Source organism: Uloborus diversus, chromosome 3, assembly GCF_026930045.1.
Source record: "Uloborus diversus isolate 005 chromosome 3, Udiv.v.3.1, whole genome shotgun sequence".
Taxonomy (NCBI): Eukaryota; Metazoa; Arthropoda; class Arachnida; order Araneae; family Uloboridae; genus Uloborus; species Uloborus diversus.
Window position 1 is genome coordinate 149,727,953 of NC_072733.1, and position 72,089 is coordinate 149,800,041.

At 34.1% G+C, this 72,089-nt stretch overlaps 1 protein-coding gene across 1 annotated transcript; it reads left to right on the forward strand.

Moving 5' to 3' along the window:
* Positions 1–10,268: 10,268 nt before the first annotated feature.
* Positions 10,269–40,294, forward strand: LOC129218184 (thioredoxin-2-like). Its single transcript, XM_054852403.1, has 5 exons — positions 10,269–10,520; positions 28,079–28,183; positions 28,265–28,324; positions 38,264–38,329; positions 39,465–40,294. Exons 1-5 carry the CDS (start codon positions 10,497–10,499, stop codon positions 39,525–39,527), a joined length of 318 nt encoding a protein of 105 aa, XP_054708378.1. The 5' UTR covers positions 10,269–10,496; the 3' UTR covers positions 39,528–40,294.
* The last annotated feature ends 31,795 nt before the right edge of the window (positions 40,295–72,089 follow it).

The following is a 72,089-nucleotide window of genomic DNA, read 5'->3' on the forward strand; positions in this document are numbered from 1 at the left end:
TAACATTAGAAAAAACACATTTTTTCCTTTCAAAATAAGTTTTTTCTTTGATGGTTTTCTTTTGAATAAGGATAAAAAACAAGCTTGAAATTATATCTGTCGTAACGAATTGCCATGTTCAATCTCAGATTACGGGACATTTTATAACACCGGAAGCCTGAAATATTATGAGCTTAAAGTACTTTTGGTTGTCAATATGTTCTAGTATTTTTGTGAATTTGAGTTTATTAACTTTTATGTAGCAAGTTTGCAAAATCTTGACAAAACGCAGCAGAGAAACTTTTTTTTTCTGGATTTTAGAATGTCATAAATTCTGAATAGAAATAATTTAAATGCTCGAACTTTGTAATTCTATTGTCGATATGCATGTTTTTAATGGGTTATACTTGCAGAGCGTAAATATTGATTTTCTAAAAGATATTGGCACCCAAAATGGCTATCAAAATAGTTCACATGAAGAATAGCATGCTTTTAATGCCCTGTAGCTCAAGTTTGTCACCTTGCAACTTCTTTTCGTTAGTACCATGAGAAAGAACATATTTTTTCCTATAAAAATAAATTTTCTTTCCGGTGGTGTTCTTTCAGACAAGCGGGGAAAAATGAGCCTGAAATAATATTTGTCGTTAGCGAGAAAATCTCGTTCTACAATAAAGAATGGTAAATGCCATAACAACTGGCTTATAGGGATTATGCAACTGTCATAAGTTAGAAATAGTTTTTTCTTAATCATTTAAAAAGATACTTTGCAAATGAAATATGATTAAAAAAAAGAAAATTATCTTGTTCTGTCTAAGGTATCAGTCTGCTTCCTGAACAAAATACTTTTCTGATTGTCTGATTGATACTTTTTTGAATCTATTAAATTTTTAGCACGGGCATCGCTGTGCGGTTACTGCTATTATTTATATTGTTCTTATGCGAATCGCTTGATAACCTGGCCAAGAGCAGTACTTGAGCCATGAACGATGTACAAAATTAAATAATGGTGAATTCCAGCGGTAACGAAAAGACGGTTTTTACAAAAAAAAAGATGGATTTCTGTCTGTGAACATATCAAAATACATATTTTTTTCAAAAACTGATGCATAGACTTTTATACACATCATAGTAAGTTGCTAAAAAAGCTAAAGCCGAGAATTTTTCGTTAGTAACTTTTTTTTTAAATCAAATTTAAAAAAAGGGAACGGACGGACATTTTTGCGACATGATTTTCACGCAATCATGTTCTCCCCAAAGGTTCAGCTAAACTACAAAAGAGAAAACTGTATAAAAATTAGAGCATATACGGGAGTGTTCAATCATTACAATTTCACCTCTAGTTTTAAAAAATAATTATTTTAAGCATATAAATTATGCATTTGTTAAGGGTAACGGAAGGACAGTAACGGAAGGACAAGAAGTCCAAAGCAACTTGGTAAATTTCAACTAAAAAACATTTATTCAGCTAATACAGCAGTCTAAAACAATGATATCTAATGAATGAGCCATCTATTACAATTCTGAATTCTTTAAATACTTAATAATTTTATCAGAATCCATAGAACATTTATCTTCTTTCTCAGGAAATACCAAGATCATTCCCACATTATTATGCTTTCTCAAACAAGCTATTTCTACAACATCATCTTCTATATGAAGTACCTGTGCAACATTGCTCTTTGTTAGTTTCTTTCCCTTCCATCCAGCTAACAAAACTTGTCCAAACGTCAATGAATCATTTAGCATATTCTTTATGATTTGGTGTTTTTGATTCAGCTGTATCTTCATTTTTAACATTATTTATAACTGTCTTGACTTTGAAGAGAAATCTCCTTCGATTTGTTGAAGTAGATTTGTTGAAATACTTACTATATTCAATAACATAACTTGTTACAGGGTTCAAATAGTGCATATTTTGTATGTCAGGATGAGAATGGATATTGCTCCATCATTGTGAAAGTTGATGTTTGAATTTACTGATCTCTTCGTAGTACGTTTAACAGTTAAACCAGTGCTCTCAACAGTCCTTTCTTGTGACTTGTGGCAACAAATCTGAAAGCAATTTCAATATTGTACTGTTCCAATATAAATTTCAAGTTTGTAAGCAAATGCTTCTGCTCGAATTGGCTTGACACATCAATGTCATACCAAAATGATTTTCACATGCTTAGGAACTTTTAATCGTAGTTTTCGTGATTTTCATCACATAAAATAGAAGAAATAAAATCACAATTTTTTTTTTTAATTTAAATAAAAAATTTTACTTTTTAAATAAAATCACTTATAACTTTTGTTCAAATATTACTCATATATATATTTTAAATGCGACTAATAACTTCAAACAATAGTTTGTTTTCTACTAGCATTCTTAAATATTACCTTGTTTCAGCGTATAGATAAATATTCTTCCGTTACCGTATTTTTTTTTTTTTTTTTGTCCTTCCGTTACCATTAAAACCATATAAATTAAATATCTATTAAAATTTTAATTATGCCTCCTTGACAAGAGACAAAATTCTGCTTAGAATTAAAAAAAAAAACATTAGTTTCTATACCCCATAGGTTCTTGGTGAACTAATTGAGATATATTATTTCGGTAACGGAAGGACATCAAATTGTCAACTTAGTAATCGACCTATTTCATGGTTGAAATAAAAAAAATTTGAAATTACTTACCAAAACGTTTAACTAGACATTCAAAAGATAAAAGTTAACCTAAATATTATTTGCTGATAATAAGTTTATTCAAATACGTAACAAATCAGAGATTTTTTGCTCTGTAAAACATAAAGAGAAAACTTGATTTTGCACTTGATTTTCTTAAAGTCATCAAACTATTTGAGAAAAACAGTTTAAGATTAAAGAAATTCATTTATTTCTGAAGAGAAAGGGTGGCAAGTGGCAGAATATTAATTTTCAAAATTCAAGTGTCATGTCTCCTTTTTCCTGAAATCCACCAAATATAAACAGAGGAGCATCGAACTAAATTTTTTTTTTTGGGGGGGGGGGGGCGGGAGGAAAATTCTAATTTTACCGAATGATAAAACACGAGCTTGCAATCATATCATACATACGTACATAATATCTAATGAGAAGGAACGTTAAGTACACTGTTAAAACCAGGAGTTCCACAGGGGTAAGGAATTTCACACAAGGGTGAAAAAAACGGTGCCTCTGGGTGAAACAGAGGCTAGGAAGTGTCGTTAAGGTGCTTTTGGTTCCTCAGTGGGTGAACGACGTCAACAAAAGTGATAAAAGACCATTCAATAGGAGAGCGACTCCTTGCGCATGCGCTCTGACTTATCGTCCAACGACAACTCCAGTTTGAATGGCGAACGAAGGAAGTTGCAACGAAATTTACTTTCACATTGAATGAAGTGCAAAACTGAAAATTTCGTGGATTAATCTTCGAAATCTCGCGTAAGTAAAGGCATTTGATCATATTGTAGCTCTCAGAACTTTCGAACATATTTAAAGTGTTTAAAGTATGTTGACAACTCTTATTGTTCCGTTTACCTTATTAAACATTTAATGTCTTGTTATTTATATCCTGCAAAACTGTTATCTAAAACTATCTATCAGTACTATCTTGAACAACAACATTAAAAATAAAAACGTTTAAATCAGCTGATAATTGAATTGCTAATTCCGGAATAAAAATGCATCGACGTAAACATCCTATATACCAATGTCTATTTCTTCTCAATGAAATTACGTAGTGGAAACGAACAGAGCAGCAAAGGCGGAGGAAAAAAAAACTGCGTGAAAAGAAATCTCTCACTTAGCGTTTGACTCATGAGTTTCACATCGTGTTTTGGTTAACGTATCTTTCTCAGAGCGTTATTGCATGAAGCTAATGTAGTTATCTGCTCGTTTTTATTTTTAATCTGACGGAAAACTTGACATTGGAAAGAAGGGCTTTTAAATTAGTATTTATCTTGTACGCATAAGGATACTCAAATATTGAATCTTATAATAAGTATTGATAAGTTACGCTCGATTAAAATTTTAAACGTTTATGAAACGCTTTTTATTTTCCTATGATTCTAATCTAATGTTACCTAATATTTCTGGTTGTTCCGGCAAATGATTGATAAATACCTTCCCTGTTCATTTTCGGTACGGATTATAGTAAAAATTGTCAACAACATATTAATTACTGAGCAATTCAAGTGTGAATATAAGAAAGTTAGTGCACGAAAAAACAAATTAAAGTCATGAACACTTGTAAACTATGTTCGAAAGTTGAAATGTGATCAAATGCCTTCGTATATATAAAATCAAAATAAATAAAACACAATTGTATTCAAAAACGCACACAACACGGGGGGGGGGGGGAATCCCTATAGGAAGCAATAAAGGTGCCATTTTTCTCACCTAGGGTACCATCTTTTCACCTACGGTGCACGTTGAGTGAAGGGAGTCAGTTTTTCACCCTTGCTAAGGGTGCAATTTCGGCTCTCTATCGGGTGTCGCTGGTGAACAAGCGTTTCACCCCTGACAGGTGCCAAACGCAACCTGTAGTTTTAACAGTGTATCGTCAAAAAAAATTTTTTAGAATTTAAAAAAAGAATATGTTGCAATGTAATCTCTAAATTTTCTGAATAAGGAATTTTTTTTTTTTGGGGGGGGGGAGGGAGGAGATTGCTGGTGACCTCCCATCGGGGCAATCTGAATGTGAAACGTCATCATTTCTTCATAAGCTTGACAGTTTAAATTTCGGGAACACTTTTTTGCTTGTTTTTGAGTTTTTGCTTTTTTTTTTTTTTTGGAGGGGGGGGGGCGGCAGATTTCAAATCTGCCTAGGGGAGGCATAGAGCTAAATTCAGTCCTGTCTCTAGCGAGCTCCGTCTGTTGCGTCCATATTCTACACACACGCGTATATACACTAGGGTATGTCATAAAAATAAAAGTTTTATTTTCGACTTCTAACGCGCACTTTCCTATGGATTCACTAATTCTAAGATGTTTGGTACAAAAAAAAGTTTTTTTTAAAGCAATTTTAGCTACCGGGAAATCGCAATTTACAAAAAATTCCGGTGTTTTTTTCGAAAAATCCCATTTTTCATCCTCAATACACAATATAGCTGCTGGTAAAATTTAAAAGATGCTTCGGCTACCTAAAATACATGTTTTCAGCTCTAATGAACGTACTTTTGTTTGACAAAATACAAAAAAATATGTTTTCGTTTCTTAATGCTTTGTAAAAAGAGCTGCGGGTATCGATGATCATTCCGGCTGAAACGGATTACGCCTTCCGGTCAACTGACACTGCTGAGCCGGTCGTTCAGGGGAAATGGCCACCTGCATCTGGGGAAGTGACACCCCCTTTTACTCATTTAAACTCCCCCAAGATAACCTTTGACCAGCGGGCACGTTTGGGCTAAAATTTCTCTCATCATTCCTAAGATTTTTATACCAGCTGCACTTTCCGACAAAAGACAGAATGGCATTCCCTTTTTTGTTTTCTTAAAGGGTGGGTTTATTTCTACAAAAAAGCTGGAACGCAAGAGACACTAGCAATTTTAAACATCGAGGAAGAAGGTCTTACATTTTGATTCTCCAGAAATCTATCGTCGTCATGTAATACCATGACACCGAAATACTCTGAAAATTTTTGTGGTACATCTGTACAAAGCTTTTTAATATACTATTTCATTAACTTTTACTTTTACCCTTGATGAATCTACTACTCAGCTGACCACTCATCTGTGCCACACGCGTATTTAACTGTTTAGATACGCAATATTCCAAGAAATTTTCATAGATCGTTTTAATAATTATTTGGAGTCATGATGGCATCTTCTGTTGCCAAAAAAACCAGGCGAGCTTTGAACACTAAGCTGAGTGAATATCTAGGAGATCCGAAAAATTTCCTACCAACTGAGTTCCCACCCAACTTTACGTGACTGTATGCAAAGATGCCTCGAGTTGCAGCAAGATGAAATCGTCATTAGTGATCAAGATCCACGCAATGTTTCAATGGCAAACATTTTTTCTCTTGTTGCTTTTGAGATTGCAGAACGGTGGTCAAGTTCTAACAACGAATTGAAGGAACCAATAGTTTGTAGCACAAAAGCTATAGGACAAAGACTCAGTCGGAGTTGGTCCATCTTCTCTGACATCGCCCGAGAGAAAGTTCGGAAAACTATTAAAGAACTGTTTGAGCTTAAACTTGATAAACTTTTCGATATAGCTTTGTGCACATGAAAATTGTACTTTGTAGTGAAGAAGATGCTCCATGTAAGCAAACTTGTAATGCCCAGGTTCACTGTCTTTGCAATTGCGATGCAAAAGTAAGGCTCCCACAAAAAGACCTACTTTGGATCAAAGCCCAGAGGGAAAAAGTAGGTCCTGTTTCGTCAATGCAAGAGTCCGGCCTGGATTCACAAGAGACGGCTAAGCTTAGAAAAAAGAGTACGTAAGTCAATCGACGAATCACGTCTAGAGCGACAACGAGAAGCAACTTCAAAATCAAAGCAAGAGGCGGCTATTATCATTGACCCTACAACTCTTGCGTTTGAGGCTGATGATCCGAAAGATGACATGGAAGTTGATTGTTCCAATGAAGAAATAATCGGCAGTAGTGAAAATGACTCAGTGCGAGAAAAATCAGGAACTTACCTTAAACGAAACTATCTTGATATTAGTAATGTGGCCGCTGCTTCGGTCAGGTTCGGTGTTTCTTCAACCGCTACAGCTGCTATCATCAATGGTCTTTTGAGTGATCTTGTGAAGGCAGGCCATCTCGGTGAAGATGAAAAACATCTCATATGTGATAGTAAAAAAGTGTTTCGTGCCAAAGAGCGTGTTATGAAGCACTCAAGAGCAGAGGAGAGTTTCAATGTCGCAAAAAGTAACATTACTGGCATTTTTGTCGATAGCAGGAGGGACAACACTCTAATTATTAGGCACGATGAGAACACTGGTAGCTTTCGAAAGCGCATCATTAAAGAAAATCACATGACAGTGACAGAAGAGCCCCGAGGTCGCTGTCTCACTCATTATACACCAGAAGAAAAAACAACAACGGCAAAACCGGCTGAGCAAAATGCAATAGGATTGTATGACTGGCCTCCAATTGATTGGGAGTGATACCACCAATGATATGTCTGGCTGGAAAGGTGGCATGCTACATTATGTTGAAAAATTAATTGATCGCAGACTTTTCAGATCTTTCTGCTGGCTTCACATCAATGAGCTGCCATTGCGTCATATAGTCGCAAAACTTGACGGACCAACTTCCTCAGAAAAGGGCTGGATAGATACTATAGGCAAACTCTTTTCCCAAGTTGAGTTTCTTGAGAAAAGAACAGACTTTGAGCCTATTCCGTTTTTGGAGCCCCTTGTTAATATTGATGAAATTGCTGCAAGCCAAATGAGCACTGACAGCTAAGTAGCATATAAGTATCTTCACGCAATTGAAAAAGGGGAGCTGGTACCAGAAGTCGCAGCTCTGAAATGTGGCCAGCTCTCCCACAGTAGGTGGCTTACGTGTGGCATGAGGTGTTTGCTGCTCTATATGAGTAAGCATAATCTTGGACCTCAACATACGGAGATCTTGAAGCTTCTTGCAACATGGGTAGCACAAGTTTACCTCCCAATGTTTTTCGAAATTAAGGTCAAACGTGATATAAAGTATGGACCGTCACATCTAATTAAATTGTTTAGACTTTGGCAGAAGCAAGATGTAAGGGTTAAAGAAGCTTCTGAATACTTCATAAAAAACGGGGCCTTGTGGGCTCATCCTGAGAATTTACTGATTGCTCTTCTCTGCTCTGAGGACACAAGTAAAAGGGCCTTTGCTGTTGACAAAATAATGTCAATTACGGCTGGAAAGGACTTAGGATGCACTTCAGTACGGTCTTTCGAAGTTCCGCAGACAGTAAATCTTAATGCTTGCGACCTTACGGAACTAATTGACTGGGACACAGTAACCCTCACGGAGCCAATATTTACAACAAATTTGTCTTTGACACAGCTTGCAGCATTGAATGTTACCCCACTGGAACTACCTCCATATCCATTACATACCCAAAGTTGCGAGAGAGCGGTGAAATTAGTGACCGAAGCTGCTGAATCAGTGTGTGGTTGGGATAAGAGGGATGGTTTTATACGAACACAGTTGCGTAACAGAGAACTAATGCCATCTTTAAAAACAAAGAAAGACTTCCTAAAAGTGTTCGAAACTTAATGAAAAAAAAAAACTATGTCAACAGTTATGTGCAGTATTGTGTTCAAGTACTATATAAATGTAAGTATGTTGTTCGTAAACTTGTCCACATACGCATATTATTGTAAATTATTGGTATTTTACTACTAGAAGTATCTAAAATTTGTTTTGTTTTACATTTATCATGCCTTTTACTTATTAAATAAATGGTTTAAATGGTAATAAATGTCTGTATCCATTAACTAAAACGCCGGAAGCAAAATAGTAAAAATGAGCATTTTCGGGCGTTTTTCGTTGCCATTTCCCGGTAGCTAAACTTTAATATTTTTCAAAAATAACACCAGAAATTAATTTCTCATGTGCAAATACATTAGATCCTAGATGTGCAAGTCAAAATTCAAAAAAAAATTTTTTTCGCTAGCGCATGACATACCCTAATATACACACGCCTACATACACGCGGGCGTGTGTACATACATGCACACAAAAGCGCGCGTGTACACGCACACGCCTACATACCCACACACACGCTCGTGATTGTGAAACACATAATTTAAATTCAAGATGCCAAAAACTTTTCTTTTTTTTTTCCCCCCCTTCCTCAAACCTTTGCGACTTTTTCTTTCTTTCTTTTTTTTTTTACTGCGCCTTCGAACCTGGGGCTATCTTAATTACAAGTGTGATCGTAACTTCAAAAAATATTAATAATTCGGGAAGGTTTGTGACTGAAAATCTGCGATGCGACTCATATGCAACATACGATGCTTCAAGATTTATTATTTCCTTAAATTATTATTTATTTTATTTTAGGTATTTAATTATTTATTTTTATTAATTTTATTTTTTTTTTCTTTCAACGTGAACATATTTTCGAACATAGAAGTGAAGCCGATAGCTTGATTTTACAACGAAAAGTATGAACAAATTATGAAAAAAAAAGATCGTTTCGATGACTTTTTAAATATTTTAGGGGGGAGTCTGAGGATCCTTCCTTGCTACAAATGTTTTTTAAGCTGTTATTTTCTCTAGTCCCTCAGAAGAATGATAAGGGTTAACGACATTATCTTCAAAACTCCAAAACGGGGTGGGGAATAGGGGGAAACGGTTGTCTTATTTGGATTCAGGGGGTCATTTTATATAACGACATTTTATGTAATATTTTATAGAAACGACTGATACAATCGAAACTGTTTGTTGTTGAAGGTTTTCCATTGATGAAATTTTAGGTTAAAAAAAAAAATCCTTTCCGGGTAATTTATATATTCTTTTTTTTTTTTTCTTCTTTTTCTTTTCAATATGAAGTTTAAGAAACACTCTACAGTTTTAGATCATGTTGTTCAAAATATTTCTTTTGAGGGAAAACATTGTTTCTCATAACGCAATAATTTTTGAAAAATATTTATTAGAATTTTTCGATTACATATTTCCTTTTGATGTAAGATTAATAAAAATGTAAAACATTTTTTGTATGATAAAACTCTGTTTTCGTTCTGTAAAATATAAAAAATGTCGTTTTTTTTTTTTTTTCCTTCTGTGAGCGTGGGGTATATACGAGGAGTAGCGTGAGAATGTAAGAGGGACGGCAAATTTAGTTTTTGCCCCGGGCGGCAGAAACGTACGCTACGCCGCTGATAAGTTGTCAAGAGTTCGAATTTCCCTTAACTCTATCAAATGCAACCCCCCCCCCCTCTCCTCCCAGGCCCGGCTCCTAGGGTAGGTGACCTGTGTCCCTGCCTAGGTCGGCAGATTTTAGGGCCGGCAAACTTCATGATGGCAAGTTGGCAAGATGTAAGGAGACAAAAAAAAAAAGAAAAAGAGACAAAATGACAAGTTCAAATTTGTTCCTTGGTTTTTTTTTCTTTGCAGCTCAAATTGTAAAAATACGTAAGAGTATGCTCGATGATTTAAGAAAAAAAATACATATTATTAAGACCAGGAGGCGGCACTTGTCAAAATCGCATGGTACGGCAAAAAATACTAGAGCCGTTCCGGCCTTGTTGTGATCCTCCCCATAAAACATTGCTTGGAGCTCTTCTTTAAATACTTGTACTTTTGGACACTAGAGGGCAGCATGAATAATGAATATTTGCAAACGTTTGACTGATGACGTCACAGAATGAGAACCTGCTCGGTTGCGGGCTGGTGTTTATTCGTTACTGTAATTTTTTTCAAATTCTGCTATTTGTTTATCTTCTCTATTGCTGAAGTTCTCGTCGTACGGCCTTTAAAAAAAAGTACAGTGAAGTGGTTAGTTATCTTATCGTCGTCTTTGTTCGTAGGTGTATAATTTTCGATCGTCCATTCAATCCTTTTCTAACTTGTGTTGCATTCCATCAGAGTCAAAATGGTTCATCATATTGCTAATGTGGTAAGCAAATTATGTTTTAATTACTCAACTAAATTATTGGCAACAACTCATTTTGTTAATACATTAAATTGGTTGTATTTCTTTTGATTCATTTTTATTTCAAAGTCGTTTTTCTTTCATTTTGTCGCAATTTTAATATCTGTATGACATTACTGTTTCTTTAAAATGGTAAAGTGTGTCATTTATTATTGCGCAATGACACTTGTGTTTTAACAAGTTTTTGTGTTGTACTGCGTTCGCATCGAATTCTTTTTAAATATTTTGTGTCATTATGTTGTTTTTGTGTTATTTTTCATCGATGGCTTCAAGCCGGTTTTCTACCATAAAATCATAAAACTATTTCTTCAACAACTTAACTTCAGCTCTATGTTAAGATGACTAATATGCTCAAAGCACGTAAAAAAATAGCTTATGTTTGCTACAAAAATAATAATTATCTCGTAAACATCTTTTGCTTTCAATAATATAATAAATATAGGATAATAAAACAAATAAGTAGCTGTTTCGTCTAAGAAGTTTTGCTGCGAAGTATAATACAAGAATTGCGTCACTCTAAATTTAATAAGAGAGTGCTATTATTTAGATTTAGTTATTCCTTCCTGGTGTTCAAATTGCGCAGAAAATTCCGATCGCTTAAAAATTGTTGTTAATTAAATTGTTGTAAATTAACTCGTTTGTCCTCATTCACTTAGAGTTAGACAACGTAATTGTCCATTTCGAGCTTCATATTCTTGTTCTAGTATTATTATGTAAAATGTTCTATTATTATGCTCATTAAACTGCAAACATATTTTCTCAATAATTGAATCAGCTATGTTGACCTCACCGTGGAAAACTTAATAATACTCGTTGATTATCGAGCTGCCGTTTCTTTACCGTTTGAGTTTAAAATGTCGGAAGTTTCCTCTTCAAAATATTCATGGTTTTGTTTTAAAATAGTATAGTTTTTCTTACTCGACTCTGATACTTATAATATTTCATTTCATTTCATTTAACGAAAACGACTACGGATTACAGGCTTCATCTTCGTAGACATGCTTCGTCCTTCGTCTCGACTTTCGCGCGCTTTATTTTGGCGCGGGAATGTTTCTCCTCCCGCCCCCCACTCAAATGTTCTGTGGGGTGTATTGAATTATCTAAATACAGAAATTACCAATATTTGCTTTTGAATTACTATAGTTTTCTGTCACCGTTTTTTTTCCCCATGACTTATTCATAGCAGTTTTAAATCTCGGGTGAATTTCGCAGGGTTTTAAATTATTACCGACTCTTATAATGAAAACCTTATAAATTTTAATATTGAGAGTCATTTAACTTTTTATAGTACCAAGTTTCAATTGATGAACATAAAGTGGGGTGTTAGTAAAATTTTCTTAATGCATAAAACAGTAAGATCAATAGTAGATTTTAATTAAATTTGTTTATTTTTTAGTGGGATATTGACTGCAGGTCAGCACTAATCGACCACTTTGTGAACTATTAATTTTATTCAGTCGATTTTTTTATTTTAAATCTTTTTTAATTTAATTTTAGTTTAAATTATTGAGTTTAATTTTTTAGTAGACACTAAATTTTAAGCAAATGAGTTTTAAATTGTTCAATTTTGTATTTCTTTGGCATATTCTGTATTTTTCCATTAAGAGCCTTAATCAGAATTTTACCCTTTTCTTTTTTTTAAATGCTAGTTTTTGGGGACGGGGGATGTTTTTTACAACTGCCTGCAGTTGAAATTCATTTAAATTGAAGTAAATTAATGGTTAGGATTACTCTAATTATTTTCATTTAGTAGAAAAGAGATCCCAAACAATAAAAATTAAAGGGTGATACTAGAGTTGTGATTTTTAACTTTTAATTTTCCCGATTCTGTTACAGCCCTCATTTGGTACCACTACTGTCAAACTTTGATATCTCAAACCTCCTTATCTTGAAACTCCTGATGTCTCGAAAAAAAAATTTTCTCCTTCATTTTCTATAAAAACCTCTAGGTATTTTCCGTAGTTATCTCAAAATTTATTTTTCAAAACCCTTGATATGTTGAAATTTCTGCACAGAATAAGTTTCAATTATCGTTTTTCTTTGGCAATTTTTGTAAAGTAAAACCAGTTCCAGGGACAATCGTGTGAGGATTTTCATCCCTTTTCTGGAAATTTTGTGAATAGGTAATTGGGGCAAGATAATAGGGGAGTGTTGGTATGAGGAGGTGCTGTGTTTTCCTCAGAGTTTAGAATCCTAGTGCATTACTCTTGATCATGTTGTCCACTTTGAGAAAAAGGGTTCGATTTTTCGTCTGACAGTTTCCAAGCGAAAATGGAAAATGCGTTCCTCATTTTAATCTTCTGCTTTTTTAACTCCCTACAAAATGGCTGTCTAAAACTTTTTGAATATAGGGAGCTACTGGTTGAAGATAAAATTAGAATTTTTAAATTTTCAGGTAAGAAAACCAAGTTAAATTATTGTTCTTCTCAAAATCTCATCTTGTGCACTTTCGACAATAATCTAGTGAAATATTGAAGACTACTTTATTGATCGTAAATCAAAGTGGTCTCATAGTACATATATAAATGTATATAACGTTTGTGTGTCTTATTGTGAGAGTTATTAGTGCAATTTTTTTAACCTTAATAACACGATATCTCGAATTTTTCCCCCGTAACCGAGAGATTCGAGATATCGGGGTTGTACTGTATTTGTTTCTTTTAGTCTCTTATTTGTTTGATCTCAAAGTTAGCAGCTATGAATTCACGAATAAAGTAAAATAGAATGCAAGGAATAACGTAGCAAAATGAGGATACACAAACAAGGATTCACATAAAAATTTGTACGCATATGCACCTTAATGGGAGAGGTGCAGATAAATTTTTGCCACTAGTTATTTCAAAGGGGTGAACAGCAGAATGCAGGCCGAGGAGTCGGTTTTTTTTGGATAATTAAATCCTTGAAAAGTATCTGAATGTTAGCTGTAACAGTGAAATTAATTAAAAAAGTAGCATTAAATATTCCCCCCCCCCCACCTTGTTGTTTAAGAAAAATAGCTATGCTGCCGGGAAATCAGGGAATTTTTTGTATTGCCTGCAATTGCACCCTATGAGCAGAACCAGTCTTTTTATCCCCCTTCGACCGTCAAACGCATTTTCTGCAAGTCTCGTCTAAACGCCATTTTGTTTCCTATCGTGTTTCTGGCCATAGAGCGTTGTTCGACTAAAGTTCAGCTGCTCAATTCCTTTCTGCACACTTTGTTGAGTGAGCGGTCATTGAATGCAAGTTGTCTTCTGTGTTTATCAAGTAACATCATCTGGAGTCTTTGTATCTCATGCTCATCTCTAGCCGGGTGCGTTACTTGCTTGTTTTACTTTTACTGACCTCGAAAACCACAACTAAGCAGCTACAAGCGGTTCGATTTGAAAAAGGGGTGATGGGGTAAGGAGGCGCGCCTCGATGTCTTCTTTGAGTGCAGAATAGTGAAAAGCTTTGATTTGCGTTCGTAGTTTCACTTTGTGTTTGCACAGAAATGGTTAGTTTGGGTTCTATTTTTGCTGCGCAAATGCAAAGTGAACTTGGTCTGTGTAAACATTTCTAAACATTTGTTTTTTTGGTGCGTCTCAGAGAATCTCCGAAAGTCTTTTTAATTTTGTTTCAACAATTATTATGGCTAGTTCCAGTAAAAATAAGCTTTTGGAAGCAGATGCTTTCCAAAAGCTTTATTTTATGTAATGACGAGATTGATTTTATTAAAGCAGGGTCATTCCATGTCAATTCAACCAAAAAAATAGCATTTTGACACCCACCGACACAAATTTTGATACAACATGGTGAGTTTAGTCCTTTAATGTAGAAAAGTACATCATTTTTTTCTTCTCAATCTGGTTTAGTTTTCATTTTAGAGCCAGTTGAAATTTTGAATGTTTAGTATTTTCCAAACTATGACGATTCTGTTCGTTGATTGAAAATAATTTGTATTTCATTTATTTTTCAGCCAATTTTTATGAAAATTTACAGTACTACAGAAAGTATGAGGATTTCAGAAAATATATAAAAAAATTCTAAGTAATATTTTAAAAGTAGAAAAAAATTATTTTCATAATTTTTGCAAAAAGCATTGAAGCGTTTTTAATAACTTGATTTAACACTACATTTTATACCTCCCATGGCCATGTCATTGAATATTTTCAGAGCTTGCTAAAAAAATAAAAAATAAATAAAAACAAGAAAGAAAAAAATATGAACATTTTCAGGCATATGAAATGATATTTTCAGTGTCATACTTCAACCTTTTATTTTTGCATTGTAAGTACAATTATCATTTTGTTAAAGTCTGATTTTTCAAATTGGTTTTCTCAGTTATTCTCTATTGTCAAGACTTTTGATTTAATATTTATGCTTTGTATTTACTAAGAAAAAAGAAAGAATGCTGATAATTTTTCAACAAGCTAAAAAAAGAGAAAAAAAAACAATACTAAAAATGTGATTGAATAATATAAATTATATGTTCAATAAATGCATCATCTTGCTCTTTACTTCACAATTTCAAGCTTTATTATGTTGATTATATATATATATATATATATATATATATATATATATATATACACATATTCATACAGGATGATTATAATTAAAGTTCCATTTTTAAAACGCTGTAAAAATAAAACCACTGGTCAGAATGACCTCAGATTTCAACAGCATATTATCGAAGAAGGGGGAAAAGGTATGGCAAATGAAAAATTAATAGTTGAAATTTTTAGCAATAAATGGCGCTGTAAGCTTCATAATTTAATGTGCATGACAGCTGTCTTGATTTACATATTTTTTTCGAAGAGACTGGTGCCTCCAGTCCTGTTACTTGTACCGTAATTGGTAAGCGCTGTGAATGCCTTTTGCGCAACCACGTCATTCCAGCTCTACAGCAGCACGGATGCGTGGATGAAGTCATTTTTATGCAAGATGATGCACCTCCGCACATTGCGAATCCAGTGAAGCAGCTGCTGAAGCTCCATTTCGGAAATGCTGGAATTATCAGCCGCCATTTCCATACAGCCTGACCGTCCAGATCACCTGATCTTAACCCGTGTGACTTCTGGCTATGGAGCTATCTGAAAGCTGTTGTGTTCAGTGCTCCGATTGTAAACTTAGCTGAGCTGAAGGCACGCATTGCGCAACACATTTTAAATGTTAGCCCGGAAAAACTTCAGTTGTGGAACATGCTGTTTCTCGATTTTAACTTGTTTCAGAAAACGGGGGAAAGCATATTGAACATTTTTTGTGCCAGTCTCACGACAATTAAAGACCAATTTGATGCAAGAATAAACAACCGCTATTAAATTATGATGCTTACAGCGCCATCTATTGCTAAAATTTCAACTATTTAATTTTCATTTTCCATACAAATACAAATGTGATGACCAGCAACAGGCTCTGGGCCCAGCTAGGCTAGTCCTAGTCAATTAATTAGTCCCCAATGAAGATCGATGGCCCTCTTAAAGCTATCCACTCCCTTGCTCATTACCGCCTCTTCCGGTAAGCTATTCCAAGTGCCCACGACCCTGCTAAAGTAGTAGTTTTTCCTGATTTCCAAGTTAGCCTGAGATTTAAGTAGCTTAAAACAATGACCCCTTGTCCTGCTTTCCCCGCAAAAATTTAATCCATTTACATCTTTCATTTTGATAAATTTAAATAACTGAATCATGTCCCCTCTGACTCTCCTTTGCTCCAGGCTATACTTGTTAAGCCTATTAAGTCTGGTATCATAATCTAAATCTGAGAGCCCCCTTACTAATTTAGTTACCTTTCTTTGAACCCTTTCCAATACAAAAATATCTTTCTTCAGATAAGGCGACCAAAACTGAACAGCATACTCCAAATGAGGTCTTACTAAATTCCTATATAAAGGCAGAAGAACTTTCTTAGATTTGTTAGAAATAGATCTATTGATGAACCCAAGCATTTTGTTGGCTTTGTTACTAGCAATACTGCACTGTTGACTAAACTTGAAGTCCTGATTTATAAAGATACCCAGATCCATAACATTTTTCTGCCTGATTTATGACTGAACCCTGTTAAAGATATCTCATACGCTTATTTCCATGACCTAAGTGTAGCACTTGACATTTCCCTACATTAACTGCCATACCCCATTTATCTGCCCACTTAGTAATATGATCTAAATCCTCTTGCAGCTGTTTTACTTGTTCTTCATTTTCGACAATCCCCATAACTTTTACATCGTCAGCAAAACAATTCATGCTTCCAGAAATATTTTCATTGATGTCATTCTTGAATATAATAAACAAAAGAGGCCCTAAAACTGATCCCTGAGGAACCCCACTTAAAACATCACTGCAATTAGAATGCAGTGTTCGCGCTCAACTATCCGTAACATGGGTCCCAGGGACCCATTAATGAAAATAGATTTGGGGTCCTTTGGTGGAAAAAATGAGTCCCTTAAATTTTAAACAGAAAATCTTAGTGTGTAAATGAATAATATAAAAATATTTAACTGGGGGGGGGGGAAGGCATGAAATAAAATAAATTGGTTATTTTTGCCCTAATTTTTTTGTGATTTTATCATTGTAAAATTATTTTCAAATAATACACTTGCAAGAATCAGTTATGTGAGAAACTATTTGGTCAGTTACAATGAGATTAACTCAAAATTTACTTTAAAAATGGGTTTTACCATAAAATATAAAACAAGTGCCTCTGATTGATCAAGCAAAAAGCACTCCCTTAACTTTTGTTTTCCTGGAAATTTTTCTTAGTGAAAAAACCAAACAGACCCCCCCCCCCTTCCCAATTATCATTGGCAATTACATAATAATAATAAATCGCAAGCGAATGAACACAACGCAAAAATCGCGATCGCAAAAACGAAACATTTTCTCATATGAGTGTGAAAATTGCTCATTTGCAATCTTAAATCAGTATATTTGACTTTATTTTGACTTGTTCAAAATATCTGTTTTGATTTTTGTTCTATTTTTAAAATCGCGCCATTTTGAAAATGGCGCGCAAAAATGGCGCGATCGATTAATACCCGACTTTTGCAAGTCCAAATAAAAATAACCCATCAGAAAGAGATGAATTACTAGAAAAAGAACAAAGTTAAAGTGCTTTTGTATAAAATTCAAGTATTCATAAGCAATTTAACAAGAAAAATGTAAAGTTACGAACTATTTGTGTTTAGCGCGATCTGGAAAATGTTCGCCATTTTTTTCTCCTGTCTTTTTATTGGGGATGCAAAATGATGATTTTCAAAAGTAATTCTGGTTACATGAATGCCAAATTGCAATATTTTTACTGTACAATTGTCTTGTATTAATCCTGAAGATTGCATTGAAAACCTCTCTCATTTTTAGTCTTCATTTCTGTTTTTAGGAATTTCCTCAAGATAAAAGTTGAGGGAAAGCTTATTCTTAGAATACAGTACAATGGGCTATTTGTGAACTTGCTCCCTGAGCTCTGCCCAGGAGGTCACTGTAAGCTCCAGTCTTATCACTAAAATTCCATTGACTGGTCCACAATTGGGGTGTGTTTGAATAGCTGATAAACAGATAGGGTCCTTTTAGTCCCTTTCTGTTGATTCTCCTGGTCATTTTGAAGCTTAACAGCATTTACTAAATAGATCTTTAGCATTTTCTCCCATTTTTTTTCTGGTTCTTATCTTTTGGGTTTTCTGGGTCCCTGGGACCCGATTTTTCGCGGAAGTTGCGTCCCTTTTCCGCGAATTTGCGTAAAAAACCCGCTATAGCGCGTAAACGCGAACCCTGGAATGATTTCCTCTCACAACTACTCTTTGCTTCCTACCAGTAAGCCAATTCCTAACCCAAAGTAAAGTTTTTCCTCCTATTCCAATGTCAGCTAACTTGCTGAGAAGAGCAACATGCGGTACCTTGTCAAAAGCTTTTTGAAAATCAATGTAAACAACATCCACACATTTTTTGTTATCTAAAGCTGAGGTAAACTTGTCGTAGAATTACAATAAATTAGTAGTACAGGATTTACCTTTCCTGAAACCATACTGCAAACTAGTCAACAGACTATTAGTCTCTAAGAACTTCATGATCTTAATTTTGATCAATGTTTCGAAAATCTTACAAATCACCGAAGTCAAACTTACAGGTCTATAATTCCCAGCAATAGGGCAATTCCACCGTTACGGACGTAACAATCACAGACTTTAAACACGCATAATTTCAATTAGGTTTCATAAAAAGCTACAATTTTTTTTTCTGTGGTATAGTTTGGTGTTATTAATGCTATCAAAAATTTGGGTGCAGATTGCTTTATTACAAAAAGTAACAAAATTAAAAACTGCCTGTTACGGACGTAACTCAGAAAACAGCAAAATGTATACATTGTCATACAATTGCTAATATTCCTGTGAATTATTCATAGATTTCTAAAATTTTCTTTGAAATACTTAATCTAGAGCTTTCAAGCTTTCTAAAACTATAAGGTTTTCATAGATATTGTTTGTAAAATTTATGATAAAAATTTATATATTTGTTACGTACGTAACAAAAAAGTGTTACGGACGTAACATGTCGGATATGCTAATGCACAAAGCAAATAAAAGCTTAAATATACTAATAATTTTTGTTAAGAGAGTGCAATGGTCTAGATTAACACATTATTTTGACCTTTTAAGTTACACTTTGATAGTTTTTAAAGATTTGGGGAGGTAGGGAGCAGTCCACGTGCATATACCGCCATGTAAATAAATATAAAATATAAATTGGTACGTCATAAAAAGTAAAATTATTCAAGGGGAAATTAAGCAAAACAAAAGTGGAATTATTCAGTTACAAATAAATTTTTCAAAATTTTAACATTAACATGGAGGGAGAGGGGGGGGGGCTTCTACAAGGGAGAACTTTTACAGTTTGAGAATTTTCGATGATTTTCTCTATCTCTCAACAAACATATTGACTGCCAAATTTCTTTTAAAATTTAACAGTTGCCTATGATTTCAATCGCTTTTTAATAGAATTGACACATTTTTGCCAAAGGAGGAAAAAAACGGTTGAAACTGACATAGGAAAAATGCATTTTGGCCAACATTTGCCTAAGTAATTTAAATCTTGCTTCAAAACTAAATGTGTTTTATTTGAGGATCAGATGTAGCTAATTTAATATTTAGTACTTTAAGTTTTAAAACTATAAAATTTTCAATGCATCAATGAAACAGTAATCTAAATATTTTTTTTTTTTTTTTTTTTTTTTTTTTTTTTTTTTGTGGAGAGTAAATAACAATAAAAAGTAACTCTCAGTAACTTTGGTTTAAACTATTCAGCAGGACAAATTCTTACCTCTAAGTTAGTTTTTAAATAAGAAGTAATATCAATTTGGCTATGCTTTCAGAATGATAGTTTGAAGAGAAAAACTATAATTAATATCTAATATAATTTTTTTTGAAAAATAAAAAAAAACTTTATTAATGAAAATTACCCACAAAATGCTTTGGATTTCATCTTGTTAAATGATCAAGTAATTTTCACAAAAATCTACTGGGAGAACACTATTTTTTTGTGTCATAGTGTATTGATGAAGCAAAGTTTGAGAAATTAAGGAACCCTCTAGAATATTTTTTATGCACGTTATTAAGCATTAATTGCTAATCTAGAATTATTAACACCAATTGAATTTTTTGCATGATTTGGAGAACAAAAAATCTTACCTTTAGAGGAACACCTCAGAGCAACAGTAGGATATCTTAGTGTTATTCCTAGGATTAGATACCTTAATGTTGCTCTGAGGCGACAATGTGTATTTCAATAATTTTAAAAAATAAAATTAAATATCCACTAATATTTTTAAAATTTTGAAAATCACAGTATGAGAAATTTTGTTATATCATATTACATGTCATACTCAATATTTTCATTGCCCATCCTGTACTTTTTTCTTTTTAATTGGAAATATACATGTATTACGGACGTAACATACTGCTTTTTGTTACGTCTGTAACAAAAAATGTTACGTCTGTAACGCCATTTTTTTTAAAAACTAAAAAAATTCTAATGTTTTAAACTATGGTAAACAAATACTCTGATGAATTGCTAAAAGGACAAAAAAGGATTTCTTTTAATTTTGATTTTTTAGGAAGTAACGACAACTTTTGCTAAATTTTTGTTACAGACGTAACATTTAACTTCATTTTTTTTTAATTTAAATTGGCTAATTTTATTTTGTAAGAAAAATTAAAATAAATACATGTTATTATAGTATTATGTTAATAGTTTAAGCTGTACTGCAATTAATTTTGTTTATTTTTATTTTGTTATTAGAAATAAGCGTTTGAAAACAGGGTATTTTTATCTGATTATTTTGAAGCCCCGACTATCATACTTCCAACTACGAAAAAAATTTATTATTTAATTTTTATTAAAAAAGCGATGCAATATTTTGAAAATGCACAATTCAAGCTTTAGAATGATGTATAATATAGCAAAATAACTGCAATATGAAATTTTGACCTACTGGTTTCACTTTTCATGGAATTGCCCATACTTTTAGACCCCTTTTTGAAGAGTGGTGTTATGTTAGCCAGCTTCCAGTCCTCTGGCATCGTCCCTGAGTTATAAGAAGCATTGAAAATATTCAAAATAACATCCACTAATTCCTCTGCACATTCAACTAAAATTTTTGGATAAATATTATCTGGTCCCGGAGCTTTAGTTGCTTTAATCTTTTTCAAATGAAATAAAACCTCCTCCCTGGAAAATACAAAACCTTCAAGCTGTATAATAGCCTGTGTCTTGTTAGTGTCAACTGTTGAGATACAGTTATCCTTAAACACACTGGAAAAAAAGTTATTTAGAACATTTGCAATATCCGTATCGTTTTGGATTAAATTTCCATACTCATCAACCAAAGACCCAATTTGACTGTTTCGAGCTTTCCCAGAATTAGCGTAAGCAAAAAACCTCTTAGGGTTCCCATCAATGTCATCTGCCAGCCTTTGCTCCAATTCCCTTTTCTGAATCTGTACCAAATACTTAAAATTTCGCCTTGCCTTACCATACTGGAGCCTCTCCGCACTCTGACCAGTTTCTTTAAACTTACGAAAAGTGGCTTGCTTATAATTAGGAGCTTCTTTAGTCTCCCTGGAGAACCACATGGGCCAAATTTTGGTACTAACACCTTTTCTCCTAAATGGAACATAGTCCCCAACCGTTTTAGCAAGTTTATCCTTAAATTCCTTCCACTGCTGATCTACGTCGCTATTTTCCAATCCTGGCGAAAAAACCTCTTTCAAGCTCTGCCTAAGTGCAACAAAATCAGTGTTTCTGAAATTGGGCACAAACCTAAAATTATCATCTTTGCACACTTCAAATTTAACCCGGAATCTAATGCTGTTATGATCACTATCTCCAATATGCTCCCCTACACACAACCCCTGAACAAAACTACCTATGTCACAAAAAACTAGATCCAAAATCGCCTCCTCTCGAGTTCCTTGAGTTACAACTTGATCTAAGAAACAGTCACCAATTACTTTTAAAAATTCCTCTTTGGCATTACCAGGATAAAAATTATTCCAATCAATACCCGGAAAATTGAAATCCCCCATATAATGATAACGGATCCCTTACTGGACATGTCACTAATAATACTGTACATCTGTTTATCTTGTCCCTGGTTTGAATTAGGTGGCCTATAAATGTTTCCAAAGCGTAGCTTTTTGCCCTTACTGCTCATCAACTCCAGCCAAACCATATCAATATCAGTAGGCTTATCATTTATGACCAATTCATTGCAAATAAAATTGTCTCTAACATAAAATAAAACCCCACCATCTCTTTTACCTACTCTATCCTGTCTGAACAAATTATACCCAGCAATATGTAATAACTCTGCATCAGATTCGGTAGCCCATGTCTTTGTAATTCCAATAACATCCAACTTCTCATCCATAACTATGCTTTTCAATTCATCCATCTTGTTCCTAATACTGCGAGCATTGGTATAGAAAACTTTAAGCATGCCTAAGTTGCTTTTATTTAACACCCTGAAATTTCCTAAATTACAATTGTTAACATTACTACTCTTGTTCGCCACTTTATTTCCATTTCTAGCAATACCCAAAAAAATTTCATTCTCTCGATACCTGATGCTTGAACCATGCCCCCCATTCCAACTTAGTTTTTTGACTCCGAAGCCCTTAAAATTAATCCACTAACCATTTTGACCCCTGTAGAGCTCAGATGCAGGCCATCCCTAGCAATCCAATCCCGTTTACAATGACTCCATACATCAATGAACCTGATACTGCGCTTTTCGCAAATTGACTTCAGTAGCAAGTTCATACACCTCGCACCTTGATTTAGCCAGCTCCTGTGCACTCCATACCTGGGAAGCAAACCAACCACTTGGACATTCGTCGAAAAGCTGGTTGCTTTATCCAACAGGGATTCCCATTCCCTAGAAAACTCCTCATTTTTACTGTGGCCTACATCATTTGTTCCCACCCACAAAGTAACCATGTCCTCCTTATTCAATACTCCCTTCTTTTCAGCAACCATATTAACGTCTTTTACTTACCCGAGCCCCTGGTAAACAACACCTAGCCACCTTACGCTTTACTCTCCCAACTGTGTTACCCACCTCCCTTACCATAGAGTCCCCCAAAATTACACCCTTAGTTTCCCAATCTAACTCCTCATTTGAAACTTCCCCCTGAATCTCCGGAACATTTATACCCTCTACAACTGGCCTACACCCTAATGCTAACTGGGCTTCCAAAACTAGCATCTTAAGTCTGAGAGTTCAGCACATTTAGTACAAATATAATCCTCCTCAAAAACAGACTCATTTTCCCCCTTATACAGGCAGAACATATGACATAAATCACAAGAGATCCACCTGTCCCCCTTCCCACTCTTTACCTCTTTCATAATGCATATAACACCCATTTCTACTCAGTGAATATGTTCCAAAAGGCAAAACAGAAAGATAAAAATGCAAAAAAACACAGAATAAATACTAAAAACAGCAGTAAATAAACAGTTGCTACACCCAATAAAGCACACAAGATCAAAAACCAGGAGATCACCACATGTTAGGCTTAGCTCCAAAAAATGCAAAAACACTTCAAGAATACAATTACAGCAAAAATGAGCCCCCAAAACACAATAAAACTAAATTACATGATAAAGTGAAATAAAAAAATCTAAAACTAGACAGTAATAATGAAAAATTATAGTAAGAAAACACTTATCAAATTTAGCAGCAATAACACTCCCTGCATCACAGGCGCCCTCTCCGTTTTCTCCTTTCCTCGATAAAATGCTGTTGAAATCTGACGTCATTCTGACCAGTAGTTTTATTTTTACAGCGTTTTGAAAATGGAACTTTAATTATAATCACCCTGTGTGTGTGTATATATATATATATATATATATATATATATATATAAAGGTTACATAGAGTTTACACTGAAAGTTTTTTGAAAATGTCTTAAAATTTTTATTTTACTCCTTTTAGCCCTATAATATTCATTTCCAAAATTGTAAAGAAATCAGTACAAAAAGTATATAGGCTATTTGGGTAAAAGTCAGTAAAAAGGGATAATCCTTTTCTGTTTTTTGAGTTCTTAACAAATTGCTTTTGGTCACCTTTTAGTTACTTTTTTGTCACCTTTTAGTCACCTTTGTTTTCAAATCTGTCACCTTTCTCACTTTTTTCAAAGGTCATCAGCAGTCCTCGGCCTGCAGAATGACTTTATTGTCAAGCATTACGACAACTTATATCTCGGAAAATAATACAAGAATTCAAACAAAACTGAAATACAAGGTGACCTCAACTGTAAGATTTGTGGATTTGCCTTTGGTTTTTGTACCTATTGCTTAAGAGGAGGACTTTGAATGCTTTTGTCTTCCAGCATAACTTATATTGTTTCTCATAATTCAGTACCTGTGCAATATGCATGATTAGAATATTGTAGCCAAGAAAATTTATCCAACTTGATTGCAACGATACATACATTTGAAATTCATCCAAGACAGCAAATTGCGCCAACCTGGCTAATATAAATCATTAAGTTGAAATGTCTCCATAAAAACGAATTTTGGTAATTGTGATAATACAAAAGAATAGATTGCTCATATGGAATACAGAGAGGAAAGTTTTGTTATGTCCCCCCCCCCCACATCATACTTCACTGCATACTCCAGAGTCTTTTGCAATGGCTGAGTTACCATGTAGCAAACAAACGCTCTTCATGACCATAAGAGCCCTGAAGAGAATATCTGTCTGTGATAGACAAAGGGGTCCTAATTATGCATTTACCGGCCCCCAAGCCTATATATCTGCCATTGTTCCTCCGTACCAACCACAGAGTTTATGCTACCAGTTTTTAAGGGGCCCTAAAGACGGTTACCAGGGGCTAAGTTCACTCTCCCCAGAGGTAATGATTTGGGATGGAACCTTGGAAAACTTCGACCACAACTGATTGAACGTGCACCAGTTAAATAAGCGTACATAGTGGATCTTCGACCATTGTTGGTATTGAAACTGTAACCCTTTAGCCACAAACTTGGTGCTTTACTGATTGGGCTACTTCAGCTTGTTTTCACAGCATACTATTTAACTATGTGCCGAAAGCAACCTATTAAAAATTATGACACCGTATGAATAAAAACACTACCTTTAATTTTATTAGGACCTATTTATGAAAACGTAATTTTCCCATGAAATTGTTGCAACAGTTACAATTATAACTCCCCTGCTACAAATTACATTTATATGAAGAATGAAATTAATTCACTGTAAAACTGATAAAAGCTATGAATTTTTTTTTATGTCAGAAGGTTTAGTACGCACAGCAAGAGTAGCATCCAAGAACTAAATTAGTTTTTTGGGTATACGCATAGGCTGGAAAGCTTGTTATTTATTTATTATTTTTGTTCATGAATTTTTGCTGACTAGAGATTCAAATAATTCAAAGCCCCTTCATTTTCTTTTAAACTTTAATTCTTAAAAAATATTCAAAATTCAAATCTAGATTGTTGATTTCAATAACTTTTTAATGCAGAAGTAGATGCAGAGACAAATGAAATAAATCAATACATGAGAAATAACACTGTATCCTCAAAGAATATAAAATCGTTTCAATTCGAAGAATAAAAAAAAGAAAGAAGTGTTCAGAGGGATAACTTTTATAAAAAGTAAAACAGTTTTATATAATTAATACACAATTATGTTCGCTACTAGAAAATTTTTGTAACAGAAGAGTGGAAAACACAGTTTAGTTTTCTCGCTCTCTTTTTTTTCATCGTGCTGATGGAATTCACCATTTTCGTTTTCTGTTTTGGTGTACTAAAAATATTTTATTTCCTGTGGTAGGTGTCGAACATTTGCTATCAGGTACAATATAGTACTTACAATATAGTTTGTTTGGAACCATCTTGAGAATCCTAGCGATGTTCTATGCACTCACGATGTTCTATGCACTCACGTGTGTCCAGTACCAAAAGAAGATGGGAGCGGGAATGAATCTTGATGTCATCAGCAGAGATGGAGAAACTAAGGGGGTGGGGCTAAGCGGGAGATTTTAGGAATTAATTAAAAAATAACTAGCAACCCAATTGAACTGAAGTTATCTATTTCTATAATTGAACTATTGTTATAAAATGGCCTGAATTTTCATTTAAAAAATGCATGCAGGTTCCTCAAGTTAATTTTGTGTTGAATTTCTGTTCAAATAAATGTTAAATTTTGTTAACAGGCGCCTTTGCTTAGATTGTAAGCTGGGTCCATCTGTAAAAACTTGTATATTTTAAGTGCTTGGGGTATTTCGTATCTTCCAAAAGGTAACTTGCAAATTTATGCAAGAAGCTAGTTTAGTATGATCCAAAGTTTCAAAAATTGTTGCAAACGTTTGAGAGATTTCTTCGGAAATCTATTCATGGGATATGAAGATCGTGGCTTAGGCATGTGCCCTGTTTCTAAGATTGGGTTTCGTTCAGCTGTAAAATTGCTGCATTTTGAGATGATTAAAATAAAGAAAACACTAAAAGTTCAGTGCCTCTGGCGGGGGGGGGGGGAATGTAAATCGCCAATTGGACCAGTTATGAACTATGATTAATCAATTTCCAGTTTCATGGTTTTTAAGTAAGAATAACCATTAATAAAGACATTTTCAATGACTAAATTATAAAGAAATGCTATTATTGTTGTCCTCTATCCCTAGAAATTCTGTAATCAGAATGAGGTAATTTTAGAAATCTTGGTGTTGGACGTAGTTAATTTTTTATGTTCAACGCCATAAAACACCAAAATATATTTTTTTTAATTTTGTTTGGATTGCACATTTTCAATAATAAGTGATGTTATGATTTGCAGGTAAAATGCTTTATAAAATATTCCATCTTATTTTATGCAGCACAAACATTTAGGCAATTTAGTATTGAATGTAATTTTATCAAAGTGCCTGTTATAAATAAGCTTTTGGGCCATTCTACGGAAAAGGGTAATTTTGTCCCGCACGTGATGCTTCATACGTTTCATAAGAAATAATAATTTAAAAGGATGATGAGGAAAATTTTGCTGCTTAAGAAATCACAAACGCATGTGTGACTACTTAAGCAAAAACTTACTTCAAAAATTATTTCTATTTTATGAAATGTAGGGACCATCATGTGCGGGACAAAATGATCATTTTTAATGGCATGGGCATATACATTTTTTTAAAAAAATTTATATGCCCATTCCATATAAAAAATGTATATGTAAATGTATTATTTACATATACATTTTTTTTCAATGGTTTAAATAATTATTTCTAAACTACTGAGATATGTTTCCTTTACGTTGGAACTATAGCTTTCAAAATCTAAAATTTGTTTCTTCATTGCTGCATTAATAGAGCAAAAATGTTAGCTTAATCATAACAAGTTATCAGAGGTTGATTTTAGATGTCCCGCACGTGACGCATGTAAATAAATTTAGTTTTTAATAACAAAGTTGTTTGATAAAAATATAATTGTGTCAGGAGTATCTTTGTATCAAATGTAAAGATTAAAAAAAATTGCTTATTCCTGTTTCATTAAAGTATTAAGTGATATGACGAAATGTTAATGAAATTTAAGCGTATTTTTGTCTCGCACATGACTGTGGAATGGCTCTTTTGAAGGTGAAAATATTTTATTTAGATCTCATTTTTTGTGCTACATTTGTTCTAAAGTGTTTTGGCAGGCATCTGAATCAGTTACAATTTGAAAAATATTGCAACTATAGTTTGAAGATATCAAAAAATTCATTATGACAGCATGTCGAAAATGATAATTTTTATTATTTTCATATAATTCAACTTATAAGCTTTAAAACAATACCTAATTTCTGAGAACAAAAAGAGTTTTGAAAAATTGGTCATCAGTTCCCCATTTTCAAGGAATTGCCCTAAAGCAAATTCTTTAGACTTGATTTTATTTTCTGCCAAAATGTTCATAAAAGCAAAATTATATCACAACTAGTTAAAATAAAACTTTCAGCTATTGATAACTTTGTAGCTACATTTGCTATTTAGCAACTGTATTTATTAACCTACATAAAATTTACAGGAAGATTTTGATAAGAAGATTGATGAGGCTGGAGAGAAACTTGTTGTAATAGACTTTTTTGCTACTTGGTGTGGACCTTGTAAAATGATTGCACCATTTTTTCAGGTAATCTTTTGAAAGTAGATTTTATTTTATATTGATTGTTATTTTTTTAAAGTTTCTGATTATGGTTGCTTATTTTATAAGGAACTGTCTGATGAATATACTGATGTTGTCTTCTTGAAGGTGGATGTTGATGAAGTGGAGGTAAACTACTTTTATAGTTATTTATTTACTAGCAGTACCTGCATGGAGATGCCTGTGCCCCCCTCTTTTTTTGCCAAGTTCGCCGCCAGACTTAGATAAAATGAAAAGCTTTCTGCGAACACAAATCCTAACTGGAAAATTTTCTGCAAATAATTATTTTGCCTAATTCACCATTAGATTTTTCACCAACAGAAGAAAACTGCCAAAACCATTATTTTTTTCACACATGTGCTTTAAAAGGTCTTCGAAAAAAGACTTCAACAGAAATTTACAGGGATTTGTATTAAAAAAAAAAAAAGTTGTTTAAATTAATGTTAGCAGTTTAAATAAATTTCTGCAGGCGTTCGTCTATATTATGCAAGACTGTTTGCCGCCTGCAGCGGCTGTTTAAACAAATTTGGCAGCGGTATTAATTAATCTTTTTCGTATTTTCTATACCTATTTCCAGTTGCATTTTGTGTCATTCACCTTTTTGGGCCAAAATTGCAAACAAAGATCATTTTAAAAAATCCCTTTATTCGTTTAATTAAATAGCGCAAAAATAGCTCTCACCTTGTTCTCCGCAGTTTGCAAAAAAAAACACCTCAATATTTTAATTAAATTAAGCATGCAAATATGTAACGTAAAATAGTTACAGCGAAACGTCCGGCGGAAGCGACTGTGCTACAGTAACTCGCCCATTTAGCGAGCAAAATGAACTCTGACCGATAAGCAATTGCGATTAAAAAGCATGGTACATCTAAGACAAAAAGGAAATCCCGTATGAAAAAGAATTTAACTCCCCTGCAGAAAAACAACACAATTAAAAAAATACTGCATCTAGGACAAAAAAGGAAATCCTGTACACCCGTATGAAAAATTTAACCATTGAAAAGTTTTCCTTTGAGAAAAGGAAAAAAAACCCTCTAGAATAAAAAAAATCCCCCCTCCCCCATCTGATGTCAAATAACCAGTAATCATATTTTTAACTAAAATGCGTGAACACTCTTTAAAATCAAAAATGCAATTCTTCGCAATCTAAAATATTTTGCAAAATAAACAAATAATCTGCAACTCCATTGTTTCCCGCCAAATTCGCCAAGAGACTTTCAAATTAAAGATAAAATCAATTAACATTCGCACAATGAACATTGGCGCAATAACCAAGTCAAGAAACCGTCGGTTCTACTATGCAACCGTAGCCGTATCATGACGTCGGAGAGTTACGAAACTTTTTCCCCCCTACCGGGAAAAATGTCACTTTGAATTTTTAAAAATTGTCAAAAAAAAAAAGAGCTATTGCATATTTTTGAAATTATTTTTTTCTGAAGAACTTGAAATGTCTTATTTGCTATATACTAAATTTTGAGAAAGAAAGTTCTCATACATTTTGTAGGATGGGTTTAGAAAGAATTAAACCTAGGTAAAAGAAAAAAATAAAGGTTTTTTTTTCAAAATTTAATTTTTTTTTTTTTAAGAAGAGCTATTGCGTTTTTTTTTTGAAAAAAAAAAATTCTGAAGAGGGGACATGTTTTGACTATTACATACTAAATTTTCAGAAAGAAATATCTAATACATTTTGGGGAATGGGTTTAGAAAAATGTTAAACCAAGGGAAAAATGCAAAATAAGGTTTTTTCAAAAATTCATAAAAAATTCAAAAATCAGCCAATCTTCAAAAATTTTTAGTTTGCAGGGCTCCCAAATGGTCCGCTTTTCCCGCCAAAGTCCGTTTTTAAGGGTAAAGTCTGCTTTTGACCGCTTTTTAACATTTTGGTCCATTTAGTCTGCTTTTATAATTCTTTTTACTTAAAAATCAGATTTTAAAAGTTTTCATTTCTTTAAAAGATATTGTGCTTATGTCTGTTATGTCCCCAAACATGCGGTCACATCGCCTTGTTTCAATTCGATCTGACTTTCTCTCTTCAGATTGACGTCATTACTCCTACTTCAACCGCTGCAGCATGGAAATTTAGCAAATGAAGAGGTTTTGCGGTTTGGGGAAGGAGTTATGGCGTCTTCGTACGCCCTTGAAAAGTACTTGAAAACCTTGAAATGAAAGTGAAGTTTTTTAGTGCTTGAAATCGGTAGAAAATCATTGAATTGTACTTAAATATTTTTCAAAAACATTTCATCAGTGCAATTTTTTTAACTTGTTTGATTTGCAGCATCGCAAAGAATAGCTTCTTGTGTTTGCGAGTTCAATTTTTCTTCATCTTGTTAATATTTTGATATTTTTGACTATCCGAAGTTATTTTGATGTACAATAAAGTACTTTTTTTTCGGAGCCATTGCAACATCAAACTTACTCGGACTTCGCCGAGAATTGCTTGTCGAGTTTGAGACTTTAATCTTTTTGCATCTTGTAAATATTTTGCTATTTTTGTCATTCAAGAGTTATTTTGACATACACCATTTTAGATTAGCTTATTTTATATTTAATTTTAATAGATAATAAACTTTCTTATTTTTGGAACCGTGGCAACGTTGCACTTTCTCGAACTTTGAGGAAAATTGTTTGTCTTATTTAGAGATCAATCTTTTTGCATCTTGTAAGTATTTTAATATTTTGAGCAATCAAATGTTATTTTCACATATACTATCTTAGACTAGCATATTTTATGTTTAATTTTAGCAAATAATTAATAAATTTATTTTTGGAAAACATGCCAACAACGAACATACTTTGCGAAATTTTGATTCTCGTATTCGAGATTTCAATCCTTTTGCATCTTGGAATTATTTTAATGTTTTTGGAAACTGGAAGCTATTTTGACATGTGCTACCTCAGATAATATTACTAAATTTTATTTTTAAAAAAATAAAAACTAAATTACTCTTGTATTTCTTGAATCCTTATTTGTTATTGAAAATAGCTCTGTGAATCTGAACTTACACATTAATTGATTAAATTAAGTTATTCAGTAAATCAGGCTCAAATTTACATTGCGTGTATTTATCACTTAAGCAGCATTTGCATATTTTTGGATGTAGCAACTTCAAAAAAATATTTTGTTTCATAAATTTTTTTTATATGTACACTTGTAACAGTTACAATGCCTTGGTGACAGAAAAACTAATACATACATATGAAGAAATGATTTGGATACTTAACATACCAATAAATGATTTGCAAATCCCTAATATTTGAGTTAAGGCAGTAAGCGTAGCCAGAAATTACCTCCTGGGTTAGGTGTTTGGTTTTACAACTCTTTTATATGTATATAAACTACCATATTGGAGTTGGAAATATGTTTTAAATACAAGGCCTCCTGGTGTGTGGGGCGGGGGGACTCGCTCATGGACCTCTAAACTATATCTTGTGTTGCAGTACTTTATATCAAAATGAATTCCGTTTAAACTGGTTACATGAATTTTTTTGTAAATCACTACGTGCTACGATGCTCTCTGTAAAAACTGTATTTAAAATGTCTTAATTAGAATGCACTGATTTATCGGTCACTTAGCTGATTATATTAATAATCAGCCACTTTTCACCTTTCAATTAGTAGAAAATTTATTTTTTAGTTAAAATTACTCTAAAAGATCGTTATGTGCTTGCTTGTCCCCCCCCCCCCCCACCCCTGAATCCAAATGTTCTTAAATAATATAATTCAATGTATAAAAAGTTCAGTTGTACAGAAGGTGATAAGGAATAGGGGAGTTGCAACCGATTAAATGTTCATATTTTGGCTATTGGATATTGTTAATTGACCCTCAAAACTAAAAAATTCACCATCGCCGAATTTTTAAACACCGTGGTTGATTTTTAATGAATTTTTAAAAATCCATGCGCAAAAGTGCGCTCTTCTGAAACGTCACGAGCCTACGTCACAGGACGCGAATGGGCAGCCTTCCGCCGAAGATCCCTTGTTTTCGCTAGGGATATTTTGAGCGCGCTGATATTTTTATTTTTTAGAAATTCAATAATCCTTTTGAAAACACTATGGAGACCAGATTCGTTAAAGCACAATCTAATCTTCCTCGTGTAACATCAATGATGATATTCGAATATTTTCGAGAGGATGAGAGGGTTAATGTTCCAGAAACGCGAGGAGTTAAATGCGAGAAGATAAGCCTTTTATGTTTCGTCTTCGAAGTCAAATGCGTGACCTTCGGCTTCTCCCCTATCGGAAGAGCGCATGATATCACTTCCTATGCCTTTTGACGTCACAAGCGCTTGAACTTTAAAAATTAATTTAAAAAAAACTACTTATCGTATCGCAAAAATTTTTTCACCTATAATGTTCATACATGTTACTCTATTATATAAAAATAAAATTGAAAAATCGAAAACTTCCCTATTGTATCATTAAAAATCATTATTACGGTTAATTAACAAAATATCTTCACGGATTTAGCAGCAGGACCTAATTTGCCTTTTGGTGCTTCCCTGGGTTAACTGACTGAATGGTCCTCCCAAGGTCCTCTTTTTAATCCTAACTGGTTCTCTTTAGTCCTCTTTTTGATTGAAAGTGGTCCTCTTTTACCCTTTTCCATGGCTAAAATGTGTTGGGAGCCCTGAGTTCGTCATATTTGAAATTAAATTCCCTACACTATGGTCAGGCCTCGGAACTAGTCTCTTTTCTAGCTATTTGTCTCTTTTTTATTTGAGTGTCTCTTAAGTCTCTATTTTCATGATTTAGTCTCTAAAATCTGTTTTTTTCCCCCCGCAAGTGCTATGAAAATCTTACTTTTGACACCTGTTGAAACGATTTTAAATCGCGGAATTTCGTTTAGCAAACGTACGCAGCTGACCAATCAGATCGCTTCTAATGATCAGAAAAATGGCTGAAAAAAAGGAGCTTTGTCAATGGAGAGTAGTGCAATAAACCACTCCCCTATGTGCAGGTTTTTTTTTTTTTTCAAAGAGCTATTGTGTGAAGCTTGAGGGGGGGGGGTAGTCCTTAAGCCTTTTGTGTCGCCAATTCTAGGATAAGCTGTTAAGTTCAGAAGCTATCAATACAGAATAGACTTTTTTTATTGTGCAAATGTAGTTTTATTTTTCTTCTTTTTTGATTGCTTTTGTGAACTTAATTTCAGGAGGAAGTATTAAATTTGAAAGAGATAAACATTTGCTTTTCAATTACTTCTGAATTAAAATAGAATATTTGTTCAAATTCTGTTAAAAAAATCGAAGATTAAAACGATAAAAAAAAGTTCAAACATGGAGCCACGTGCTTCGCGGAAAATTGGTTGCTGTGTATAAGATATCAATCTTTTTCCATCCTTCAAATATTTAAATTATTTTTCAGTTTGGAAGCTCTTATATGCAAATTTAGGACAACTTTTTTCATTTTCATAATTTATTTTGATTATTATTTTTTCTTTTTGTGACCTTTATTTCAGGGAAACATCGGATCGGAAAGGCATAAGCATTTGATTTTACATTTATTGAAAAGCTGTTTAAAATAAATTAATGGAAGAATAAAAGTATGCGAACAAGGAGCCACGTGCTTCGCGGAAAATTGATCGCTGTGCATAAGATTTCAATCCTTTTGCATCCTTCAAATATTTCAATTATTTTTCAGTTTGGAAGCTCTTATATGCAAATTTAGGACAACTTTTTTCATTTTCATAATTTATTTTATGATTATGATTTTTTCTTTTTGTGACCTTTATTTCAGGGAAACATCGAATTGGAAAGGCGTAAGCATTACATTTTTAATTTGTTGTGAGCTAAAATAGATCATTTATTGAAAAGCTGTTTAAAATAAATAAAGTAATGGAAAAATAAATTTTGTGAACACGGAGCCATGTGCTTCTCCGAAAATTAATCGCTGTGTATTAGATTTCAATCTTTTTGCATCCTTCAAATATTTCATTTATTTTTTACTTTCAAAGCTCATATAGAAGTATAGGATAGCTTCTTGTACTGATTACTTTATTTTTTTATGAACTTAGTTTTAGGGTAGAAAGAAATAAGCATTTGATTTTTAATTTGTTTAAAATTTAAATAAAACATTTTTTGAAAAGCATTGTGAAAACAGAACTGAAAATTATAAAATAATACCATGCCAACTTGACGTTGTTATTTCTTATTTTACTTTTCATGCACAAAGGTATTTATTTAACCAGGGGTGGGGGGCGGGGGGGGGGCATGGCACAGACTGCGCCATTGAAATTTTTAAGGAGGGTTGTTTTGAGAGTTTTTTTTTTTTTTTTTCATTTCTAGGTGGGGAGGGGGAAGCTTTTTTTTTGTGTGTGGGGGTGGCGGTCTTTGCAAAATTTAGCGGCGGTGCACCCTTTTTTTAAGGAGGAGGGGGCACCCCTGATTTACCTTGAGCTTCGCAGAGAATTAATTATTGTATTTTAGACTTCAATCTTTTGCATCCGAAAATAATACAATTATTAAGTTTTAAAACTATCACATCCTTGCATGAAATGGCTTTTTCATCATTATAAACATATTTTAAGGAAGTACCATATTTGAAACAAATTAACATTTGATTTTTTGTTTGAAATTAATTTAAAAATAATTAAGTAATAAAATGAAGTATGCAAACATTGCAACATGTGTTGCAGAAAATTGCTTGCTGCATTTCAGATTTCAATCCTTTTGCGTAATTTATTTATTATTATTTTTGTTAGATATTTTGAGAAACTTTTCAGTTTTGTTTCAAAACTGAAGTAAAACTTAGCTTTAAAAGTTTTTTCTTCTCAAAATTGAAATTATAATCTTTTTCTATCCTGCAAGTATTTAAATTAGTTTTAAATGTGAAAGTTATTGCCTTTTTATTTTAATCTATTCTTAGTGAATTATTGATAAACTTTTTTTGCAGACTGAACTTGAATGATATTAGCACTTTTGTTTGATCATCATTTGGAAGGAAAAAGAGAATAAATTAAAATTAAATAGTTATTTAAAAATTGCTAATGAGATATTTGGATGCCTCACTTGACAAATTGACTAACTCCATAAAACAAAAGTAGATAATAGTTATGAAGAAGATGGTGTTATCCATAAGAGTAAATTGGCCCTTGTGTTACATTTTCTGCCATCACATGTTCAGAAAGATACTGAACCCAAATTTAATAAAATTCACATACTAAGCATTGATAAAAGACTAATTAAAGCAGAAATGAGGATTTTTTAAAAAAGTGGAGTTAATCGATTTGGCAATTGAGGCATCCATTAAAAAATATATATAAATAAATGAAAAGCTTTAAACTTTGTATGCCTTGCAGAAAATTGTTAGCTGTGTTAGAGGTTGCATCCTGCAGAGTGTAGAAATATTTTTTTTTAAGTATTTTATCAAAGCCTGCGCTATGGATCTCAAATTGCTAGTCAACAATTAGCCAAATTTTAAAAGTTTTAGCCTTATCCCAAAACTTTTAGCAAAATTTAATACATTTTTAACGGTGATTTTTTTTTCTTTGAGCAGTCACGATTGCTTATTGTCCTCACATGAGTCTTTGGCATCTGGTTCCTTTTTCAGCTTTGACCAGGGGTCTCAGCAGCACCACTGCCCACCGTCCTCTGCAGGCGGCGCGGCTGCTCCGGTCCTGAGCTATCCGCTTCTCTTGGTCGGAGGCGTCCATGTCCTACACACACGCACGCTCACACACTCACACATATACACACACATGATTTTACACACATACACTCACACACGCCTACGTGCATACACACAGGTCTACGCACACACACAAGCCTACACACTTACACACACAACTATGCACACGTAACCGCCTAGGAGGAGAGGCAGGCTTGGGGGGACAGGAGCCGTGTCTAGAAACAATAACTCCAATGAATAGGGTCCTGTCGCAGTTCATGATTGTGAAAAATGTATTTTGAATTCAAAATTTCAGAATTCAAATTAATTTTCTTTTTTTTTTTTTTTCACTTCAATCAGAAAAACTGGAATAATTTTATAAAATATGCATTGTAAGTGCTCAGTATTTTCATTATGCAGTTTACACTTAAGTGTAATAAACACTTAATGACGATGCATTAGACATTGAGTTCCTAATTTATTATTTTTTTATTACAGAATTTCTTATAGTTTTGAGGATTGAGGAAAAATCTTATTTCTGTTTTTTGTGTAAATTTCTAAGAATTATATGTTAGCCAATATTTTTGCCCAATTGAAGTTTTATCGCTGTTATAGCATATGGCGTCGTGACAAATGCTTAACGCAGGCAATGTTTTATCATACCAAACCACTGTAGAAATTCTGTTGCTATATTCCTGGCTTAGAATGAATTATTTTTAATAACTTTTCAAGTTTTGCTTATTAATGCTCACAGTATTTTAGATTTGAAAGACTGAGTTATTTGGTTATATGTTTTTGAATTAAGATAGTATTTTGAAACACAACTTATTTGTATGATATTTATTATTGCTGTTTTTCAAATGGAGAAAAAAAGAATATTTAAGAACTTTAAAAGAAAAAGCAAAAAAAAAATTAATGGATTGCTCTTGATCTCTGAACATTAAGTAATTTAATTTCAGTTTTTTAACCATTAATGAAGCATTTTTTAAATACTAGATTTAAAGTAAAATTTAAATTTTATATGTTATCAATACATTATCTTTTGCTTTTTGCATTTTTTGGGAGAGAGGGAGGGGAGAACCCAAATTTATTCAAATTGTCATCATTCAAGTTTTTTTTATTTCTAAGGTTGTCATTGGGTTATACTTTTTTAAATTCATGTTAATCCAGTGTTAATCTTAATAAATGGACCTATGGGTTTTTGTTGAGTGTTTATAAGTTGTATTTCATGTGGCAGGGTTTCAGCCAAATATATTCTCTTGGGCATGTTTTTTGGAAAAAAAATAACTAGACTACATTTATTGAGAAATTATACATTATAGCATTTATTGTATAGAATAATGTTAAAACTTGAATTAAACAGCAAGTTTTCCTTTTTGTTTCTGAACCCATCATGCAGTTAAGATTACATTGGTACCATTTACCCATTATGTTATAGTTTTGCTGTTTATGTGCCATGTTTCTTTCCTTTTTCCTTATAAGTTCAAATAGCAGTCTTCAATTTAAATTTGCATCCTGAAATAAATGCTAAGCACACAGGCACACACTCACCTTGTCATCTTACTGATCTTATCAGAGAAACGTCAGTGAACGAATTGAAATATAAATTAATAAAATGCGCCTTGAATCTGAAGTGAACTAGTTATCAAGTAAAATGTATTCTTTTGTACAGATTCGAATATCACTCCTTTGGCATATAACACACAGTCAGTGCCTCAGGTACGATTGTTGAGCAAACTTTTTTTTTTCAAATATAGTATGATTTTTATACAATACTTATAAAAATTTGTTTTTTCCATACTATTAAAATATTTAATGGATTAGTCAAATTTATTCTACTCGAAAAGATGGAAGGCACATGCCCCTGAGCCACTGCAAAATAGGCCTGAGCTTGTCTACTTTTAGTCTCTTTTTCATGGTTTAAAGTATCTTTTCTCTACTTTTTTGGGTGCTTATTTTGTTCCTAGGCGTGTATGGTACAAAAAATATTTTCCTGGCTCTACATAGAACATTTAAAGAATTTTGGGTTTGACGTGCACGCCCTGGGGTACGTTCGATTTTTGTGCAAAGTTCATATTAAAAATATTCTGAAGACAAAGTTTCTTAAAAACTTGATTTTTTTTTAGTGATGAAAATTATTCTCTGCTTTTGCATTACAAGTGTTCTCATTTCAAAAAATATGCTTAGAATTTAATTGTTGATTTATATTATCATTAAAATATTGAAAGTTGATGCTTTTTTTAACAAAGAACAAAACAGTTTGAAAGAAAAATTTACCTACTTATGTTTAAAAATACAGTCATGCACATTTATAGCAAAATTGCAAGGCCAAATAAAAATTTTGTTATTAAAAGTGAAATAATACACAGAGAATTGAAGCAATAAAGTTATAGCCATAAATTTGCTACATAGGACTATAAATAGGTGCAACCAAATTATTTCATTCATTTTGTTTTTATTTTTAGGACGTTGCAGCTAAGTACAATGTCAGCAGTATTCCAAAATTTGTTTTCTTAAAAAACAAAGAACAAGTAAGTTATCTACTTTTTAAAAACTAGATATATTCTCTTTTTTCCCAGATTTTATTTACTTTAACAATTTTAAGTTTTAGCCTGCTCTATATCTCGTTTTTAGTTGGTATACAGAAAAATTTAGAATGAGTTTATTTGTTGGATGAGCAAAAAATAGGAGAAAATGAAAACATTATTTTCTAATATTTTTCTAAATTTAATATTTCCATCATTTGTTTATGGTTTTTAGCTTATATTTCCCTTCCTATATGCCGAAAAATAAGATCACCTAGTAGGTTAAAGTGAATGTTGATTATTTCTCAGTCCGGTTCGTGCACCTTTTTGCGTAAAACAGGCTAAGAGTGCAGTGAAGGAGATTCAGAAGACAAGCTGCCCCCAGGACCCTTGATTTAAAAAAACATTGAATCCAAGTATAAAAGTATATAAAGGGTTCGTATACTACCTGGCACACTTGGAAAAGGTAGGGGTCCTTTGAAAAAGGTAAAGGTCCTTTGAAAAAGGAATATGTTTTGACGGGTGGAAATGTCAGTTTCGCCAAAATCTGGATAAGTCACACTTCTTTTTCCTACCTTTTTAAAAAAAAATCTCCACAAGTAACATTTCATTAACTCTTTCTAATGGGCCAAAAAAGACCTATGCCATGATATGTTACTTGTTTTAATCCTCATTTTGTTATGCATTTCAAAATCTGATTACTGTCATTCCGAGTTAGGCTACGAAATGTTTTGTGCATAATGCTAAAATTGTTGATGTTTTATCAACTTATTAAGAATTAAAATTATTTTTAGTTTCAAATACTTCTACAAGGTGTAGCTATTAAATAAAGAAATTGGTGTCATAAATCCCTTTAATTCATTTTTCACTGTTGGGATCAGACTAAAATCAAAATCAAGGAGCCAAATGTGGGGGATACAAAAACGTGCGAGTAAAAAAGTGCACTTGTTCACTATAAACAAACTGCTTCACAGAAAGGGCATTTTTGCACAAAATTTTGCCGTGTTAAATTGTCTAGAAGATAACATAAAATGTACATTTTTTTTTTTAATTTTTTGAAAAGGGAAACTTCTAACTTCTAACTTGTTTTTTTAAGCAAAAACATTACTGATGTTATATTCGACTATTCTTTCATTTCAAGGTTGATGATATGTGTGGAGCAGATCAAGACAAGCTAAAGGAAATACTCTTGAAGCACAAGTAAATGGAAATATAACATGCATTTGTCCATGTTTCGGGAACATATATTTACGCTTAGTCGATGACTCGTCAAATTTTAATTTAATGTTTTTATCAGCAAAATAATTTTCCATCATTTGGCAATCTGCACACAGTACAACTATCTCATAACTTCAGTATGAATGTGTTTAACTGATATTGCTCTATAAGTAATTTTTTCCTGCTATCATCGACTGTAGTGACTTTTAAATTGATTCTAATGATTTTATACTAAATGTACTTGTGTTTGTAAATGCAATAATTTTATTACATGCAAAATTTCATGTTTTGTTGTCTATCTGATTTTTCTAAATGCATTGTTTGTTGTTGGCATAGTATGCATAATATTTGCTATTTATAAAATCTCAATTTTATTTATATCAAACTTACATTTAAGAACTATGATTTTGTTACCTGTAGAATTTATTTTTCTATCAAATGTAGTACTTACAAAAAAATGTTTTGGAAGCTGTGTCCAATATTTCTGTAGTATGCATAATGAATTACAAATAAAAAAATTACTGACATTTCTTGAAAAAATGTCATTTGCTTACAACTTTTTGCCTATGTAATGTGATACCAGGTAATATTTATTATTATTATTTTTTAATTTTCATTTTGCTTAAAGTTGCCATTTTTCAAAAGCTCCAAGAATGCTTCAATATTGGACCTTTGAATACAGTACAATATTTTTGAATATAGTCTTGTATACTTTCAGTGTAGAACGAATATTAAAATGTTCTTTAAATGGTATGTTGTGTCACTTTGACTTGGAAATTTCTTGCAAAAGGGAAGCTGTTTAAGTGATATTGTACCTCGGTACTTTTCTTCAGGGGGAAGCATTGTTAAGTAATTAAATTTCAGATTAAACCACCTATATTATTCAAAATACTTTACTAGCCTCAAAAATAGTATTTTTTCTGTACCATTGAAGTTGAGTAAACTCAAGGAACCTTTTTCTAGAATTGTATTGTATGCAGGACCGTCGCCATAGGGGGGGGTGAGGGGGGTGTCTCTCCCTCCCAGTGATTTCATCCAGTCGGCAAAATCAGTTTAAGTCGGTATTTTCAATGTTTCGGATTTTCAAAGCTTTTATTGATTGATTTTTTTTTTTTTTAAAGTTATTTTATGTTTCAAAGTTGCAAAAATCTAACCTTTTGGGTACTTTGCGCAAGAGAAAATAATGAAAAGGATCTTTATTTACATTCATTTTCATTTTGCTCACACTACGTTCAGCAAACACGATCATTCAGCATTCTTTCGCCGACTGTTCCCTTGAGCGTGCGTCTTCGGGACGCTTCTTTTACCGAGTGCGTAAATACGGCACTGCCCATTGCCTAATCATCAAATTCACCAGAATCGGCATTTTTGACTCATTAGTTTCAGCATTCACGACACGAAGCGTTTGGTTTTTTAAAATATGTATAATACACAGATTTATAATTAATAATAAGCATTTACGGGATGAAAGAAAACAGGAAGAGTTTGTGCGGGTATGTATACCATGTTTGACTGCACTTCATGTTCATTCTGATGAATTCATATCGCAGACACGAACATTTTTTTTTCATCTGCTCTTTATACCGATTGCGGCGATTGCTTACTTTGCGACAGCTCATTTTGCCGACACAATAAAGCATCGATCCCCTCAGAAAGTTCATCTATAGAGTCGGCATTTTTGCTTTTTCAATTGATTCTAGATTCAAAATATGTGAGTGCAAAGTAATGTCTTTTAATAATGAAAGAAAAATCAAAAACATGTATCTACTAGTATAGTTTGTACAGGCATGTCTAGTGCATCCTGTGATCATACTGACGACTGTTCTTCTGAAAGACATAATCAACTCACCAACTGCTAATTGAACCATATTTCTAATTTACCGACATTCATATGAACAAAATTTGATTTTGCCGACAGTGATCCATTGACGCTTCGAAATTAAATTTTTCGAAAATTGAGAGAAGTTCTCAATTAGCCGAAGAATAAAATATGGGTATGCAATGCACACATGAGAAAGAAAATTCAGGAATTAAAAAAAAAGCAATAATGTCCCAAAACTTGACGAATCATCAGACAAGTTTTGCCGAATAAGAATATTTTGCTGAGGCCACAGGGTCAGTCGGCAGTTTCAGCTACAATCGGCAATTTTTATTTTTAGAGTTAATTCTGAATGTCATGGACGTTTTGGATTTGAACGTTAAGTCCGACATTCGTAAATTCTAATCGAGTGTTTATTCTGTAAAATCTAAAAAGAAAAAGAAACCTTAATATATTACTTAGAAATTACCCGAGAATCTGTGTTGCACATTGAGATTACCAAACTATGAGCAATCAAGATGCACGTTTCAAACATTTATTTAAAAATAATTATTTATAACATTACTTGAAAAACCCAGGGAAATTCTCAGTTTAAAAATACAATAGCTTATGGCCGTCGACACATTTATGAAATTGTATCATCAATAAAAACCATATCAAAGTGGAAAAAATACATGGGACGCCGAAACTAAAGCAAATTGAAATAGAGAGAAAGACAGTGAAAATATTGCAATACAAAGTCTCATTTGTACTCATAAGTGTTTGTTTTTGAAACAAACTTCTGAAGGCAAATTGAGCACTATTTCCAGTTTTTCTACGCCTAACGAGTAAAAATCGAAATAGTATTTTACTAGCTCGGTAATTTGTCGACCACACAAGTGTCAGGACATTTGTCCGTCAATTGTAGTACTCAGAAATGTCGCCGCCGAGACGGCGTAGTCGTGTGGGGGGTACATAAGAAAGACTCGTTTGACACTAGAAACATAGAAATGTCGGACCTTCGGGGGGAACATTAAGGAAATCCTAGATCAACTGTGTTTTTGTTTGCGTTTAGTTTTGAACGGTCTGTCCGGAGCCCTGCTGTGTGACCTTTCCGCCAAAAGAAGAAAATGGTTATTAGCGCTGTGGAGTCTTGATGACAAAAGTTGCATTGAGTTTGATTTTCAATGCCGACTGCATCAAGGAGTAGAGCAGACCACTTGAATGACTATCCTACATAGAGTTCGATTCAGAGTCACAACTGACTTCAACTGCATTTTATGTCGAGGTCTGCATACTGAGTGCCTTACCTCCATTATTTTTATATGCCGATAGATGGCAGCACCATCACCGGATCGAGCAGTTAATGAGAATTTAGAACTAGTCCAAGAGCTAATAGCTACCTGGTACTAGCACCCCCAGAGGTATCGTTTCACTTGGAGGACATTGAGACCACGAGCATATTTAACGTCGCCCAGTCCCCTTTAATGACGACGGTGGGTCTTCGACCAGCAAGGATCGAACCCGAGGCCCTCCGGTCCCTACATAGAGTTATTTTATTTATTTTGCACTGCACAAAAAAAGTTTAGTTGAAATTTTGAACTTCACTTTGCAAGTGAACGAGCAATAATTCTTCTTGTGGCAAGGAAGGAAAAATCTGAAAGCATATAATCTTAGTTTGAGGAAAAAAAAAAACTTATTGAAATGCAGCAGAAGAGGTATGATTATTTTAATGTAATTTTTCAAAGTTTTATTTTGAGCTTATCTTTTTTACATATATTCCATTAAAATATTGAAAAATAAAAGCTGTGAATTGGTTGCTGACCGGGATGGAAAAATGAAAGTTTAAAAAAAGAAAAGAAAGAAAATTAATGAAAGAAAGAAAAAGAAAACAAATGAATGTTTTTTTTTACTGTAAAATTTAAGAAAATGCAATCTTAAAATATTATTAAGGAATATTTAAAAATGTACATCATAAAAATTACCAAACTAAAGGCAGCTGAAATGTGTTTCAAACACTTTTTTTAACCAATAAAGTAGAAAAAAAAAAGTAGTGAGTGCGGTACTGAAACGCATGACAAGCTTCAGTTTAAAATGACAGTTTCTGAGGGGCAACCCTCACATCTATACTTCTACTTTTTTATTAACCACGATATCATCACGAAAATCAGAGTAAAGTGGAGAAAAGTAAAGACCGCCAAAATTATGTTTCAAATAGAGAAAAATATTTGAAATTTAGTAATGAAAAGTCATACCAGTCGCTCTAACGGTAAAAAAGTAAAGTTAAATAAAAGTTATCAATGAATACAGGCATTCAGGATTCCTGATTTTTAAAGGTAAAAAGTTATCTAAGCTATCACTGCAAAATACGTCGTCTGAAACTTTATTTTTGATATTCAATTTCAAAAAATGTTCGGGAGAGAGTGATTCTGAACCTCGTTAACCAAAGATGGCGTACCATCGCATTTTTAAGACCTCAATTTTCAAAAATTTTCGAGAGAAATCAGCTGATACACAACTTTTCTAACATCACTTATGATCGTTTGACGTTTAAAACTATATGTTTAGAACTACAATTCGAAAAATTTCTGGGGGAAAATTTCGATCCCTCTTTTCAAACTCAGTGGCGTAGCAAAGATTCTGTTTCGGAGGAGGCCCAGATTCTTACCTTTAAGAGATTATCACAGTAACTAGAAAGTCGCCTGTCAAGGTATGTCGGGTGAAAATTGCTTCTCTTCTGTTTCAACGAACAATTGCCTGTTTGGTGATATTTTGATAGTTGAAATTTTATCTCTAACTCCAGTGGATTAACCCTAAACTCCAGTAGATTGCGTTCATAGTTAACCGCTTTTTCGTTTCTTCTTCATTCCCCTGAACTGACTGTTAATCAGTTAAGTTACCGGATCCAATTCAGCCTTGTCACGATAAAGCCTTTCCCTGAATGTTAAGCATCACCAAAATATATTATCAAATTATCATGGCGAGAGTTTCATTGCTGAAACATGCGGGTTACTCAATCATGGGCTATTATTCATATGAGGATTATTTTTCATTGAATCGCTAAATAAGCTTCATTACGAATTATGCTAATAATTGGTAGCTTTTAATTAATAATTTAAAATTCCAATACACTCGTATTTGTGAATCTGGGTATTTTTAAAAAGATATAAATAGCCGCAAAATCTATGCATGAGTAATATGATTGAAACTTAACTAGGAGACAGACATACTGAAATGCTTTCACCTACAATAATGTTGATAATTCACTTAAACATGCTCAGAAAATATTTTTAAACATTAAAAATTGAAATAAGCTCTCGTTTTTCTTTTTTTTTTTAGTTATTTATGAGTAAGACTTTGAATTTTACTGTGTACTGACATCAGACAGAGTTAGACCATTTTGACGCTCTTGATCATCAATACTGTTCTTTTAAATTGATACTCACTCGTTAAATGTCAAAATTGTACTTTCAGTTGCTGCCATAGATGCTAGGGGGCTTGTAAAAAGAGCAGAATGCGATTATTTGGGAAATTGACGTAAAAATCGTAATTTTAGGCCACATTTGGTAATGTGGAAAGAGGATTTGGAGTACTTCTCGGAATATTTGTAAAATTGAAGTCAGTTTTAGGACTATCTTTGCTGATATTAGGAGGTCAAGAGTTTCTTCCGGAAATTTTTCGGATTTGGAAGTTTTCAAAAAGCAATTTTAGACAATTTTTGCAGACATTAGATGAGAGGCGGTGTTTCAGAATTTATCTCGGCAAAATTTTGAGCAGTTTCAGGCTATCTTTGATGTTTGGGAAAGCGTGTGGCTCGGGACCCCCAACTAAATTTTTTTTAAAAAATTGAAATCCTAAAATGCGTTTGAGGCTAATTTTGATGACGTTTGGGAAAATATAATGTTACAAATCCTGTAAATAGTAATTATTGTAGTAACGTAACCTGTAAATAGTTTCCCGTAATGAATATACAACCCCTTTTTCATATGGCTAAAATATACGACCCCTATTCCCTTTTCATTCATTGATAAAATTTGATAACGGTCAACGCATTTCGAGAAGCGTGTGGAATATTTGAGAAAATTCTTTTCGGTGTATTTAAGCCGTTAGCGATGGATAAACAGTGAGTTTCGATTCAGATTTCGAACTGAGTGTGTGTATTAGCTCTGTTTATAGCGAGGCATTTCGCTGTGTTGTTTTCGTATTTGGAAGTAAATACGTGTGTAAACGTTGAGTTTACGGTGTTGTGTGATAATTGCTGATGAATAATTTAGCAGTTGTTAACGGTTTCTCCTGTACATAGTGTAAATAAATTTCCTGTGTTTTTATCAAGAACTGTGTCTTCATTTCAAGAAAGTGGAAGTCGCACCGAATCCGTTACAATTGGCGCCCAACGTGGGGCTTCTTCTGGACTTTCTTGGAGTAAGTGTGACTTTGGACATTTTTTCATAAAGACTTTTTTTGAATTAGGACTTTATTTTTATGGTGATTACTCGCGCAATGGATGAACAATTAAAACAACTTCTTGACGCAATCACCTCTGTGAAGAGTGATATGGCGGCTAATCAAGAACAATTAAAAAGTGACCTGACTGCAAGTTTTACAGCCAATCAAGAACAATTAAAAAGTGACTTGACTGCAAGTTTTACAGCTAATCAAGAACAATTAAAAAATGATATGGCAGCTAATCAAGAACAATTAAAAAATGATATGGCAGCTAATCAAGAACAATTAAAAAATGATATGGCAGCTAATCAAGAACAATTAAAAAATGATATGGCAGCTAATCAAGAACAATTAAAAAATGATATGGCGGCTAATCAAAACCAATTGAAAAGTGATTTAACGGTGCTGAAAAATGACCTAGTTTCTAACCAAGAGGAAATTAAAAACGATCTTACTTCGGTAAAGACTGTGATGGAAAATAAATTTAATGAGATAGAGCATCGAGTTGATGCTATCGAAGAGAAATTTGAAGAAAAATTAAGTTCCGTGGAAGGCCGATGCAATGCTGTAGAAAATAAACTGGAAGAAGAAGATAGAAAATTTCATCAACTTAAAGAAGACATCTTTAAAGACCTGGAAAGGAGATTGGCGACCGCGGAAAGCAGCTCTGTACAGTTTGGCGCTCCCACATCGGTTGCTCGACCGTCCATTAAACTTGCCACATTTGATGGGAAAACTTCGTGGCAGGTTTACAAAACTCAGTTCATGATAGTGGCGGAAGCGAACGGATGGGACTCTGCTACCAAGGCCTGCCATCTTGCAGCATCCCTGAGAGGTGACGCAGCGGACATTCTTCAGAACCTTCCGGACGGCCAGCGCCTGGATTTCGCCGCCCTCACATCTGCGTTGGAGCTTCGCTTCGGTGAGAAGTGCCAGAAAGATTTCAGCCGACTCCAGTTGAAGTCCCGTTTCCAGAGAACCGGAGAAACCCTGCAAGAGCTCGCGGCGGACATCGAAAGACTGTCTCATCTTGCTTTTTGCGACTGTCCTGCGGATGTTCGGGACAACCTGGCACTCAACTACTACATCGACGGGGTTCGAGATCCGGAAATCCAGAAAGCTCTACGGATGGCGGATGTCAAAGACCTGAATTCTGCTGTTGTGTATGCGATGAAGTTGGAGGCCGCCCAGCAAGCAACCCGCAAGGATCGCCATTCGATCCGCGGCGTCAAAACTGATGAGCCTGATCCGGTTTCGTCACGCTTTGCTGAACTGGAAAAGCAAATAAAAGAAATTGCAGGAATCCTCAAAAGGACTTCGGCTCCCAAGGACCAAAATGGACAATCACTTAAGTGTTGGAAATGTGGCGGCGAGGGTCACTTGCGAAGAAACTGTGAAGCTCGCCAAGAAACCAGAGGGAAGAGCACCTCTCCCTCGCAGGTCCAGGAAAACTAAGCCATGGCAATCTCGCGGGGCGGAGGTCGCCAAATTGGAATGAGCCCCATCTTAAAGTTTTCCAGATTTCATCGACGAGTGGCGGCAGTAATGGACTGTTTGTTTACGCATATGTAAACGGGTTTCCCTGCGAACTGATTATTGACACTGGAGCCAATGTTACGATCATTAGAACAGATGTGGCTCGTCAATTTGGACTCAACATTCTGTGGACGCCGCCCTGCGTTACCCTCCAAACTGTGACAGGTGACAAGATCGAGATTGAAGGTAAAGTGAACTTAGAAATTGTGTTTGGAAATGCCATTTACCATCATACCGCATTCGTTGCTGCTATCATAGACCCCTTCATTCTCGGATTGGACTTTTTAAAGAAGTATGACTTCAACCTCGATTTCAAGACTAACGAGCTGCACTCGACGAGAGAAGACATAGCAGTCTTTCCCGCAGAAAGTGATGTAAAATCCGCTCATCAAATAATTGCCCAAACAGATTTATCAATTCCCTCAAGGTCAGAATCATTAATACCCGGCTCCATTGAAGAAAGCAATAGTTTTAGATTTGGACTCATTGAATACCCCAACTTAAGCAATAACCCAAAAGGAGTGCTGGTGGCATCTACGCTTGTGGACCTTTCCAAGGATGTAATTCCTGTGAGAGTCGCCAACGTGAGTGAAAGGCCAAGGAATATCCAGAAAGGCGAAGTGTTAGCAACTTGTACTCCCGTAAACTGCATCATTAGAAGAATCAATTCCCCCGAGACTGTGTCTTCTGAGTCCTTGACATCGAAGTTAATTGGGAGTGCACCCTTATCGAAGGATCAAAGAACTGCTGCGGAACAATTGGTGGACGACTTCAAGCATCTGTTTTCATCTACATCGGAGGATGTGGGCCGGACGAATTTAACGCAGCATAGGATCTACACTGGAGAACACCCCCCTATTAAACAGCATCCAAGACGACTACCGTTCGCCAAGAAGGAAGAGGTTGAGACCCTCCTGAAAGAGATGAAGGAGAATGATGTAATCGAACCGTCATCCAGTCCCTGGGCCTCTCCCATCGTCTTGGTCCGAAAGAAAGATGGCTCCACCAGATTTTGTGTCGATTACCGACGGCTGAATGAAATCACCAAGAAAGACAGCTACCCTCTTCCACGGATAGACGACACCTTGGACACTCTTTCCGGACACAAGTGGTTTTCGACCCTGGACTTGAAGAGCGGCTACTGGCAGGTTGAGATACACCCTGATGACCGAGAAAAGACAGCTTTTACAACTGGACAAGGCTTATGGCAGTTTAAAGTGATGCCCTTCGGCCTCTGCAATGCACCAGCTACGTTCGAGCGTCTTATGGAGACAGTGTTAAGAGGACTTTCTTACGAATCCTGTCTGGTCTACTTAGACGATATCATCATCGTGGGACGCAGCTTCGAAGAACATCTGGCAAATCTTAGGAAGGTGCTGCAAAAGCTTAAGGAAGCCAATCTGAAGTTAAGCCCGTCCAAATGTAATTTGTTCCGCCGGGAAGTGAACTACCTTGGTCACATCATCTCTTCTGAGGGTGTGCAAACCGATCCAGAGAAGGTATCTGCGGTCAGGAGTTGGAGTCGTCCCGAAAACATCCATCAGTTGCGAAGTTTCCTGGGGCTCTGCACGTACTACAGGAAGTTTGTGAAGGGTTTTTCCAACATTGCACGACCTTTGCATAAGCTGACGGAGAGCAAGCAAAAGTTTGAATGGTCCAAAGAATGCGAAGATGCATTTCTACGACTGAAGGAGGCTTTAACATCAACGCCTATCCTCGCCTATCCTCAGCCTGAAAAATCCTTCATCCTGGACACTGATGCGAGCAACGAGGGCATCGGAGCTGTTTTATCCCAAGAAATTGACGGAAATGAACATGTCATCGCTTATTGGAGCAAATGCTTATCAAAGTCGGAGCGAAATTACTGCGTCACCAGAAAGGAGTTACTGGCCATAGTGAAAGCTGTAGAACACTTCCATCATTACCTCTACGGCCGAAAATTTCTGCTTCGGACAGATCATGCCTCATTAACTTGGCTTTTGAACTTCAAAAATCCGGAAGGTCAGATAGCCAGATGGATACAGCGGCTCCAGGAATATGACATGGAGATCAAGCATCGAAAAGGGTTATCTCACGGTAATGCTGACGCTTTATCCAGGAGACCCTGTCCTGAGAACTGCCACTATTGTTCCCGAATCGAGAAACAGTATGGAACGACTAGCCCTACCGCCTATCAGGTGACAGTGACTCCAATATCTTCAGAACCTGATCCATGGAGTGACGACCAAGTTCGAAAAGATCAACTTGAAGACCCCGACATTAAACCAATTTTAGAGTTCATGGAAAGTGACAGTCGACGCCCTAGCTGGCAGGACGTTTCCATCTTCAGTCCTGCAACAAAAAGATACTGGGCTTTATGGAACTCACTCCATTTACGGAACGGCGTGCTACACCGGAAATGGGAATCTGACGACGGCAAAACATCTAGGTGGCAGTTACTACTTCCCCGATCAAGGATTTCAGATGTTCTGAAAGAAATACATAGTAGTGCGACTGGAGGACATTTTGGTGTCTTGAAAACCCTTAATAAAGTTCGGGAGCGTTTCTTCTGGAGCAAGGCGAAGGATGACGTGGAGAAGTGGTGCCATTCTTGTGACGCCTGTGCTGCTCGTAAAGGACCGAAGAAGAGAAGCAGAGGGAAGCTACATCTGTACAACGTTGGAGCTCCTTTCGAACGAATTGGGATCGACATCCTGGGTCCTCTACCAAGAACTGCTGATGGGAACAAATACATTCTTGTTTCCATCGACTACTTCACCAAATGGCCGGAAGCATATCCCATTCCAGATCAAGAGGCTACCACCGTAGCAGAGACTCTAGTCCAACATTGGATCTCGAGATACGGAACACCTTTGCAGATTCATTCCGATCAAGGGAGGAATTTCATCTCTGCTGTGTTTAAGGGCCTATGTCAAATTCTCGGAATTGAGAAAACTAGGACAACACCACTACACCCACAATCGGACGGCATGGTGGAGAGATTTAACCGCACAATCCTGAATAATCTCTCACTTATGGTATCCAGAAATCAACAGGATTGGGACAAGAAGCTTCCTTTGTTCCTGCTGGCCTACCGCAGTGCTGTCCACGAGACTACCGGATATGCCCCATCTCAGATGCTCTTCGGACGAGAGCTTCGGCTACCTTGTGATCTCGTCTTCGGTCGTCCTCCGGGTGCGCCTTCATCGCCTGAGGAGTACATCCAGGATCTCCAGGCCCGGTTGGAAGACGTTCATAACTTCGCACGAGAGCGAATCAACATCGCGGCGGAGAAGATGAAGACCCGATACGACACAAGGTCTACTGGACATGAATTCAACGAAGGCGACAAGGTTTGGTTATGGAATCCCATCCGACGGAAAGGTCTTTCACCCAAATTGCAGTCGCATTGGGATGGACCCTACAAAGTCCTTAACCGACTAAATGACGTCGTAGTGAGGATCCAAAAATCACCTAATGCAAAACCCAGGGTTGTACATTATGATCGGTTAGCCCCATACTATGGCCATAGTTCATGAGTATTATGTAAACAACCATGGTTGATAACATAAAAGTTGTAGATAATTAATTTTTGCTTTTAATGTTTAGTAATATTTCTTGTTATTATCGTGTGTCCTTTGCACTATTGGTTATTATTTAATGTGTGTAATTGTGAACTTGTGATAAAAGTTTGGCACCCTTTCTGGGGATTGTACTGCCCGGGACGTGCAGTTCTTAGGAAGGGGGCAATGTTACAAATCCTGTAAATAGTAATTATTGTAGTAACGTAACCTGTAAATAGTTTCCCGTAATGAATATACAACCCCTTTTTCATATGGCTAAAATATACGACCCCTATTCCCTTTTCATTCATTGATAAAATTTGATAACGGTCAACGCATTTCGAGAAGCGTGTGGAATATTTGAGAAAATTCTTTTCGGTGTATTTAAGCCGTTAGCGATGGATAAACAGTGAGTTTCGATTCAGATTTCGAACTGAGTGTGTGTATTAGCTCTGTTTATAGCGAGGCATTTCGCTGTGTTGTTTTCGTATTTGGAAGTAAATACGTGTGTAAACGTTGAGTTTACGGTGTTGTGTGATAATTGCTGATGAATAATTTAGCAGTTGTTAACGGTTTCTCCTGTACATAGTGTAAATAAATTTCCTGTGTTTTTATCAAGAACTGTGTCTTCATTTCAAGAAAGTGGAAGTCGCACCGAATCCGTTACAATAGGTCTTGGCGGATGTCTCAAGAAAATCTTTGATTTTGAAATTTCAAAAGCGAAGTTTTAGGTTATGTGTAGGGATGAAAGGGGATGAGGGAATTGTTCGAAATTGGAGGCTTGAAAGCAGGGCCACCGAGAACCAAGGCCCAAGGCTGGTCCCTTGTTGGTTGTTGGGTTGCTTTCTGGGCCCTTTTCCTCCCATAAAACTGATAAAATTTATACTAGTCTGATTTCGCCTACTGGTCAGACCCCTAGTTTCCGACTAGGTAGACATGGCCTCTTATCGGCAAGGGACTGTTAAAAACCCCATTTTTGGAGACAGAAAAGAAATGTTAAAGTTTTTCGAGGGACAGCCTCTGAACATCATCGCAGATCGTGTAAAAATACGTTTTTCGAATTTAAATCTCAGAAATTTTCGTGGATGAGTCTTTTAACCCCACTGTTTCCCCCCAACACTAAAAAGATGTCATTAATCTCTTCTTTCCTTAATATGATTAATAGTGGTCTATGATTGCCTATGGAACTTGAATTTCACAAAATTGCAAAGGGATCGCCCCTAGGCCCCATCCCTTCCCCTAACGGATCCAAAGATAGCTTAAAATCGCATTCTTAAGTCTTCGGTTTCAAAAAAATTTCCGAGCCTGCTCTCCCCCTAAAATCGTCAAAGGTTGTCTAAAATTTCGTTTTCAGAATAACATGTTTTTAAATTCTCAGGGGGAGAACCTCCCGAACCCCGTTACTTCTAACCTTTTATTATCATGGTATAAATCAAATTATATTCTCTATATCATATTATATACTCCATTTCTCGGCATACAATGCAATTCTCCTGATTTGTATTCATTTAATCTTATTAGTGCGCTATGGAAATATTCAATCAAAAACAAGGTATTCTAAGATACCTAAACGGATGATTACCGTGAGATTTTTTTTCTTTCAAAAACATTCTTTGCTTATGTAATATAATTAATTCACCATGTAGTATGAAAACTTTTTGTGTAAGTAGAAAACATTCTTATGGGTTAAACTTAAATTTTGGATGGTTAAAATATGTTTTCTTTCTTTTTTTTCGAATTTCCTAATTATGTCTCCTCTAAAAGTAATTATATTATTTCTCGTAAACTTTCTAAACAATCAAGTCTTTTAAAATCGAGGGTCATGAATGTTTGTTTATGCCATTCCCTTTTTTCTAGCTAATCTGCCATTGTCCACTGATGATCTGTCAGTACCTATTCTCTCACCTACAGTCTCCAATAAATAGCCTAAAACTGCGGTTTTAAAACTTTAGTTTCGAAAACCTTTCGGGGGAAGGCCCACGAACCCTCCATTCCTTTTCTTCGCGTGAACAAAGATAGCATACATCTTTGTCTCAAGAAATCTTTACAGAAAAACACCCAAAACCATCCTTTCCATAATTAAGTCCAAAATTGACCCCAGCGAAAAAGGTAATGGGAAGGAACCTGCGCCCTTTCTTTCTTAAAATATACAACAAAGCCTAAAGTCACTTTTTTAGGATTCCAATTCCAGAAATTTTTCGAAGGAGAGCAATATATATTGACTTTTATCGAAATTAATGTATCCCCTTAGCATTACTAATGCAAGTCTACAATGCGTGTTACAGACTTTAATATGTAACAAATTCTAGTCAAAGGCAATTTTATATTATATATATATATATATATATATATATATATATATATATATATATATATATATATATATATATATATATATATATATATATATATATATATATATATATATATATATATATATATATAACTTGTGTGCGTATGTATCTGTCGGCAAATGTCGGGAGTCAGTCGGCAAAATCAGTTTCAACACCCCCCCAAACGAATGCACTTGACGACGGCCCTGATTGTATGCCGTTAGGTTAGCAAAGAGAAAATCCGGCACCACATTTTTGTCCCCAACTTGACAATATTTCCCCAAGGTGTCAAAGAAGATGCACAGGACTGCACATAAAATTTGAACTATCTATAGCAGCGGTCGGTCACCCGTCGATCTCGAGCCTACTTTCTGTCGATGGCAAAAAATATTTTTCCCTTTGTTTCTATCCGAGTACCAAAATTAGGTTTAACGTCCAAATTATGTGAAAATTTTCCAAACTTTATGTTCAGCGGAATTTTTTATGGTCACTATTTTATTAATTTTAATACAAGCAATACACTTATGGGTGAAAATATTTCTATGTGAGTTAAATGTTCATATAACATTATTTTATCAAATTAAAGCAACTAGTTAATAAGTACAGTCGGACCTCCATATATCGAAGTAGCGAATTGCCGGGAAAAAATTTGATGTATGGAAACTATCTTATTTTATCATAAAAATCTTCTAAAAGATTTAAATCAAAACTAATTTTTTATGTATGAAACCCTATTTATAATTTATACGAGCATTGGATTAAATGAAAATTAATAATTAAAAAATTAACAGAAATTACATTTTTGCTCCTTCATAGATCTTCATTCTTCGGCAATTCAACTTGATCAGCAACTCTAGGGGATTTTTGTTTTGACAGTGTAATCGAGAGAAAAGTAAATAATTAATCTACTTAACTTGAATGATTTTTACTGAAGCTAAAAAGACTGGGAATGATAATCAATAGATAAAAGAGATAGCTTGAAACTACAGTGCTACTGGTTACAACTAAGACTTGAAATAAACTTGAGGAAATTGAAGAGCTCCAGAACGGAGCAACGACCTATCTACACACTAGAGATGAGTTCAGGCTCATTTTTGAGAGCCCGAGCCCGAAAATTTGTAACCGGGCCCGAGTGGTATTGTCTCGGACCAGAATCCGTGCCCGAAGGAAACTTTCTCGGATCAAAAACCGAGCCTTCTACAGTCGAACATGATCTCTCTGTCAATGAAAAATGTTACGTCAAATGTTCTTCATTAACAGGAGTTTAATTTTTCTTAAAATGCTCCACTTCAAATGCATTACTGTATGACATACTGTAATAGTAATTGCAAAAAAAAAAAAAAAAAAAAACACTATAAATAAGCGTTTATTTTTTTTGGTAGGGGGGAGGGAATTTGAGATTGATTGAACTGATTTAAATGTTCCTTTTCATTTCTCACAGTAGGAAAACGTTTATTTGCTTTGAATTTGTATGGATTTGACGATTGAATATCTGTGCTTAAGCCTGAGCCAGAAACCAATTTTCGGTTCTAGAGCCCGAGGAGCCCGTCTCATCTCTAGTACACACCCCTCAACCCCAGATCCCTTATGAGTTTTGTAGCAACCTTTAGTGAATATAATTATCTCCCGTAACCTTCATTTTTCACGAAACAGTCTAAAGTGGAAAAAAGAAATCTACGAATGTCTCGAAATTTTTTTCGAAAAATAAAGATTTTTTCGATCTATAAAAACAATTTTTCTATGTAATGAACATAGAAGTTTGCTGGGATTTCGATATGTGGAAGTTCGACTGTAGTACAGTCTATTTTGATGTGATTTTGCCTATAACTTGGTCTCAACTGCAAATGCAACACGACCGTTTACCCCCCCCCCCCTCCCAAATCGATCTTTATCGACCAAACTTGGAAAGTAGATCTTAAGTTAATTTAGGTTGTCGACAGCTGATCTACAGCATGAGTGTAGCATTGGGGGGGGGGGGGGCTCAACTTGCTGGACGCTTATTATTTTCTGTGAAAAACTACTAAGATTGGAAGGGAGTTATTGCAACTATGTAATGTGAAATAATACAAAATGATCGATATGAAGAAAGAGCAAAAAAAACGAGCTGATGTGTGCATCACATGACTTCCTTTTACACCAATTTAATGCTATTTCCCTATTATTGCAATTTTAATGGGATTCTCTCTCTAACTCTTTAAATATCACTAGCAATGGCCACATTGAAAGCAGATTAAAAAAAAAAAAAAAAATCGCCAAATTTTTCGCCAAGTTGGCGACAAAACTTGGCAACCAAAAGACTGGCGATATATCGCCAAGTGACCGCCAAATTATAACACCACTTGAGTTTGCATCGAAATTAACAATGATTTCCCCCCAAAAAGGTGCAAAAGACCCCTTTAGAAACACCCGAATGCAACCAAAATAGGAGGTGCACAACTAGACCCCACTACGAGTCTATGTACCAAATTTCAACTTTCTAGGACATACCATTTTTGAGTTATGCGAGATACATACGCACATACGCACATACGCACATACACACATACGCACATACATACAGACGTCACGAGAAAAGTCGTTGTAATTACCTCGGTGATGGTCAAAATGGATATTTCGCGTGTCTATACATTCTTAGGCACTTTTCCGCATGTGGTCGAATCGAAAAAAAAACTCAACATTCATTTGGGGGTGAGCAAAATGGAAATTAAGGGCGATTTTTGAGTGAAAATTTTTTCGCGAATACAATACTTCCTTTTTTGTAAAAGGAAGTAAAAAAGCATTTATTACCAAGCTCATTATTTACCATTACTGCTCTGCTCACTTTCACTTTTCAAAGTTTTACTGGGGTGATAAATATATTGTTAAAAATTACATAACTGGGCTCGGGCGCCCCGATGGAGGGTTACAGTGACCTCTCAAAATTCACTTTTCTGTCAAATTTTGTCTGACAATTCGGCAAAATTTTCATCATTTATGGAAAGTTGGCGTTCCATTCTATGCAAAACAACATAAAATTATATTTGGTTTAAAAAATACTAAGGTATGAAATAACACCCGATTTAACACAAGTTTTTGTGAACCCACATTATCACAGTATTTGTAACTATTTCACATTCTCTGCCTTTGTTGCGTTGCTAAATAATGATTTAAAGGTATGTGAAATAATAAATTATGCAAAATATATTATTATTTTGGGGGCAAAAATTTTAAAGTTCTATGTAGCTATTAACTATGCTAAAAAGCGTTTTAAACTTGAAAATACTAGATCAGTAAAATCTGGCTCATTGTGTGTGTGAGAGAGAGAATAAATACACAACCCCTTCAGGTTAGTGCCAGGTAACATAATGAAAAATGTAAATTTTTATTATACAATGTGTTTTAGCTAAGTTGTTTTTAATCTCTCAATCTTAGTTCACAAATCAGTCATTTTGATTTCATAAGGTCTTTTTTAATTCTTTAACACATGATCCTTTTACTCCAATTTTAATGTCATTTTCCCATTATTGGCAATTTTAATGTGATTTAATAGTTTACTCTCTAAATATCACCACCAGTAGCCAAATTGAAACCAGATTTTTAAAAAAAAATTGCCAAATTTGTCGCCAAGTCAGCGACAAAACTTGGCGACCAAAAGACTGGCGATATATCGCCAAGTGTCCGCCATATTATAACACCACTTGAGTATACATCGAAATTAACAATGATTCCCCCCCAAAAGAAGGGGCAAAAGACCCCTTTAGAAACACCCGAATGCAACCAAAAGGGGAGGTGCACAACTAGACCCCACTAGGAGTCTTCCTACCAAATTTCAACTTTCTAGGACGTACCGTTCTTGAGTTATGCGGCATACGTACATACGGACGTCACGAGAAAAGTCGTTTGAATTATCTCGGGGAATGTCAAAATGGATATTTCTAGTGTTTATACGTTCTTAGGCACTTATCCGCGTGTGTTCGGGTTGAAAAAAAAAACTCATCATTAATTCGTAGGTGAGCAAAATGGAAATTAAGGCCGAATTGTGAGTGAAATTGTTTTTCGCGAATGCAATACTTCCTTTTTTGTAAAAGGAAGTAAAAAGCTAAATACATCTATTTATTCTTGCTTAAAAGCTGTTGCATATCGCTGTTCGGGCGGAACATTGACGTAACTGCAAATGAAAATGAGTTATTGTCACTGGGTCCAAACGTGGTCACCCCATTGGGAAGAACACTGACAGATTTGTTCTTCAACTTTTAGTCATGCCACCAGGGCAGTAACTCAACTATGTTTAATTGTATGAGGTAATGAATAAAATAATTTTGTATATTTGATTCTCCTGTAAGATAAGACTTTTTGCAGTTGTGTAAATGTTCCACCGGAACAGCGATATGTAGTTTGTGCTGGTAATCTGCATACATAACTAGTGTCTGATACTGATTAATAAACTTTATTTAAATGCATGACTCTTAATAGTACTCAAACTAGTAGTACTTATAGACATTTTTTTACAGCGTATTAGTGAATCTTTTCTCCTTTTGTCATTGTAAAATGGTCTTGATTCCCAGACATAATTCTTAAAGTTGAGCGAGGATATTTCAACTAATTTTTGTTGTAACTTTCATTTAAAAAAAAAGAATCTCAACACTAAAAAATTTCAGTACTAGTTTGAACCAATTTATGGTCCACTTGTACAAATATCGCGAAAAAGAGGTTCAACTAAAATTTTTCAGAAGCGGTGATGGCTCGAACACACGGTGCAACCTTCTCCTCACCTTTTCACCGTATTTCAGTTCAACTAACGAAGTGAAGTGAAGTTAATAACGGCCGCCATGTTTTGAAATATAACAAACGCAGATAATTTAAACTGTAAAATATTTACATAACTTTGGTTTATTTTAACTTTAGTAATGCATTTATAGGTTCGCTTAGGCTTATTTAGAGCTTTGCTTATAGTAAGTGTGTGCCTGTATGTTGACTAATGGTTTGAAAATAGGTTTTAACTAGGTTTTTGATGATCAACTTACGCAAAAGAAATACAACTTGTTCTATTTTGCTCGTTTACTTTTGATAAAGATTGAGGGTTTTTGGTTTGGCAATAGGTTTAAGTTATGTTTTTGATAATTAACGTACGTAAATGAAATACAACTTCTTCTGAATTCCTAATTTACTTTGGATTAAGGTTGAGGATTTTGGAAGAACTTTTCTTGGAGTTGAAAAACAAGCCGATTACAAGTAGGTGAAATTTTTTGATATACATATTTTTAAATCTTGGTAAGAATTACGTAGCCAGACAGAAGCAAGTTGTTTAATGAGACATTGAAAAATCTCCCGCTTCATTCAAAGCATTTAAATGAAAAAATGGTTTCAGTAAAATAATTTTGAAAGTATGAAATAAGTGATATAATTATAAATCAAATGTACAATTGTCGTATTGTTTAAGTAACCATCATTGACCATGTTAATGAGACAAGTTACAGGTGGGGTGAAATGGGGCGGATTTTGTCTATTTTTTAAAATGATGCCATTTGCAAACCCATAAACTTTTTTTGTACTTTTTTCAAAATTTCTTCTTTACATCTGATTCTTCCCCTTTAATTTAAGCTGCTTCTCATTGAAATTTGTTGTCATTGACAATCTGAAAATTGCAATTAAAGTATCTGACCCATTCCACCCCACGGTGGGGTGAAATGGGTTTTAATGGGGTGAAATGGGTCATTGCAATAGAAACATACAATAACTAAGAAATTATTACCAAAACACGTACAATAGCTGAGAGAAATTGTTTCCAAAGAACCATTTATTTATTTTAACATATTCAACACCAAAATATTTTGAACTAAAACTCAAAAGTATAATGTCCGCAACAATCGAATTCTGCTCATTCAATGTCTTCAGAATTTGGCATCTAGAAACAATGTATCTTCCTACCCAGGAAAGATGTTGTATTTGCCTGAGTTGGCTTTTTGTAGAAAATATACGCTGTTGTAATCTTGGTCATTAACTTTATGTCAAGTGATCAAAAAATTCTTTTGATGATTTCTTGCCCGTGTATTAGACAAGAACCCATTTCCCAGGTGTTAGTTCTTGCATAAGTAACTCAGACATTTCTTCATCCAAGAGTTGGGTTTCATTCGGTTGCTGCTTTTTAGAAGGTGTCCAGGCTCTTGCTTTCGTGAACAATTCTTGCTTTCTCTATAGTGACATGCCGATCTTTTTTCAAAATTCCTGGCTCACTCTATGCCAAGAGTGCCACAATTGCATTTTTCAGAAATAGTCTTTATAAATACCTTAGCAACAATGATTGTATCTTTCTATCAAATGGGGAATCGCACTTTGTAACGTTGAAGCAATACATTTTTCTTCTTCACTTAGCGTTGTACCTCTAACCAACCTTTTCGACTTTGTGCGCCGGAGACCCATCTCCTCGATGTTTCTCTTGGCATATTATATTTCCTTGCAGCTGCAGGAATTGCTAAATCACCTTCAACTTAAAATTAGTGCAGCCTCTAAATCATAGTCTGAATTTTTCTTTTCCCTTTTTCTTACATACACCCCAGGCATTTTCATTGAATAAATAAAAAATTTGGATTAGGAAAGAGTAGGTAGGTAATAGGTTGTAAATATGGATGGCAAGTTTAGCTTTTGAATTCTATACATTAATAATACAAACTTTATTTTTGTTACATATAAAAATCTTCTAAATTTCTGTTTAAGACCTATTTATGGATTTGAAAGTCAATTTACACTCATTATGAATTAAAATTCGCTAAGCCTAACTATGCCCCATTTCACCCCACCACATGAAAATAGCAACAAAAAAAGAAAGAATTGATACTTTTTCTACCTGTTTTTTGCAAATTGTAGATGAAAGTCTGTTCTAACTGATAACACTTGAGAATTTCAATTGAAAAAAAATGTATAGCAAGATTTTAAGAAGTTTGTCAGGCTTCCTAAAAATTCACATGTGACTTGAGAAACAAAATGTCAGTGTAGTGCTCCCAGTAATTTACAGAGAAACTTTTAAAAAATCAGAATTGTAGCCAAAAAGCCCCTCATAACTTGTGTAAAGTTTGAGAAAAATTCAGCCAGACCAAAAATTTTTATTAATAAAAATACACAGCATGACCCATTTCACCCTACCTGACCCTAAAAGTGAAACACACCTTCTATTTTTAACCAATGTCCATTTTAAGGTAAACTTATTACGTACCAGTAAGTACTAATAAAAATAGCAGGAATGTACATAAGAATAATCTGGGGATGGAGGCTCCAGCCAAATTTTATGATAATTTTCTGAATTTAAGTTTGGAAATATGGAAAGCCTCTTTCGTAATGAATATAGTAGAACCAGTTAAACCGCATCCTACTTTGAAAAAAAGTTTTCTACTTGCATAAAAAAATTTAAACTAAGAATTCTTAATTTTTATGCCTAACATTCACTTTATATTTTTATTAAATGTGCCACTTCTGCCTGGGCAAAATAATCCATCATGGCAGTTCAACAGTGTTTGGTCAACGATTTTTCCAAGCCGGGCTAAAATCTTAAAAATGCTGTACTAACCCATCTTCCGCCAAGTGAGTTCCAGTGGATAAAACAGAAATATGACGAATTGCAGCCCCTCAGACGTTGCCGGTCAGAGCAAGAGCCCCAGCTTATTCCCCCTCAGATCCGGTAGTTGCCCGTTACCGCGATACCAATGACGCTGAACTCTCAATGATGAAAGAGTTTGCATGAAGCATTTCTAAGAAATTATGTTACCAAGAGTTATTTTTTGCTCTAAAAAAAGGTATCTCTGCTTATATAAGAATTTGTTATGCTTATTATCTGGATTTTAGTTCAGATTAAGGAGACTGTGTACTTTTATGTATTTTGGGGCAGACCGCTTTATCTCTGCCTTTAACTCTGCCCTTCAAAAAAAAAAAGTAAAAATTCACATGTAAATTATAGACGTACCGAGCACTCGGTAAATACTCGGTACTCTGCTACTTTGCCAAGTTACTAAGTAGTTGTTAAAAATTTAATAGAGATTTTTCAATTAATAAAAAGGTGCAAGTGTATATAAACGACAAAATAATCCGACTTTTGTCCGATGTCTTTACATAAGCTCACATTTTGTGCATCGGAAAAGGCGTCCCTTGTAACGCCAAAACACCTGTCTGCAGTGTTCTTGCACTTTTGCTGTAAATGTTGTTTTATTTGCTTTTAAAAACTATTTATGTTTGGCATACTAGAACTATAATAGGTTGATATAATTCATTGCAATTTCAACTTGATTAATTCTATCCTTTATTTAATTGTTTATTTTTAATTTTAAAAATATCAGTTTTTTATTAAAATATTTTACATAAACAAAATTTTTAAAATAATATTCAATTGAATTTCAGCTGAAATTTTATTTTGAAAACTAATTATATGGAGGTCTATAACTGCTATTCCAATGAGGTTAAAATTCATCACGTGTATGTCTTCATTTAAAAACATAACTATTACTTAATAGTCGGTACTTGGTCAAAGTGCCACTCGGTAAGTCTCTAATGTAGATAAAAGTTTTGGGAAAATTTATTTGGGCATAATGCTTTGTTTTCTAGAAATTATTTTTTAAAAGGAAAGATTTTGTGCGTAACTAATTTATATCTCATGTTCAAATATTCAGACTAAACATACTTTTAATTCTAGGTTATTTTTGGAGTGTAAAGCAGAACACTACAATGCCTAGGCATTATTGCCAAATCCATCGATGGCATGAGGCATGGAACTTTTACGAGGAATATGATGTAATAAAACATTTGATCTATTATTATCTTTTAAGAACATAAAAATCTGTTCAATTACTTATTTGGTCACTTCTTTTTTAACTAGTAGAAGATCGATAATTGCAGGGTTGATCATTTTGTTAACAAAATGGTCTTTTGGTAGGGCACTGCTAAAAACCAGCCTTCATGTAGAAGACTGGGAAACTTATCTCTATATAATTAAATTAAAAAATGATAATTTTGTAACTAATACATTTAGGATTTAAATCAAAACAATCACTAGATATGATTAAAATATTTGAAAATAATTGTCGAACAAAATGAAACTGCTTCAGAATAATGTTTCAAAACTTGTTATTGCTATTTTTAGTGTTGAAAAAAAAAAACAGAAAATGTGTTCTGATGTTACAAAGTCAACTGAATTTGATGAGATTTAACTGTTTTCACTATTTGAGGAGTAGTTTAATACAGAGCTCGCTAATATATATTAGGATTGTGTTGGGCTCCTCCCCCTGCTCGTTTCATTCGCCAACCCCTGTTCACCACCTACGAGGCCTCAATGCCGCCTGTGGTGGATGATAATTGATGATTTTATTGCTTTTACCCCTCAATGACCTCAGGACACCCTTTATGTCCAGCACCTTATCTCTAGTCAATTAAAGTTTAAAGGGGTGAGACAGCGCAGAATAGATGATCTGGCAAAATGTGTTCAATCTAAAGACTTCAGGGTTGACCTCCCTTTGCTGAGCCCCTGGTTATAAGTGTTGTTTAATAGTTAAAAACTTTAATCCAAGTCAGTTATTTTATTGTTATTTAGACTCTTAGTGTTCCCGCTAGGCCGTTTTTGAAGGGCGCAGCGCCCTGCCCTTTTCCACATCGGCAGAATGTGCCCTGCCCTTCTTTTAGATCGCAAAATGCGCCCCGCCCTTTTCAAAAATAACAATGCGCCTGTGTTTTTAAAAAGATTCCTCAAGCATCGTTTGGACCCGCAGCGATATCGGGGCAATTTTATTAGTCCAGTAGTCTTTCTATATTATTTTCATCTGTAGGACCAGGGGGCTCCAGTTCCAGGAAAAGTGGAAGGGGTACTACTTGTCAGACAAGAACAGATGCTGATGAACTGCTCCATTTCTTATCTGAAAAGTTCGAGTGCAAACGCAAACGGTTCTTGTTTTGAAAATACACGTTTTTTTTCCTGCAAAAGAGAACAGAAGCGGAGGGTTCGTATGCCTCTTGATAATCCTTGTAAAGGGTTTGGAAAAAGCGTTTATTTTGAAGTGATTGATAAAGTTTTGAAAGCTAACATAGTGCTTGAATTCCTTAGAGTCTAAGGAATGCACAACCTATGGACCGCGGGCCAAACCAAACGTGACCCGCGAAGGCCGTTGAATTAACCGCGAAAATTCTGAAAAAAAAGGGAAAAAAATGAAATAAAGTTTGCGAATTTATCGTTTCAAAACTAATTTACTGTTCTAGTTAACAATTTAAGGTCCAATACAGGTCGATTTTTTACCCCATTTATAACTATCCCTTCCCCGAAATCGCACTTGCAAAATCGGAAGATTAACGAAAATAATGTAACAAAAACGGCACCTTCACCAAAATGAAAAAAAATTTTGAAATAGAATGTTGAATTGAGCAATAAACATCGTATGAATAGGCCATTTTCTTAGCGTTTCAGCCCTTTGTGTCCGTTTTTCGTTTGCACGTGGAAATTAGGCTTAGTTAATTTTGGCGCATTGCTAGTGATTGTGAAGCAATCTTTTCGCATTTGTTTCTGATTGGTGAACTTTCTAATTGTTTTCTAAGTAGTACACAGTACAAAGCCTACTGAGCCAAAATACAAGGGTATTTTTCTGTTATCTTGAATTTTTAGCCCCCCCCCCAAAAAAAAAAAGAACGTTTGAAATGGACATACTAGTGCTTTTTCCAACTAATGATCTTTCACTGTTTCTTTTTTTTATATGGAAAAAACTATAATATTGCTTTAAAAAAAATCACAAAAATAAAATGCTGATGTATTAAATTTTCATAAAAATTATCAGTGAAATTAAAATCTTGGATTGGCCCGGCTGGTTGGGTAGCGCATACATCTGCAAATACATTTGTGTCATGAAGTTGTGTCAAGTCTAACACTAGGCATTCAAATAAAGCCTTTTTTGTTTTGCACTTTGCTACGACTGTATTTTTGAAGCACTGCACACAGTATTTTAATAATTATTCAGTTTGAAGTATAATATTTTTAAAAAAGTTAAATTTACATTCATCATGATTTTGATGTCTACTAAAATACTTAATGGCATAATGCAGATTACTAAGCAATTTTTAGATAGGAAGGGGGGATCCGTAATTAAATACTGTTCATCTTACATTGATATTCAAAGGACTTTGAAGTGTCTAGAATTTTTTATTCTTATAGGAAAAGTAGTCATAATTATGGCCTGAAACGTGTGGAAACACACCCAAAGCAATGATTCAGCATTAGCTAAATGTTTCTACGGAGTTTGGATAATGCTTAGTTGGCATTTGGGGAGGGGGGTGGGGTTCAATCTAACCCTAAAGACAAGTGCATTTTCTGGAAGGAATGATATTCAATACTGAAGTCAATGGTGGCGATCAGGAGGGGGTGGGGGCAGGGGTGTGCACAGAAATTTTTGGGGCCCATCACAAATGACTTTTCCGTGTCCCCGTCCATGTTTGCCTCGATATTTCACCCCGTTTAAAAAATATTGGACCCCCTTGAGGATCAGGCCCCGACCAACAGGTGTCCCTTCTCCCCCTCCCCACTGTGCACGCCCCTGAGGGTGTGTGTGCTCATGGTACAGAGGGAAATGGATGAAATTTTCGCAAGGTGTTTTAAGATGTTATTTTTCTTTGTTTTTTTTTTGGGGGGGGGGGGGCTCATTACTTTTTGAGAGGTGCATCATTGGTCTTGGATGGGGGAAGACCATGTTGAAATAGTGCCCTTTTCATAATATATAGTGCCCCTTTCAAAGACCAGCACCCTGCCCTTTTTTTTTCTAGAGTGAACACTAATTTAGACTCTCCTTTAATCTGCATGTGTAGCATTAACTACAAAAGCATTTTACTTAAAGAGTACTAACTTAGCATTAAGGTTTCTGTTTCAATGATGCATTGAATATTCCAAGTGAAAAAACAAAGGAATTAAAGTTATGTATTATTAAATTAGGGTGACTGTAAGTAAAAATTTAGTTACATCCAAGTTGATGATACTCTGTATTTTTCCCACCTTCGGTAAAGATTTGCTAGCCCTAATTAATTGTATTGCACATGATGCTTGAACATAGCAATGTGTTCCGAAATACTCCCGCAGTAAAATTTTTTTAGCGATCCACAACTTTACTGCAGTAACATATGAATTAAAAAATGCTAACATGATAAACATAACATGGTATAACAGCATTCAATTTGTTAAGATATATAATACGAATCAAAATAAAGTAAATGTTAAGATACAAACCGTTATGTCTAAAAACTACAAGTAAAACATACATGTTTTAAAATGTAGTGGGAAACTTAAGAATGTTTCTATTTAGAACATGGTAAAGAGTAAATGGCATGAATTTCGATTAAAAGCTTAGGATGTTCGTATTTTTTTCTCTTACATTAATTTTAAAATGATATAGAATTTAAAATTGCTGTGAAATATGAAATGGCTTATTTTGAATTAAACTGTGCAGAATTTGTGCGTGGCAGGAATACTGACAACAAGGAATTTTTTTTTCTCCTTTTGTTTTACTTCATTAAATATTTTGTATGAGGTTTGATGCTTGAAATAAATAAAAATGTGTTTTAGTTGAAAATGTTTTGGTTACTAAAATTTTTAAGATAAATAGGTGGTTCGAGAAATTTACACCCAATGATTTCCCAGATCACTCATTTTGACGCGAGTTCTAGATGGTTAAATTGTTCTTTAAAGAAACTTTGAGATTCCCCCATCCCCCTTAACATAAGTTATATACTTATGGGGATCATTTGTTTTTTTTTCTCTTAAAACAGGACATTTAACAATTTTAAGAAACTGCATCTGTATTAAAAAGATAAAAAACAGATTTTTTTTTCTTACATTATACGAAACACTAAAACGGATTTGCATACTTAGAAATAATTGATAAAAAATTACTTATATTTTTAATGCAAATTTGCTTGAGTACATTCGTGGAGTGATTGAGTATTTTAAAAAAGAGAAAAATGCTTGGCAGAATTTCATACATACAATTTATTTTTTTAATCTACCTTGAAATAAGATACGTGATTGGCAATTGAGGCTTTTTTACCAACCAACAAATACGTTTTCCATGGGTGTTTTAGGTCCGAGGAACCTTAAAATAAATTCAATTATCATTCATGATTAAATTATCACCTTGAAAATGCTTAAATTGCTTTACGAATGACCTTTAGTTGAAGCATTCACATTTCCGTTTTGTCACCTCGGAGAACAATACATTTGAGCATGTCCAGGGACCACAGGAGTCATGTTTAAGCAGAACATATGGTCATCTTAGTCATACCTGTTGCTTTCCAACTTAGCCCTTTTTTGCATTAATATTTCTTTTTTTTTTCATTAACTTTATCTGAGTTAAGTGATTTAGTTCGCTACTCCATTTTAAGATACATTTTATGTCCAAATGCTGCTCTAAATATGTTGTACACTTTTATGCTTTTCACAGAACCTTACTCAAAGTGTCCCTCGACAGGATCCCGACTTTGTGGTCTGTTGTCTCAAAAAGATAGCATTCTGGTGCAGGAGATGTACTTATTTATCATTATTTATTTATTTTATATTGTTTATTTATTGTAAATTCATCTTTTTTTTTTAAAATTCATCTTTATTTACTAAATCATTATTGTTACTATTTTCATGGCTTTATGAAGATAAAATATCTATTAAACCATGAATGATGAGTGTGGTACCACCATTTCTATTCTGTTCAAACTTCCAATATTTACACAAAGGGTCCACTCAAAGCAGATAATGTAACAAGACTGAAGTTCTTTTTTTTTTTTTTGACATTAAACATCACCTATCTGCCCACTAATCTAAGGAATGAATAGAATCTAGTTTTTTTTTTTTTTTTTTGAGATCAGTTTTCTTAAGCATTCAATAAAAAATACATACTGGTATATTTTACTTAAAATACTCACAACGAGTAATAAAAATATTTATCACTCTCATTTTGTGTTTAAAATTTGTTTTAAAAAATAAAATGCAGTTAAAATGTCATTTCTGTACCTTGTCCACAACATGCATTCTATCGATTTTCCAGCAAGTTTACTGTATAATGAAGCTGTGTTAAAAATGTATACATACAAGTATTATACGTAAAATAGCATAAGTCTAATTAAATGTGTCAAATCAATACTCCTAAAATCATTCCACATTTTGTATATGTGTCCATAGATACTGCCATTAGTACAAACGAAAAGAAAAATAGATCTTAATATACATATTACAGTGTTAGTTAGCCACTTGAATTCCCCCCTTTTTTTAATCTTAAGTAAGCCATGCATAATTTTATTTTGAATGTGAACTATAGTTGAATTTTGATAAAAATAAACATTTAGCGGTTAATTAGTTCTATTGAGATCCCTGGTAATTCCTATTGTTAGTTAAATTTTAAATGTCCTGTTTAAATGTTGTTTAATTAGTTCAGAATATTTTGTCTTATAAAAATAGTTTTAATTTTTAGAATATGTAGAATAAAACAGATGTTAAAAAAATGTTTTTTAAAAGTAAACTTTTTTTTTTTTGGTCCCTCTTAGCAATTTAATTGAAGTTTGCTATTCTCACTTTATCCTTCGTAAAATTTGAATACTATCAAGCATTTGCATAATTGCTTTTTAACTGAGTAGTGCTTTCATATTACATTAATACAATAAACTGTTTTCTAATTAGTTTTTATTTTCAAATATTTTCAGTTTACACTTACATATTTTTTGTTTTAACTTCTAATAAATAGAAATTTGGATACCAACTGCAAAAAAGCATTTTTTACGTATTCTGACCCAAAGTTTCAGTTTACTACTTATTTCAGTTTCTTAACTCAAGATATGCTACATAAATGAGAGAAAGTCAATGGGGGAAAATACCAGTGTAAAAAAATGTAGTATTTGTGAGGCCAAAAGCATAAAATTAAAGGAACATTCCTGAAAGCGAGATTATGTGTAGCAACATAATAAATGGGCCATCGTGCCCAATTTCTTTCTTCTTCTGTACAACAGACAAATAAATGAAATAAGCAAAATATGTTCTGAAATGTTAGGGAATGATCTTATTTATAAAAAAATATTACATAAAAAAAAGTCTTGAAACAAAGCAAAATTATGTTAAAAATAAAGTTATTGTAATTTCTGACTCGTCCTTGCTGCTCCTTGAAACAAAAGTCGCAATTTTAATCAGCAACTTTTTCATTTAAAATTAAAAATATGTGTTTATTTACAAAATTTGATCCCCTTAAATGCACTTAGGTACTATTAAAACGTACAAAAAAGGTTTTGCTAATGTACAACACCAAAAATTCTTGAGAATAATCAAAATTCAAAATATTTCTTCACAATTGTTGCCATATTTTTTTTTAAACATACTATTGAAATTTGAATCAACATTACTTAAAATAAAGTCTTTTGTCTAACTTTTCAATTTTAATTACTTGAAAAAAAAAAAATCTTTTCCTGAGTTTGTGAAGCATTCAAGTTGGGACAGTTGTTAATTTTTTTCATTGAAAGTTGAATTTCAAACCATTGCTAAATTTGGACAGTAAACCCTCATTAATCCAGACCCAATTAAACCTGTCTTTGCTTAATCTGAACAATCATTTATGTGTACATGCTGTATAAATGAAAGGCCGTTTAGAGCAATAATGTATTTTTGTTGACTGTATTTTGTATTTTTATATTTTTCTCTTACGCAGTTTTATATTTCATTGTCTTGAGTTCAAAATTTTACTGTGTCGAGTAGTTTGTTTATGCACCTTGGCTGAATTTGTAGGTTAATTTGTTTAATCCATACTTTCATTAATTCAGACAACTTGGATCCCCTATTAGTTACTACATTTAGATGTAGACCATTGCATGGTTTTCATATAAGAATTAAATTATGAGATTATGAGATGAATGTTTCAACTTACCATAGGCAAAAGTTAATGAACTCGTAAAATCACCCATGTAAGTATTTTTTATATTGTATCCCCTTTTGGTTATGAGAAATAACATAAACATGTTTAAAATTGAATATTTTAAAACTTTTTATGTACATTTGTGAATAAAGATATTATTTAATTTATATTTTGTGTTCATTTACTGATTTTTCCATAATTTTCAAGTATGTTCGGTTAATTTTAAAAAGCAATGCTGTAGTTGGAAAAAATATTTTGGGGAACTCAAAAAAGAAAAGTTGGTGTGAAACCAGTTACACAGTATTTGCAATATTTTTGCAACAAAAAAACATTTTTTGGAGACGGCATGCCCCGTACCCCCAACTGCTGCCGCTGCTCTGTTTATATGACATATCCGTAACACGCAAACAACACTTTTTCTCACTTTAATTGACTATTATTAATGTGTCACTATGTCAAAATAAATGAATGTATTGCTTAGAAAAAACTTTGATGTTTAAAAATACAGTGGACGCTGGTTAATTGAATCCGAAGTAAATTCAATCAAATGCGTTATTGAATCAAATCTTCAATGCCACTTTATTGAATCGGCAACACTTTTCAGAATCAAAACTGTGTAGAACAAAGGGGGTTCATGTAAGAGGTGGCCACTGGATAAACCATAAAAATAATGGAAGGGGTTGCTTTGAGGGGTATTTTTCTCTTTTTCGGGGGGGGGGGAGAGTTTGTGGCATTTAGAGAGGTGCTCCCCTGCTTTTGGGGGGTATAATCATCCCTGTGCTATGTATAGATTATAAAATGGAGGGTTCTGTTGAGCAATCACGACTGCTTACTGTTTTCACTTGACAGCAGTTGATTTGTCTTTTGATTTTATTTTTCTATACTTATAATGGGGCGTTCTGTGCCTTAGAATCAAATGGCAGTGGACGCCGCTTCATGTGATTACATTTAATATTTATGCAACACAGTTGTTTATCAGCTGAGCCTTGTTTGGTTGTGCATATGTACATTAAACTTTTCTCTTTCATTATAATCAGCCAATTATTGATATCAAATTACTTTCGCCCAAATGTTATCACATTAGGTGGTGTCTACTGAATTTAAAAACTACCACCTTGAGTTGACACAATCATTTTTACGCAAAATCGGTATACACACACAACATCTAACATCCAGCCCATGGCATTCATTTGAATTTTGACGTCTTGAATTCAAAAAATGGTTGCAATAAAAGCCATTAGTAGAAACAGGAAACCCAACATGTCGAGTCCTATCACAGTTTATGATTGCAAAAAACATGATTTTTATTAAAGGTCTCAAAATCCAATTTTTTTTATGTATAGTAACAATACACAATTTAAATGCTAAACAAATACAAACAAAAACTTACTATCTGTTGTGTTTTTAAACATACTTTATATTAAAACACTACCTGCATATATTTATTTTTCTTTCTAAAAGAACACCTATTGATTACAAAGTCAGCTTGATTACTTCCTAACAATCTTTGAATTATGTTTTTTACTCAAGTTGTATAAAATTGTAATTTGCTTTTCCTTTTGCACAAATACTCTTACCTGTCAATTTTATTAATTTTGATTATCAATTAGTTTATGCAATTAATTCGAAGTTTTAATTCAATGAAAAAGTTTGCCTTGCCTGTCCACACAGAAACGAAATAAAAGTTCAAGCACATTTGAAACAATGTATAATATTTATATCATGAGATTAATTCTTCCCCATTTAAAAGATGTTCCTTTTAACCCCCGAAACACGTGTGCAGTGTCCTGCAAATTTGGACATTAACGTTGTATTATTTATGTTTTGTTTTACTTTTCATCACAAAGGAAAAAGCACAAATTTAGCTTTTACTTTTAAATCTGCTCATATTTTTCCTCAAAAGAAAAAAAAGAAGAATAATAATAACAAAAATAAATAAATAAAAAATCTCTGAAATTCTGTATTAGTTAATTGAAATATTGAAATTATAAGAATCGTATAATTTTAATATTTCAATAATTATTGAAAAAATATCTTTATGCCTAAAAAGTAAAAAAATAATAATAAGTTCTTGTTTTACATTATAATTATTGCTGGATTCGATAGTAATAAAATAATGAAATCGAAAATCGGCGTAGGTGATTAAATGAAAGAATATGCAATAGAACCAGAATTTTTTTTTTTGCTCATTTAGATTTTAATAACATAGATTTTTTATTTTATTTTCGATTTCTTAGAAATACTTGAAAAGAACATAATAGTACGTTAAACTACGCACTGCTTCTAATATTAAAGTTGGGCCAAAATGCAGTTCGATCACGCTCTAAACCTTCGCATTAAATAAAACCATTTCATTGTTTTACCATATGCTATCCACCCGCGCTCAACCGATCAATATTTTGGTTCAACCTCGCACTAGTCTTTTGCGCGAGCGAGACTCATTCTAGGTTTCAGCTTTCACCATTCCTGCGGGAAGAAAACGACGCCGCTTAATGGTTCATTCTTTCCCCAAACAGAAGAACCAGCAAATGTTCTCCTGATTTTGGTTCGATGTTTCACCAATATTTTTTACAGTGAATGTTGTAATATTGTCTCCAAATTTGCCGAATCGTCAGTGAAATTTTTCAAATAAGAAATTTTTTGGCATGTCACACTGACAGCGAAGGATGCAGCTGCCAGGCGACCGGGCATTTGCCCGGTGGGCCGGTAATGTTTTGGGAAGATTAGTTACCCTATCTGCTAACAGCAAATATAAGCACTGTGCGCATGTGTTTGAAATAATGCAAATTCGCCAAACACAGCCTCAGCTATTCTTTATATGCGTAAACAACATAGGCTGCGAGTGGAGGGGGACTAGACCGCCGCCAAGAGTGAGAAATTTCAGAAAAGAGACGCAAATATCATTTTAGTGATTCAATTTTTAAAAAAATATTTAGTTGCGTAATTTAAAAAAAAGAAGAAAAAAAAAAAACACGGGACGCTCGGCAGAAGTGATCATGGGATTACTTTCATGGGATTAAATTA

Bases quoted from the DNA above. Each gene is read 5' to 3' on its own strand.
- LOC129218184 (XM_054852403.1), top strand. From the start codon at position 10,497: ATGGTTCATCATATTGCTAATGTG. The intron at 28,184-28,264 runs GTAATCTTTTGA...TTATTTTATAAG, and splicing joins TGATTGCACCATTTTTTCAG to GAACTGTCTGATGAATATAC. The intron at 38,330-39,464 runs GTAAGTTATCTA...TTTCATTTCAAG, and splicing joins TCTTAAAAAACAAAGAACAA to GTTGATGATATGTGTGGAGC.